The sequence below is a fragment of the Mesocricetus auratus genome, unplaced genomic scaffold, assembly GCF_017639785.1.
Source record: "Mesocricetus auratus isolate SY011 unplaced genomic scaffold, BCM_Maur_2.0 Super-Scaffold_100676, whole genome shotgun sequence".
NCBI classification, from domain to species: domain Eukaryota; kingdom Metazoa; phylum Chordata; class Mammalia; order Rodentia; family Cricetidae; genus Mesocricetus; species Mesocricetus auratus.
The window spans coordinates 22,678,882-22,746,813 of record NW_024429266.1 but is presented as its reverse complement, the minus strand read 5'-3'; the positions used below and the strand labels follow the sequence as shown (position 1 = coordinate 22,746,813).

At 41.5% G+C, this 67,932-nt stretch overlaps 1 protein-coding gene across 1 annotated transcript; it reads left to right on the top strand.

Annotated features, from left to right (window-relative positions):
- The first annotated feature begins 18,239 nt into the window (after positions 1–18,239).
- Rgs5 (regulator of G protein signaling 5) lies at positions 18,240–57,817 on the top strand. The gene is made up of 5 exons (XM_005071422.4): positions 18,240–18,393; positions 39,491–39,601; positions 45,533–45,594; positions 52,563–52,729; positions 54,268–57,817. Exons 1-5 carry the CDS (start codon positions 18,350–18,352, stop codon positions 54,427–54,429), a joined length of 546 nt encoding a protein of 181 aa, XP_005071479.1. The 5' UTR covers positions 18,240–18,349; the 3' UTR covers positions 54,430–57,817.
- Positions 57,818–67,932: the final 10,115 nt, after the last annotated feature.

Genomic DNA, 67,932 nt, shown 5'->3' with positions numbered 1-67,932 from the left:
CATGGCCTTGGAGCCTGAGAGCTTTACATCCTGATCCACAGGCAGAGATATATACACTACTACTGTGGGCTTTCTGAAACCTCAAAGCCCACCACCAGTGACATGCTTCCTCCAAGACAACACTTCCTAATTTTTTAATCCTTTCAAACAGTTCCACTCCTTGGTAACTAAACATTTAAATATCTGATCCTATGGGGGCATTTTCATACAAACCACTACACACATAATAAACCCATTTAATTGAAGATGTAATTTACTATACATGAATGCAGGGCTATTGGTTGTATAGAGAGTCAAATAAGCCAACAAATTGTCCTACTGCTATAGCCCTAAAATAAATATTGGTAAAAGAGAAACTTAATCAGTGAACTAGACTAGTAAATATATTTCCTTTCTTGTTTTCTCATTCAAATTATTATCTGGTTTATTTTATTTTAATCAGTATCCTTTAACATTAACCTCATATCCATATAAAAATCAGTGATCTAATTCTAGCTTTATTATTTATATAAAGAAATATTCACACCATTTCTTTTGAGACAGGGTCTTACTTAGGTCTGGCCTTGAAATCACAGAGATCAGTCTGCCTCTGACTCTCTGCCTTTCTGCCTCTGCCTCTGCCTCTGCCTCTGCCTCTGCCTCTGCCTCTGCCTTGAGTGCTGAGATTAGAGGTAAGTGTCACCACACCTGGTCCTTCACACCAATTTTGAGAAGTCAAACCACAAGTTAATAAAATTTGTTTTACTAACACAGGAAGGAATATATAACAAATGGAAGAAAAAACCCAATGATCTGTATAGATGTTACTTGAAACTCATATTCACAAATAATCAAAACTATTCACATTGAAATGGCAAACTATTGTCTGTCACAGAAAGCCTGTCAACTATTGACTACTGAGGGAAATGAGAGAGAAAAAATGGCTTAGTAGTCTAAACTGGTCTCATTGCTTTATGATCTTGTGATGCTGTATCCCACAATCCAATAAGTATGCTTTATGAACCACATTATGGGGAAACTGCTCCAAAAATGTAGGAATAATAGTCTTCCTTGTCAGAAGCAAAACACACTATGAATAACTTACATGCTTGGTCATCCATGGGCCTATAGGGAAGCACAGCCGTGCTTTCTCATGGTAGACTGGTCTTCAGCAATGAAAATCACAATCCTTAAGCCACCAAAATCCCTGCATAGATGGCATAGGTGCTATGCCAGACCCCCGACTGAGGAGCTATTTGCTGTGGGTGGATGCTGAGGGAGGAAGGATCATTTCCCTGTCGGTTTCCCAGGTTCCAGTGTATGGTCTCACACTCATGCGCATACGGCTAGAACTAACCAGATTTAATGGGTTATCAAAAATAAAAATAAAAAAGACTTGAAATTGGGAGGAGGATATTATGGACAAATATGGAGTATATGAATAATAATAGGAATAGATATGATCAAATTTCATTATATATGTGTAGAAGACTCAAAAAAAATAAAGACTTTTTATTGTTATTTTTTTCCTAAAAGAATGAACTTTAGGTAGTGTGTAAGAACTGTGGTTGCTGGGTTTTTGTTGATACTTAATAACCATCAATAATTTCATCTTCATTAATAAGATCAAGATCAAGCTATTCTTTTATCTTCAAAAATGGCAGTAGTTATTATGTTATGCTTTCTTATGGGTACTAAATACTTAAATGAATGAAAGCTTTGTGAAGCCCCTAGCACATAGAAAACATTCTGTGAAGCTACCATTATAATCTAAAACTAAAAGCAAAAGTTCACAGGTTAAGAATGAAGAGGTAAGATGCAGGTTACATTACTATCAACAGGACTCAGAATATATGTAGATAAATGCCATGTTGCCTTTGTCTGTTTGTGCTGCTGTAACAAATCATATGAGACTAAGGGACTTAAGGACAATAGAAATTCATTTCACCCAGTTCTGGCAGGTGGTAGTCTAAAATCATATTGGATTTGGTAGACGGTAAGGTCTGTTCTTGGATTCCAAGTGTTCACTTCATTGAGGACTTTACACAGTGTCTTCACTGAGGACTTTACACAGTGTGGTGATTTGAATGTGACTGGTCCCCATAAGCTCATAGGGAGTGGCACTATTAAGAAGTGTGGCTTTGTTGGAGTAGGCATGGCCTTGTTGCAGGAAGTGTATCATTGTAGGGTCAGTCTTCGAGGTTTCCTATGCTCAAGATACTGCCCAGTGACACAATCCACTTCCTTTTGCCTTCTGGTCAAGAGGTAGCCAGCACCATGTCTGCCTGCATGCTGCCATGCTCCAAACCTCTGAACTAAGCGAAACTGTAAGGAAAATTAAATGTTTTCCTGTAAGAGTTGCCATAGTCATGGTGTCTCTGCACAGCAATAGAAACCCTAACAATGGCACATGATATAAGAAAAAAAAATGAACTCCCTTCCTTCAGCCTCTTCATACAGCCTCTTACTAATATCATGTTTGAGAGTTCTACCCTCATGACTTAGTTACTTCTTGGAGTCCTACTTGTTCATATTGTAACACTGAATAGTTAGTTTTAACACAAAAATTTTGGGGGTCCATTTAGAGCACAACCTATATGTTTATGAGAGCAATTTTAAAATGATCCCAGGAACTGGGTATAGTTCAGTGGTAAAGCATTTGCCTAGTACTGGGAAGGCCTTGCATTCAACCCCAGAACTCCAAATGAATAAATAATGATCAGCAATGCCTTACATTGAGTTTTTAATATGGACCAGGTGTAATGAAAATGGGAAAACAATATAAAGAAGATGTGGCCTCAAACTTCTTGCCTCAGCCTCTGGAAAGGTAACACGCCTAAGCTGAAAAGTCTAGAAACAAGTCCTACAATTTGTTGGGACTATATACTTCTGAGAAGGAGCATTATAAATTGAGTGTGTACATGAATTATCAATTGCATGTAGCTTAAAATTTGTATAAGTGTGGAAGAAACAAACAAAGCAGCGTAGATGTTGCCTTCATTTATTCCATGAACTCTTTACTGGCTTCAGGGTAGAACTCTGCAGAAACTAGAGAGACTAGGGTAAGTCATCAACAAGTGGTTGCTGACATGTTCTTGTCAGAGTCACAAAACACCCCAGATCAGAAGTTACAAAGTGTACTAAATAAAGGTATTGTTAATCGTAATTAAAGGAAGTGTTTAGTTATGTAAATGAAGGCCTGAGAGAAAGTGCAGTGCTTAAGAGCACTGGCTGCTCTGACTGACAACTCGGGTTCAGTTCCGAGCACCCGTGTCAGATGGCTCACAACTACTTGTGACTAGCTCTAGCGTATCTGACATTCTCTTCTGGCCTCCATGCGCATCTGTATGCATGTGGCACATACATCCATATCCATATCCATATATATACATATATATATATATATATATATATGTATGAGCATGCCCATACGCATACATATGTACATACATATAGATATACATACTCAGGCACACACATACACATAAAATTAGAAGGTAAATCTGTTTGGAAAAAGAAAACGATTTAGAAATGAGAGACTATTTCATCAAATGAAGACTTGGTAACTCCCACTGCTTCCCCTCCCTAGTGAGGACCTGCTCTCTGTGGTATTTATTTGCACTGCAGAGTGTACGCCCCATGACTTCCTCTAAGACAGACACCTGTCTGGGGCATCTCTCAGTCTTCCTTCTGTCTCCTTGTCACCTTTCTTAAGCAGCCCTGCCATTGTCTTTCAGAAAGTCAGCCTATCTCTCTCCTTAGCTATTAAAAACTATTTTTTTATTTTGATGTGGGTGTACCTACAAGAGTTTATCAGTCTCATGCACTCAGGTGCCTGTGGATGCCTGGGAAGGGTGTTCAATCCCCCCCTCCCCAAACTGCAGTTCCATGGTTGTGAGTCAGCTGGCATGGGTGCTGGGAACTGAATGTGGAGGTCTCTACAGGAGCAACAAGTGCTCTTAGCCTCTGCCCCATCTCTCCAAGCCCATCCTTTGTCATTTTAACTCTGTATCTTTTCTACACATTTACTATTTTGAAGGGATTCTTTTTATTATTTAAATTAGAAACAAGCTTGCATCATATGTCAATCCCAACTCCCTCTCCCTCCCCTCTTCCCCCATCCCCCCTCCAGACCCCCCCCACCGAATCCCGACTCTGTGCTCCCCAGGGAAGATGAGGCCTTCCATGGGAGATCTCCAGAGTCTGTCAAATCATCCAAGACAGGGCCTAGACCCTCCCCCAGGCTGAGAGAGCATTCCTCCATATGGAATGGGCTCCCAAAGTCCATTCCTACGCCAGGGATAAATACTGATCTACTACCCAAGGCCCCATCAATTGCCCCAAATTTAGGGGGTCCGGATCAGTCCTATGCTGGTCTCTCAACTGTCAGTCTGGGGTCCATGAGCTCCCCCTTGTTCAGGTCAGCTGTTTCTGTGGGTTTCACCAGCCTGGTCTTGACCTCTTTGCTCATCACTCCTTCCTCTTTGCCACTGGGTTCCAGGAGTTCAGTTCAGTGTTTAGCTGTGGGTGTCTGCCTCTGCTTCAGCCACTGGATGAAGGCTCTAGGATGGCATATGAGGTAGTCGTCAATCTCATTATAGGGGAAGGGCATTTAAGGTAGCCTCTCCACTATTGCTTAGATTGTCAGTTGGTGTCATCCTTGTAGATCTCTGGAAATCTCACTAGTGCCAGATCTCTCCTAAAACCTAGAATGACTCCCTTTATTATGGTATCTCTCATCCTGCTCTCCTCTATTCTTCCCCTGACTCAACCTTCCTGCTCCCCCATGTCCTCCTCTCCTCTCCCCTCCTCTTCTCCCTCTCTCTTTCTCCCAGCTCCCTCTCCCCTCCCCCCATGTGAAGGGATTCTTAGAAGGCAAAAGTAGATAAAAATAGTTCACTTTAATTTTAAAATACTTCAAATTAATTTACCATGAGTAAGCTCTCTTTTCTGAGTGTAATTAAGACACGTGGGATTTCTCACTAAATCACTTAGTGTGCTGTACAGTAGAGTTGACAGCTGTAAATACAATGCTTCCAGCAGATCTCTGGAGAGTTCCCATCTTCCATAACCATAACTGAAACTCTGCACCACTGAGTAGCAAGTCCTCAGTTCCCCTTCCCAGGCCTCTCACAGCACCTTCCTACTGATACAAGAATACGTGGCTAGGTCTCAGAATCCAGGAGTGCCCCATTTCTTCTCTAAAATTAATGTACATTGCATTGAATTTCATAGTTTTGGTTCTAGTCTATCTTTTAGTAAATTTGATCGTTTGACTTTGGAAAATCAATTAGAAACCTCATTTTTAGCCCTCAGTGAGTGAGCATCCACCATTGCTCTTCATTCCATCCCTCCCTCCCTGGCACACATTCCTACCACCTCAGGGTACGGTGCCTATCAAAAAGCAAGTCAAACATTTGACAAAGGATGGCCATGAATGCCTCCTGTTCAGTGTTAGAATCACTGGTTAACAGTGGTCTCACATTGCTGCAAAAAAAAAAAAAAGCAAACATGAGGCTAGTTGATTTGTTATTGTTTATTCAGCTGTGAGTGGAAGAACTTGGAATGTCTGTTTCATTCAGGCAGTATTTATAGACATCAGGGACCCTGAGAGTGTCCCAGTGTGCTCTGAAATAGAGGGATGAAAGGGGCAACAATAGGATTCCTTACTGAGATGTATAATTGTGTGCATACACTGGAGGGAGGGAGGGGAGGGGGGAGGGAGAGAGGGAAGGAGGGAGGGAGGGAGGGAAGGAGGGAAGGAAGAAGGGAAGGAGAGAGTTAACTAGTTGTGACTTTTTAAAAACCATCATGATTATGACACACAGAAAGAAAGTGTTGCTTTTAACAAACATTCCCAGGAAGAAACTGTACCTTCAAGTTGAAGTCCTATCCAGGACTGGGTAACTGATTGTGTGTGGGGGGAGGGGGTGAATGTTACAGGGCCAGAGGCAAATTATAACTTATCATAGACTATCTTTAGGCTCCGAACTAACTATTCTTTACCTACCCTTGTGTCAGACCTAACATCCTGTGACTAACAGATAAAAATAACTTTTGGAATGCACTAACTTAATGAAACCCTGAACTCCATCAATCAAAGGACCAAGGATGCTGACAAATAGCACCTTAGGTCTAAAGCAGTGTTCCACCCAGTTTTCTTATGATCTGCCTGCCCAGTGCACCCACTCATGTGTTTGAAAAGTATCTTGATTTATGGCTTTTTGTCGTTGTTCTGTCACTATATTAAAAACTTCATGAAATTGCTATCTTCTTTCTACACGGTGTTTGGGGAGATATAAGCCTATGTTGCCATCATATTTGGCTCCAGAACAAACCATCTCTTCTCCCATTTGAGGTGAGAGCTGTGTTTTGTGTCAACAGTACCTAGTGACCCTGTGCACACATACATGATAATAATTTAAGCGCAGTTCTGAAGAAACAAGTGTTGAGTTTCCTACGATATGTGCAATGCACTTAAGTATTTGCTTTCTTCATTAATTTAAAACATTAAGTCAGAATACATTGACTTTATAAGCTAATAAAACTCTTGGAGGGTGACAGGTCCAAAGTAAACTCCAGTTCCGCAAACTCCAACAGGCAGTTCAAATATTCAGAAATGAGTTCAACCTGGAGAGTAGGAGGATTTCTGGTGGTTAGATGACAGCTGGCACTCCTTAGGAACTAGTGAAACTGGTTCCCCTTTACCTACAGGAATCATTCCCTTACCTCTGGCAAAGGGAGGATAAGGCTACCTATGGTGACAGTTTCTTCACCATCACAGAACCTGTCCAACATTTCAGTCTGTGCTAACATCTTAACCTTTCTCACCTCCTCCCCTATCTTAAACTCCCTCCAGCTCACATCCTCCCTTCCCCTTAGCTATGCATTCTCCATATAACATGGCTATTCTCACTCTTCCTCTCTCTCCCTCCTGCTCTCCTTTCTCCCTTCCCCTCTCACTCTTCCCCTCTCCTTCCTCTCCTTCTCACGCTCACTCTCTCTTGTCTGTCCTGTTCCTCTTATTGTGTTTTCTCTCTTGTCTGTCCCCTCTCTCTCACAGATACCCCTGGCCAGGTCCAGTCTGCTGGCCATGTTCAGTCTGTTCTCTATCTTCTCTGGACTCTTCTAGATGCCTCTGCATGTTCTCTCTCCGAGATCTACAATGGGACTTTCTCTTTAACCATACCATGGAGCAGTCTTGTCGTCAGTTTATACATAGAGGTTTGGGGAGAAAAACCTGCACGAGGAAGAAATTATTTAATATGAATAATTTCAGGGGGAAATGGAGTCATGAGAATAAAGCTTAACACCAGATTCAGTTTTACTTGGGGTTATGAAATGCACTCATTCTCTGCTTTCCCTCGGCCTACTTTAGACATCTATATTTACACATGTTGACATATTAATATTACGCATGTGTGCTTGCATATATTTACATATCCTTTCATCTGCCCCTTGACCCTCAAGAGCACAAGGCACAATTAAGGTAAATTTGATCTAAATACTCCTAGAGTGACAAAGACAGGGGAAGATTAGAGAGGAAAGACAGACCTAGTGAAGCATAGACAGGAGAGGGCCTATATATAGTAGGTCCAAGTAATTACCTACCTAGTCATCAAAGTAAGCAGCACAGTAACACAGATTTAGAAACATTTGGGGAAAATATCCAGGAGGTAAAATTATCTCTTCTCTTCCCATTTGCATCACATCAGTTCCTGTCAAGATTTTGATATGTGGCCCTCCACACAATTTAGAATGCTTTTAGATACATATGAATTCATAAATAGCAGCCATATGTGGTTTGATTTATATTGAGAGTCATTTTTGTATCCTCTACCACCGAGCTCCAGAGAACATTCTCTGATGTGGTAACTGACCTATTTGGCAGGAAGGAATATATTCTAAGGCAACACCTGTGTTTCCTTCTTTCCTGTCAGACGTTTGAATTGGATTCCAATAAATTAAAATCTCCCCAGGTGACTGCTGCTGGGAGAGGAAATGGCTGAAGCCCTGGGGGTGTCCAGAGCAGGATCTTGTCTGCAGTAGACTAAGAGGTTATCAGATGACTTAGAAGTGGACAACTCGACAGGACAGACTTAGAGCTGAGACAGTCTGAGGCAGGGGGCCCCACATCACCTGGGTGTCTAGTCACCTCCTTTCTGTTTAAACCCAGAAGATGGTCTTGGGGTACTCACTGGATTACTTCATTCCTCTTCTCAGGGGCACACAATAAATCTCCTGGGTCTGCTATCCACTATTAATTCCGCTCCCTTAGTTAACTTATTGAGGCTGGGTGACTGAACCTGTCTTGTGGGGGTCACAGGCTGTGACCCCAAAGTCCAGTGACAATAAAAGTACCTTGAAGGGACAGAAGGAACATTTGGGACTCTGCTGCCCACAGCAAGTTGATCCCAGGTGGCAAGCAAAGATGGATGTTCCCACAAGCTACAGGGGTGCTTTTATTCCAGGGATGTTGTCTTGTCTTTCCACTTCAGAAGGCATCAGCTGGCTTCCACCTCTCTTCCATGAAGCAGAAAAATGAATGCCTGGACTTTGGATTCTCAGGAAGTCAAACCGTGGCTAAATTTCCCCACAACTGATGCAACTTGGGCTTTGCTTTCCTGTTGATTTGGGGACTCTTTGGAGCAATTTCTTTCAAACTATTTGGGCAGCTGGTGCTTGGTGATTGGGTTTGTCTTTTGGGGCTCTTGTGTTGAACTTTTGGGATATTACTAAATGAGAAATGCAGTGGTCACATTGGTAGAGGAGAGAGAAGCATTCTCAGAGGCACTGCAGAGATAGGGAGCACTCCTCTGCCATTCATGCAATCAAAGGCTTTAAGAGAGGCAAGGCTAGGTTTCCTTTATCTTGAGTTTGCTATTTTCCTGCCAAGACCTGTATGAACTGTTGGAAACATTAAATATTAGTTGTTTTTCTGCAAAAAATGTAAAACTTTTGCTTATGGCAAAGAATTAAAATCTTTTTATCCCCACCCCTTGAGACTTCTATAAAAATGTGTTACTGTCCCCCCACCCTTCCACTCCCCACCCTCCCACCTCCACCCCCACCCAAGACCAGTCTAACTTTTACTTACACATAGGCATCCCTACCTTCTCAGAACTTAAGTGATTTAAGTATCCAACCCTTTCCTGGATTTCTTTCATTTCTATTGTGCCATTTTTTAATCTTTATTTTTATTGTAACTAGCCAATTGTACCTCAACCAATGAAAAGAAGGCACAGCCATTACCTGGGTTAAAATAAATACCAAGTGCACCTCCTGCTCTTGAGTGCATTGCCTCTGCTTTTGTAGGGAGCACACCTTTGTGGTCAGAAGTAGTTTTGCTCTTTGACACACTTTAATTGGAGTGTTGACCCCCACTTTTTTTTCTGTCATTCAAGCTTATTTCTAACAAAATCTTAGAAGAAGCCAGCCAGAAGGAAACATGGCTTGCTTTCTCAGGATTGAGGTCTGACTTTCTAAAGAAGCAGGCCCACAATCAAACAATAGTGTTGTTTGTAGGCCAGGCCCTGTCCATTCAGAAACTCTTTTCAACAAAGTTAGAGTTCTGATGAACTGTCCGGGGCATCTGGCCTGTGACAAGAAAGGTTTCAGGTTCTGTTGACCATTTGAGACAGAGAAACAAAGGAGCTGATATTTGTCTGGCTAAGAAAACAGTTAAGTCTTTACTATCTTAGCACCCATCAGGAATAGAGGTTGTAACTGACTGGTCTTGTATAAATCTAAGATGCTTTGTCAGACAACATTGAGGCTAAACTTAATCTCTGTCCCTGGAGTAAGAAACATGTGCCCCTCTTTCCTGTATCATTTTCTTTAAAACAAACAAAAAGCTTATTTGCAATAATAATCACAGCTGGCACATGGATTTTGAGGTGTATGTGAATGTGTTTGTGATTTAGGGGCTAATAAGAACAATTGGTTCCATACCTGGTTTTTGGTTTTTTGTTGTTGTTGGGTTTCATTTGTTTTGTTTTTGAGGCTAGCTAAATGTTTGGATCAAACCCAGGACAAATGGCCAACTAAGGTGCTTATTATCATACTAAAGCTGACTATAGCCACCTGCTCCCCTAGCATTCCTCAGTCCCCATCTGTTTGAAGGTCCTTTGGATGGCACACCCAACTCCCTACCCTGAACTCCCCAGCCCAGAGGCTGGGCTGCCCTGAGCTGCTCTTCTGTATACAACACAGCCATTTTGGCTACACCACTCCTTTGATCTCTTTGTCCCAGCTGCATGGTTGGTGGCTCTTCTCTTTCTCTCTGCCCTCCTCTCTCTTTTTATGGCCTGGTTTACTCTGCCTGCCATGCTCAGCCTGGACGCTTCCCTCTCTGCCTGCCTTCTGGCTTATATCTACAATAAAAATCTCCAAACTTTAGGAGTAGCCCCTCCTCTCTCTCTCTCTCTCTCTCTCTCTCTCTCTCTCTCTCTCTCTCTCTCTCTCTCTCTCTCTCTCTCTTTCTTTCTTTCTTTCTCTTTTTTTTTCCATTTACTAAAAAGTAAGGATTTAGGTACAAACTGAATTTTGAAAAAGATTTGCTTTTACCCAATATTCCCACTGGTAGACTTATCTAAAATACTAATGGAAACATCAATTTTAAGCTTACTTCTTTTATCTTTTTTCTTTCTTGTCTTTTTTTTTATTGTTCTTTCAAGACAGGGTTTCTCTGTGTGTAGTCCTAGATGTCCTGAAACTTCCTGTGGGAAGTTCTCACAGTAAATATTAATTGTGTTGGAACTCTTGCTTCTCAGTGGCAAGGGGCTTTTCGACACTAGGATGTCCTTAATTTCCCAATCTTAAAAATTTTAAATGTTGTAATATTAATTTTTTCCCTGTTATCCATTGATTGTTTCATTCCAGTGGAAGCCGTGAGAACCCTGAGATCCATGGAGGGTCAGTTGCTTGACTCTTAAACCATATAGCAGGTATATATGTGTGGTTGTTTGCAAAACAATGTATGCTTTATAGAGGGTTTGTTTGTTGGAACACTGGAAAAAAATACAAGGCAATCCACTTCTGTAAATGACCACATGTTATCTTCTGACATTTGGAAACTTAAATAGTAATAGTTAATGCTGGTGAACCTTTCTGTATTGGGGAGGACCATGTGCTGGTTAATTTTACGTCAACTTAACTCGAACTAGAGTTATCAGAGAGGAGGAAGACTTAGTTGAGAAAATGCTGCCATAAGATTGGGCTAGGGCTGTAGGCAAGCCTGTAGGTCATTTACTTAATTAGTGATTGATGGGTAAGGGCCCAGCCTATTGTGGATGGGGCCACCCCTGGGTTGGTATTCTTGGGTTGTATAAGAAGACTGTTGAGAAAGCCATGGGGGAGCAAGTCAGTAAGCAGCATCCCTCCATGGCCTCTGCATCAGCTCCTGCCTCCAGATACCCACGCTGTTTGAGTTCCTGTCCTGACTTCCTTCGATGATGAACAGTGATGTGGAAGTGTAAGCCAAGTAAACCCTTTTTCTTCCCAACTTGCTTTTTGTTATGGTGTTTCATTACACCAATAGTAACCCTGACTAGGATATTTTGAGAATTTGGTCCACCTTTAAAACAAGACTAAGAAGAATACAAGAGAAAAATTAGCATACTTGTAGGTGGGTTTTTCTCTCCTGCCAGCCAGTTCCCAAATAATCACACAAAGACTTATTATTAATTACAAATGTTCGGCCAATAGCGTAGGCTTGCTACTAACTAGCTCTTACATTTTAAATCAACCCATTTCTATTTCTTTACTCGCTGCCATGTGGCCCATGGCTTGTTACCTCACTTTGTACAAGCCCTGCTTCCTTTGTATCTGGCTGACAACGCCTGAGACTCCACGCTTCTTCTTCCCATTGTCCTCCTAATCTGGCTCTCCCACCCAATCTCTTCCTGCCTAGCTTCAGGCCAGTTAGCTCTTTATTAACCAATGGGAGGAATATGTATTTACAGTGTCTAAAGATTGTTCCACAGCACATCCCCATTACTAAATATGTAAGATTTACCTATTAAAAAATATAACGTTCTCTGCTCTTGTGAGAAGAGTTTGTTTCTGTCAAAGGCAATTAGTTCAGTAAGGATTCATAATTACTGAACCTTATCCTTTATACAGTTAGGTCAGATTGTATAACAAATGGGATGAGGCACAGTTACCACCTGTATCAGGGATAAGAATGGAAGCCATCTTGGATGAATGTGCTTGTTAGCCGAGTCTGGGTCTTAGTGCACCCCATTTTACAAAAAGTCTCCTTGCCCAACTACTTTCAGTTTGTTTTTGTGTTCCTTAGCATGATACCAACGTTGTTCTTTGTTTCTAATTTAGTAACACTCTGTGATTCACTTGAAAAGCAAGATTTTTATGTTTTGTTAAAATCATTTTTTTGTGTTTGCATTTCAGACTTTTATCTTCTTATGGAATTGTCTTAACAAAGTCAAGACTCATTTAAGTATCTGTGTTCACGTCTTTCAAATGACCGCTCTGTAAGCAACTATTTCAGTACCTTTGGTTCCCTATGATCTGTGACTACAAGCATGCAGGGCTGTCTGAGTATTTGAACTTTACATGCGAACAGAAACGTAACAGTGACAAAGGTATGTAAGTCTATTACATGGAAAATGAGCACAAAGTGCTGTTGCCTAACACAGGGCTTCCTCACCACTGTGTATGCCTGAAGGAAGGACAGTGACAGCAGCTGCAGCCAGAGGCAGCCTGAGCAACAACAGTCCCAGTGGCCTAGCTTCTCCTTTGCCCTGGGCTAGGCTGAGCATGCCTGGTGATCATGGGTAAATGCAAGGCAACCCCGTAAATGCATGGCGGTACTCTGGGTGAGAGAGAACAACTCATGGAGTTTGTGGATCATGGGTAGCTAGGAAGGAAACTCCTCCTATCCACAATGTTGTACTTAGTGGCGATCCTTTAGGAATGATTGACACAAATGAAGGAATTTTTTCATGCTGTGCTGGGACTTGTTATATTTTTTTCTCTAGTTCCATTAATAGCTGACTCCAGAAACCACCTGGAACCTGCTTAAAATGGGGAAGGCTGGATCTTCAGAGGGCCTGGTAACCCTCCAAAGAAAGATTTTCCTATACCTGTGGTGTAATGCTGACCTCTTAGAGTCTTCAAGACTTTTAGAATTAAAAAAAGATATCTGGGAAAACTGCCATCTAGACAATATGAAATGTGTGAGCTTCACTTGTATGTAGTGGTTTTTATAAATAACATGGGTCCTGAACTTGTAAGAGGTTTAATGTTTTGGTCATCAATACTATAGACTTACTCTACTAAACCGGAAACTCCAGGTTTTCCTTTAGAAGTAGAAGCTAAATTAATATATAATAGGCTTCTATCTAGTTCTTCTGTATAATGAGCCACTTGTTACTGGCTCTTTTCTACATATAGATGTCTCTTATACTGTGCAAGCCTTGTAAGGGTTGGTAGGCATTGGGTGTTTCTAAGTCTGTACCCAATCACTTAAGGGTAGAAACATAAGTGAAACCATTTTGTGTAACTTAAAAACCATACTGTGTGACTTGGAGACATGTAATGCCTGTAGATAGGAGTTTGCCACTAGGCAACTCTGATAAGAGATTGGCCCTAGAGGCAAGATCTGATGTGTTCATGGATGGCCACAGGACAGCTCAGATATGAGCCAAAGACCAAGATAGGCTTTGATATGCTATAAGGAACTAATCCCAAGGTGGCATTGACAGGTCAGTGAACCAGCCCCATGCTGTGGGCCCTGACAGCACAAAGCTACTGCCCAGTGAGATAGTACAGAAATCGGAACTTTGTAAATGTTCTCTAGGATCGCACTGCTCTGTTGTCAAACATGGCCTCTTGAGCCTTTCTGTTGATACCTATTGGCAAGAAGGTTCTGTGTGTTTTAAATGGCCCCTCTGTGTCCCTGACTTCAGTGACTATTGAATTTCCAGCACCGCCGGGCGGTGGTGGCACACGCCTTTAATCCCAGCACTCGGGAGACAGAGGCAGGCAGATCGCTAAGTTCGAGGCTGGGCTGGACTGACAGCCTAGAAAACAATACAGAGAAACCCTGTCTCGTAAAAAACCAAAAAATAAAAAAATAAAAAATAAAAAAAATGAATTTCCAGCACCATCACCGTGCTCACACATGCCTGCCTGTCAGAGCTAGCTGCTGGTTGGACACTCTCAAGGACCTTCTAGATCCCCACAATGCCATCCTCCTGGCCTGTCATAGCTGAAGGATTTCAAGGGAGCCGTGGGTTGAGCCTGCAAGCTTCTGGAGCATCCTTACTGATGCATTCCACAATGGAACCTGCAGCAGCATTTTCTGCCCAACCAAACATTCCCTGATTGCTTGGTCAGATGTCTGTTTAGCTTTTATATTAGCATGATATTATAAGGAATGTTTGTGTGAATAAACTGAGTATGTTTAAAAGTCAAATCGTGTGTGGACATTCTATGCTGAGTGTAAGGATCCAGGCATTATGCTGGCATGCCACCAGCACCTGGCAGAATACACTCAGCCCAGGGTTCCATGGTTTCATAGTCTGCACTCAGGTGCAAAGGACCCCTTTAAAAGAAAGACCCCTGCTCATTTATGCTCTCTTTCCCTTTCTCTTTTCTGCTGTTCCTCTGGGGCAGACAGGGTTTTGCCTGTCTCCCTCTTCTCTTCTGTATTCTCTGTTTCTGTGTCTCTTTACCTCTTTTCTCTCTGCCCCCCCCTTCTCTTTCTAATAAAACTTCTCACTTAAGCTCTGTCTGCCCCTTATGGTCACCCTCACCTGCCATGGATTCATCAAGGTCCCCCCATGCATTATCATAACACTGAGCTCCTCCTAGCCGACAGACCATGCTCTCTATATTTCATTTTTAAATTAGTCTTATTCTTTTTATATGTAATTTATTGATTTTTATTTCATGTGCATTCATGTTTTGTATGTCTGTGTGAAGGTTTCAGATCCTTTGAAACTGGAGTTACAGACAGTTAGGAGCTGCAATATGGGTGCTGAAATTGAACCCTGGTCTGTGGAAAGAGCAGCCAGTGCTTTTAACAGCTAAGTGGTCTCTCCAGTCCCCTAGTCTTATTCTTTTTGTTTGTTTGTTTGTGTTTTCAAGACAGGGTCTCTCTGTATTGCTTTGGAGCCTGTGCTGGAACTTGCTCTGTAGACCAGGCTGGTCTCAAACTCACAGAGATCTGCCTGCTGGTCTCAAACTCACAGAGATCTGCTTGCCTCTGCCTCCCGAGTATTGGGATTAAAGGCAAGCACCGCCAACACCTGACTCCTAGTCTTATTCATGTTGGCCATGATTTTGTAAAACCTTATAGCTGTTAGAATTCCTGTAATGGTGGAAGCTTCAACACAGTCTATTCTCTGGGGACAGTTTAAATACCCTGTGGGAGTGGTCTTGAGCATCTCTTGGGGAGGGACCATCATTTGGTGGGCTTTCTGAGATGCAGCAGGATTTGGAGGGAGATGGGGGAGAGGGGCTTGGGTGGAACCTCCACCATAACTTTCCAGACTCTGGGTATGTGGATGCCAGGAACTAGAAGCTTAAATTAGTCTTCAGAGAACACTGCAGAGACACAGGGAGAAAGCTGGCAGGATAGAAATGGAGTCACACTGGGCAGAGACATGGCTGCTTGAAATCCCACAGTTTGGGAGGCTCAAGCAGGAGAGACAGATCCTTTTTCAAACCAATGGGATGGAGCTGCTTGTTCCAGCCTTCTGAAAGAAACTAAACCCACTAGTTATGAAGAAATGCTTCTCAGCATGGGAACCTTGACCTTGAGTCCTGTTTGTATTCCCATAGTGATTTTGCTTTCAATCACAAGGCATATTTCACCTCAAGATTGAGGTTTATCATTTCATCCAGGGCAGGACCAAGGCTCTTCCCCGCGTGTCCAGGCTGAGAGAGCATCCCTCCATGTGGAATGGGCTCCCAAAGTTCATTTGTACACCATGGTAAACACTGATCTACTACCCAAGGCCCCAGAGATTTCTGAGGCCTCCTCACTAACACTACATTCATAGAGTCTGGATCAGTCCCCTGTTGGCCTCTCAGCCGTCAGTCTGGAATTCAAGAACTCCTCCTTGTCCAGTCAGCTGTCTTTGTGGGTTTCACCAGCATGGTTTTGACCTCTTTGCTCATCACTCCTCCATCTCTGTCACTGGGTTCCAGGAGTTCAGTTCAGTGTTTAGCTGTGGGTATCTGTCTCTGCTTCCATCAGTCACTGGATGAAGGTTCTAGGATGGCATATAAGGTAGTCATCAATCTTATCATCAGGGAGGGGCTGTTAATGTAGTCTCTCCACTATTGCTTAGTTTGCCAGTTGGTGTTATCCTTGTAGATCTCTGGAAATCTCACTAGTATCAGCTCTCTCCTCAAGCCTATAAAGACTCCATCTATTATGGTATCTCTCATCCTGCTCTCCCCTGTTCTTACCTAGACTCAACCTTCCTGCTCCCCCATGCCTTCTTCTCCCCTCCTCTTATCCCCCTCTCCTTTTCCTGGTTCCCTCTCCCCTCCCCCGATGTCCCCAATCTGCTCAGAAGAGCTTGCCTCATTCCATGTCTCTGGGGTATCATGCATATCTCTTGGGAACCTCCCTGTTTCCCATACTCACTGGCACTGGGATTGTAGGCTGACACTCCCCTGATCCATGTCTGAAATCCATATATGTGTGAGTACATACCATGTTTGTCTTTTTGTGACTTGGTTACCTCACTCAGGATGGTTTCTTCTAGTGTCATCCATTTGCCTGCAAATTTCAAGATTCCGTTGCTTTTCTCTGATGAGTAGAACTCCATTATGTAAATGTACCACATTTTCTCTATCCACTCTTCAGTTGTGGGGCATCTAGGTTGCTTCTAGGATCTAGCTATTACAAATAATGCTGCTATGAACATGGTGGAACAGACATCCTTATTGTATGAATGGGCATCTTTTGGGTGGAATTGCTGGGTCTTGTGGTAGACTGAGTCCCATTTTCCTGTGGAATCTCCATACTGTTTTCCAAAGTGGCTGTACAAGCTTGCACTCCCACCAGCAATGGATGAGTGTTCCCCTTTTTCCACATCCTCTCCAGCATAAACTGTCATTGGTGTTTTTGATTTTAGCCTCTGGTGAGCTTCCCAAGGAGGGCCTCACCTTCCCTAGGGAATGATGTGGGGATTGGGTAGAGGGCTGTGGGGGAGACTGGTGGAGGGACAAGGAGGGAGGGGTGGGAGAGGGAGCAGGGATTGACATGTGAAGCATACATGTTTCTAATTTAAATAAAAATATTGAGGGAAATAAAAAGATTGAGGTTTAGGCAAAGCAAAGAGTGGCAGAATGTAACTGACCTATTTGCCAGGAACAGACATTCCAAGGAGACACTAGGTTTGGCTACCAGACTGTTGAAAGAAAGGACTCTAAGCAATTAGACCCCCTCTGGCATTCTCCTCCAGGGAGAGGAAATGGCTGAAGGCCTGGGGGCAGCCAGAACAGGAATTTGCCTCCTGGAGAAAGAGTTACAGCTTGTGCAATGACCTTGACCTCACAGTAGACTGACTTGCAAGATAGACTCAAGAGCTGGGCTTTGGGTGGGCAGGGGGTCACACTTTGCTTAACTATTTGGTTATGTGAATTCCTTGCTTTCTGTTTACACCCTGCCCTCATGTCAGGTAAATGGACTGGGGAGAGTCACTGGATTTCTTTGTCAGGACCATATTGAACAAATCTCCTTTTTCTGCTTTTCACTATTAATTTGGCTTCCTCAACTGACTCTGAAGAAAGAGGCAGCCTGGGAAGGCCTGCCTCTGTTGCTAGCACCTGTTGTACCAAAGTCTGTGCCTGCAGAGCCCAGGGTTGGTCCTTTTAGCTCCAAATTCCTAACATGCATCGAAGTGCATGGGATCCTTAAGTACAAATTCTCTCCACCATGAAAAGAAGCACGGTTTCTTCCACTGTGAGAGAAAGGCGGGCTCAGTGACATATCCCAGAATTCTTGGCAGCCCAGAACCCACATCACTCTTCTGGCTGACCTGGGATTGCAGACTTCAAGCACTAATGGCCTTATCACAATTTAGGGTCCAACTCAGCCCTGACTAAACAAATAACAGACTGTTGTGACACAAGCAATCAGAAGCCAGCCCCAGAAGTGCCTGTAGCCAGGGAAGCCTCCCAGCCCCCACCTCAGGCAAATTGCCTCTGTGCTCCAGCCCACAATTTCACCAGAGCTCCCGATTGGTCCTCAGAGCCACAGAGCTGTGAGAGAGCCTGTATATATTTCTCAGCGGGAAAGGCTGTCCCAGACTGTGTTGAAGTTTCCAGACATCCACCCAGCTGTTGAAAAGTTCGTGCTCAAGGCTGAGGACCTAAGCCATTTGTCAAAATGTGTAAGGGACTGGCAGCGCTGCCGCACTCATGCCTGGAAAGGTGAGAACCGAGCTTCTTCAGCGTAAGACATAAAGTGTGGTAAGCCTTTACTCAAGGGAGGATGCCCGGAGCGCCCTGGGATGAGGTCACAGGGATGAAACAGCTATTTAGTGATAGACTTGGTGTTGTCTCATCTGTAGCAGTCCAGAGATATGGAAAGATCTGAGCTGGAGATCCAACTGGAGATAATTCATGTGTCAATTAGTACACAGGGTTTCCTCTCTCTCTCTCTCTCTCTCTCTCTCTCTCTCTCTCTCTCTCTCTCTCTCTCTGTCTGTCTGTGTGTGTGTGTGTGTAAAAGGTAGCTTCTAACACTGAAGCATAAAATCATCTGGTTTTGAATTCCAGCTTATTACTTTGTTCAGTTTCTTAACCTCTCACTTTCTGTGTCTATAAAGTGGGGATAGGAAGCATGTCTACCTCACAGGCTGGTTTGGGGGACTGTGTAAGTGCTCTTGTGTGTGTGTGTGTGTGTGTGTGTGTGTGTGTGTGTGTGTGTGTGTGTGTGGTGCTCAGAATGTCTGACACTATAGAACTATGGAAAGAATGACCTTTATTCATGTCTAGAGATCGGGGCTGCAGGCTCTGCATGCAGGTTTGCAGTGGGGCAGAGGGAGCTTCGCTTTCTTCCCAGTTACCTAACTTCATTAGGTAGAAGTAGCTGGATTGCTGGCAAAAGAAAGCTCCTGGGATACAAGGTTTGTTATTATCTAGAGTTCTTAAACACATGGTTATGCCCAGACTGTGCTATAGTCTGCAAAGAAGTCTACATCTAAAATAAACATCTTGTTAGAAACATCTTAACCCAACAGTCTATGCAATCTGGGTGAATAGAAGGGTTCTGCTCTCTTAGGGAATGGGGCTTGTTAAATTTACATTGACCCTCAATCATCAAAGAAAGTAAAAGCGACTCTTGTACAACTTCTCTCCCTAAGGGCAGTGGTGATGCTTGTCTGAGACGGTCGTATTGCTTAGTGCGCCATCAAGGACTTTTACCCTTTTAAAACTCCCCACTTTATTAGATGGTTTCCATCACAGTGATAAATTTGAAGTGTTTTTCTTAAAAGATAAGACAACACAGCATATTCCCTGGAATCAAAAGCACAGATATTTTAAGCTGATGAGCACACAGGAGAAACCAGGAGCCATGGAGTGTGTAGTAGCTAGCTAGTAACTCAGTAGTCCATTATTCATTGGGCCAGGGTGAGGAAGGTGGATTCCAGGGCTCCAAATTATTGGTTGTTTTGCTCCCGCTCACCTCCTCTATAGAAAGCTCCAGAAATAGGCTGCACACAGAGAGCCGAGAGGCAGCCCGACTTCTTTGAAAAGCAGATGATGCATCTTGCTGTTCTATTGTGAGAGTCGCACATTGACCATGCACAGCACAGATGGATGCTTTTACCCACCTGGAATTTACAGTTGAGCAATCTTACTTCATTACCCTGGAGAACAGTTGATGCCACTACCATGTCAGTCTGCAGGAGTTTGGGTGTCTTGACATTGTTATTCGGTCTTGTTCAGTGTTTGTCAAGATACAATGATGGGGTTCTTGCAGTGATTTCTATTACTGTCATGTATTAGATTCATTATCAACATTGTAATTTATTTATGTTTACATTTATTATTTATTCACTTTATTTCTAGTTGGAGATTAGTGCTAGTTAGTCTCGCTGGAAATGTATACATTGGGAGCCCACTACGATGGATAGGCTAGTGACATAATTGAGCATTTTACAGAATTCATAATGTTAAGAATACAGTAAGCTAGCAATGTTGGGGGAGGTCACTGAGAAATTGCGGATTCTTCCTGATGAAACAATTCCAGGTATTTCAAGCCTGTACACATCCCTTAGAAATCTACATGACGAGCCATACCTTGCTCACAGGACAGTGTCCCCATGTAGGAAGGTAAATGAGGATGCAAATTACCTGTGCTGTAGTCAGTAGAGAAGATAAATACAGGGTGCTAGAAGTACAAAGTGGGCACTGGTTGGGCCTCAGAGCTTTTGACTGTGGGAGAGGACTTCAGGGAGTTAAGAAAATGATGCTTAAACTAACCTTAGAGGAGAGAAGAGTCAGGCAGGTCTAGGTAGGAGAAAGGGATGTGAAGAATGCCTTCAAGGCCAAGGAAACAGGCTGCACATACAGACATGAATGTCAAAGGGGACAGGAAGTTTGGCCAAAGTTAATGCAATCTGTACCAAGTAACAGACAAGGAAACCTCCAAGTTTTCAACCATATTTGGCACTCGATAGCATACCTTATTCACTATTGCATAATTTGGATTTGGTTTATCTCTGAAGGATGAATATGTTGGAGACTGTCTTAACAGTGCCATGGGATATTTAAGACGTATGGCTGTGGTAGGCAGTTTCCCATCACTATAACAAAACACCTGCCTGAGATAATCAACTTACAAAGAGAAAAGGTTTTTCTTTTCTTTTTTCTTTTTTGGTTTTTTGAGACAGGGTTTCTCTGTATTGTTTTGGAGGCTGTCCTGGAACTAGCTCTGTAGACCAGGCTGGCCTCGAACTCACAGAGATCTGCCTAACTTTGCCTCCTGAGTGCTGGGATTAAAGGCATGTGCCACCAATGCCCGGCTTGAGAAAAGAATTTTCTTTGGCTCCTGGTTTTGGAGGTTCCAATCCGTAGTCAACTAGCTGCACTGCTTTTGGACCTGTTACAAGATAGAGTGCATGGCAGACCAAGACCACTCACCTCATTCCCATGTAACGAAGAAGAAGATGGAAGGGTGGAGATCTCACCCCCCACTGTGAGGACACACCACCAGTGGCTCTCTAGGTCCTGCCTCTTAGAGATTCCACCACCTTCCATTAGCACTTCCTGCAGTGCAAGCTTCTCACATGGATCTTCGCATCTTTGTGGAGACATTCAAGATACAAACCACAGTAGGGTTTAGTGGATGTTTCTTGTGGGACCCCTCTACTCACCCCACATGGTTGCTTCCTCTTACATTATACAATCTGTAATGTGGTCCTCACTAGCTCTAAGTTGATACAAGGGCCATGCTCCAAAACCTGCAGATCCTGCAAAACTGGGTGTCTCAGGTGATTGGCTGTAGTATTAGAGACCAGATTAATAACACCTGGGCTCACCCTAACTCCTGACTCTGAGAACTGAAGATATTTGCTTAAAGCAAGATTCTTTTTCTTTCTTTGTCTAAAAGAATTTTAAAAAGATAATCAGCATTTGGTACGTAATAGGATCTTTTTTATTTTTTATTTTTATTTTTATTTTTTTTGGTTTTTCGAGACAGGGTTTCTCTGTGGCTTTGGAGGCTGTCCTGGAACTAGCTCTTGTAGACCAGGCTGGCCTCGAACTCACAGAGCTCCGCCTGCTTCTGCCTCCCAAGTGCTGGGATTAAAGGCGCGCGCCACCAACACCCAGCTCATAATAGGCTCTTGATAAATCTTTTTCTGAAAAAGTTCTGCAATAATTGATAGTAGCTGGAGACAGGTCTGCCCATTGTCAGCCTGGTACTTTTCACTGCTTTCCACGGGAATGGGGAAGAACAAATGTTAGTAGTGACCTGGTAAGTCACAATGGGAGAAAAGACCATGCTTCTAAATACTGAAGTAATGAGGGTTTCCTGCAGGGTTGGGGGAGGTAAGGAAAGGGGAAAGTGAAAAGAAACCCAGTATTTCTATAATCTGGATGGAAAATGCTTGGTAAGCAGGGAAGGACAGGTTGTTTCCAAGAATGGCAAGCTTTTGGCTTTTGGTCACTAAGGAAGTTCCTAGCTTGGGATGCATCTCCGATAGCCACCACCGCCCCAGCTCCCTTAGTGGCTTGCATTCCCTATGTTAATAAAGTACTTCTTCCCATTATTTCTTATTTAGTCTGGGTTACGCTGAGTCATGGGCTCTCAGATCCCAGAAGCTTAGTCAGGAAGGGTCCTTGGAAGGTTGTCTAATCGCTTTGTCCTCTTCTAGTAAGAACTTAGATTACAGTGGATAGATGATAACAAAATAAAGTTTGTTTCTCGGGCCAGTGTTACTGCCTTGTCTTGCTGGCCTGAGAGAAAGGGGGGAACTTTAATTAATTCAGGCAGGATCAATCATTAGCAACAGGAAGCAGGATGTGACTGGAGACCAGCCAATAACGCGTTCCTGCGTCTCTTTTTCCTTTGATGTTTCAATCAGTTCTCAGATAACGTGGGATCTGGACCGTATTTTAAAGGCATTGTCCATTTGCAGGAGGATATAGACAGCAATCGTCTAATGCTCTGACTGTCCCAGAAAGTGACTGGGAGACACACTGGCACACTAGCAGCACGAAGGGGAAGGCAGCTGCAGGGGAGGCAGGCAGGGTGGCTGTGCACTCTATCCCTGCTTCTGCATTAGCCTTGGAATGGAACAGGGGCATGGAAGGACCAGTGACCACCGTGGTCCTCTTGATTGCCTCCTGTGGGAACTGGGAAAGCCCTGGCTCTCTTGGAGCCTCATTCTTCATCTGAAAGTGTCTATCTCGTTGGAAAGAAGTGGCAGGAGAAAGAAACAATAACATCCATAAGGTGATAAACTCGCATGTAGACCCTACTGAGTAATCCACCCCCCCACACCTTTGTATTAAAGGCAGCCCAGAAAACACCATTTAGTCAGCTATGTGTCAAAACCTTTGACAAACATTTGTTTCATTCATAATTGTTCACCTTCCAAAAGCATCCTTCTTGTTTCTCCTTTTTAAAAGATACACTGCGTACCCATTAGAAAACACATTAGAAACTGCGATTCTTATTCAGAAACCAAAAAAAGAATACAAGTGTTATTCTTTAAAACACTTGTAACTATCCAGTAAACTTGCAAACATTTAGTGACCATTTTGCAGGTGGATTGTTTGAATTAGGATCCAAAACTTGACACATTTAAGATTAGGTCTGTTAGGTCTCATAAACAACGCCCCTAACCCCCATCACTTAACAAAGTATTTGCAGGTACAATTTAGGAAGGTATGTTATACTCTAAAAAATTACTATATGGGGAGCAGGCAGCGGGCCTGAACTATAATCTTGGCTTTTAATAGCCACAGGGTGGTCCCGACTCCCCCTCTAGGAATCACTCTTACTTACAAAACTTGATCATGCATGTCCTCTGCACTCCTCCCCTCACCACCTTGCTATTCGGAATTCAGACATCACATATTACTAATTGTTTCATTTTAATTTAATTATTTTCTGCACCTAAATCCAGTCATCTATTTAAAAGATGTAGCAATCATGTTTTGCTATATGTGTACCTGTCCAGAGAGATATGTATAACCTAGAATTAAAAGATTTACATGTATTTGTTGATAGTTTTCTGAGTGTATTATGTGTTTTGATCATAGTCACTCTGTTATGCTCTCTCATCTTCCCACTCTCACTGAACCTTATGTTCAACCCAACAAGTCTCATTCCTACTTTCCTGTGTTTTTTGGTTTGTTTGTTTTGTGTGTGTGTGTGTGTGTGTGTGTGTGTGACCCAGGTAGTTTAATTAATGTTAATTGCATGAGCATGCATGTGGTTATTTACCGCATATTCACCTGTATCTGCACACACACACCTGCATACACACAGATCTGTATGCACACATACAGAGAGAGAGAAGATTGGGGAGGGGGTTTGGGTCTTTTCTGGAACAACAGTGGATCCAATCAGCTTAAAGGTTAAAAGCATGCATTGTCAACACGGCTACTCCACATGTAGCTTTGGACTATTTACCTGGCTGTAGAGCTCCTAGAACATCCACATGATGTTTCTTGCAAGGCATTCTGCATCTGCTATACCTGGTTAAGACAGCTTTACTAGGCACTTTTCCTTTAAAAAGGAAATGCTTCAGGGTTTAAAGGATTGTGCCAAGCAGCTTTGGAATCCTCCAGACAGTAACCACTTGAGCAGGTTCACTTCGTGAATAGCAAATGAAACCGAGACTTGTGTCCTATCGACTCCAATTGCCTCTCCAGACACTTTTCAGGCAGCACCAAGTTCATCTGGATGGGTTCTTACTTATATTCTTTAAACCCCATGTTCTAGAAAGCCATTGGAACTGTCCCTTTAGAGTGAGAAGAGGAGATGGAGCATAAACTGCTTGCTACAGCATGAAACACTCCACTCCCCAAGTTTTTATTATTAGCAATGAAGTGTGGACACTATTTTGATGAAGCTGTGACTTTTGTTGATTTCTGTGTGTGTGCAGAACATCTGTTTCTTGATGAAGCACTCATCTACAGGATTCAAGAAGTTTGGAAAGAATCAAGATGTTCCATCTAAAAAGTAGCTTCCTGTATTTTGGCAGCTTGTTTTAAGTGGTGGTTTACAAGAGACACTTGGGTCTGTGGAAACGTGAGACCTAACTAGATTGCCTAGTCTGTGTTACAGATTTCTAGAATCTTACATCTGCTACTGAACCCCCCACGTATAACACAGGTATACCAGTTGAATGGGTAGATGAAGACACACATCCTTGTATGCATTTTTATGATTTTGATAGAAGACCTGTTTTTTGTTACAATCAGGAATTTACTCAGATTTACACTTAGTACAAGTGAATGGCTTTCTCTTACTCCATTTATTTGTGTGCACATGTATGTGTTTGTGTTATGTGTGTAGTACGATGTGTGTGTGTGTGTGTGTGTGTGTGTGTGTGTGTGTGTGTGTGTGCAGGTATATGCTACAGTGCTCATGTGAAGGCAAGAGGACAGTTTGATGGAGTTTGTTCTCTTCTTCCATTACATGGGTTCTGAGGATGAAGGACAGGCTTTCGGTTATGCTGGCAAGTGCCAGTACCCACTGATTAATCTAGCCATCCCCAGGGAATAACTTCTTTGCCAAAGATGATTATAAATTGTTAAGCTATTTCTGATATTAAACAAATAGATGTTGCTTTATTTCATAATTTTCATTTTACACTTTTCATCACTTCTGGCACCACTTGGGTGGATCACACTAAGAAAATCATTTTCTGTGGGCACTAATTGGGTGTCTTAGTCAAAGCTTGTTACTATAGCAGAATGTCTGAGATGAAGCAACTTGTAAGAGAAGGATGCTTGTTGAGACTCATGGTTCAGTAGGCTGAGCTGTCAAAAAGCATAGGACTAGCCTCTCATACTCAATCACAGCCCAATGACAAAGCAAATGTCAAGTAAGTGCCTATGGAAGAGCTAACAGGAGACAGGGTGGGGAGGCAGCCCTGCTGTGTGCAACCCGCACTCAGAGTGACTAATCTAGTCCTGGAGAGCAGCATTAATCCCACTGATGACCTAGTCACCCACTGTTACTCAGGGTGATAAATTGCACTTTATAGCTTGGAAAAGAGAGCCCATATTTAATTCATAGCCGTGCCCTACAATTGAATGCAATTTTGACACTATCTACCTGGATTTAAAAATCCGCTTTCACAAGATAAGGTCCTTGTCCCACAAGAGTAAAGCCCTTTCTTCTACCCTGTGGACTCTAGAAACTCAACTCATTAAGTTTGGCATCAGTGACCTTTACCCAGAAAATTAAGCTGCTTGCAGGCCAGCAACTAGAGGGTTATTTTTATCACCACATTTACTATTGACCCCAATTTTGCTAACTAGGATGAAGGTGATCTCTATCAAGTCCTCAGAAAGCAATCGTACCCAACACTTATCTTCGTATAGCACTGGTGTCATGGGGGCACGCTGGGGGTTGAGGTGATCTAGCAAGAAAAGAAATAGATATTGATGTACAATTCTCCCTAGATCCCTATTCTCCAGATCCACCATCAGAACAGGGACACATAGCAGGGATGCTCAGGTGGTCTCATGGTGAATATGAGCACAGATTTCGAAGGTGCATGAGCTGCCTCCCATATCTTTGTCCCATCCTTACGGCTGATTTAGAAAACCAATGTATCAATTTCCACTTCCACTTCTCTCATCCTTCTGCCCATTCCGAGTTGAGCACCACGAGTTGGAGAGTGTGCGCCTTGGCCTTCCAATCATGTGCCAAGTCTTTTACTCCAGTTTCTCTGTGAACTCTGAGCCGCATGTCTAAGTCCTGCTGAGAAAATTCCAGATCAGACTCAGTGTCCTCCTTTTTCAAGACCTGATTAGAGCCTTCAAGACCATCGGCGTCAACCTCGCTGGCCAGCTACATTCCAAGGTCCCCACCAGGAAATCTGTCACAGAGCCATAGACAGTCTCTATACTCACACATAGTTCTGACTCTGTACTGTTCCAGCAGAGGCAACCATGTTGGTGTCCATATTACATGCTTAGTTAGCATTGCTTAGAGATCAGGTTCAAATATCTGTTTAATAATCCTAGGTAGGAGAGACATTTTCCTGTCAGATTCAAATATATGTTTAATAATCCCAGGTAGGAGAGACATTTTCCTGTCAGATACAGTGTCTGTGATTGGAAAAGAAACACAGCCTCACACTGAATTCAATTTTGATTATCCAACCAACTCATAACAGTCTGTGTTCTTCATCAGACAGAAGTGATCAACACCTGGGAGATTAGGCACCAGGGGTCACGGGGCTCCCATATGAAGGAGTCCTAGAAGCATATATTCATGACCATTTTCACCCAATGACATTAAAAACAAAACAAAACTTGGGTCCTCAACAGGGGCTTGTCCCTAGGGGCCCTTTATTGATCTTTATCTTTACTTTTGTTTCAAGCAATTGTAGTGAGGGTTTCATTGAGCTGCTGTCCTATAAATTTCTCTAAACTTGGGTAAACAGAAGGAATTTATTTAGGAACCTCTCACATTGGGTGGTAAGCAGGGCTTTCATCCACCTAACCCTTGGGATTTTAGTTTTTGACTTAGTTTCTTTCTTTAAAGTTCTTAGTTCTCTCTCTCTCTCTCTCTCTCTCTCTCTCTCTCTCTCTCTCTCTCTCTCTGTGTGTGTTTGTGTGTATGTGTGTGTGTGTGTGTGTGTGTGTGTGTGTGTGATTTATGGGTTATGTGCATATGCCCTTGAAGGCCTGAGATATCAGATCTCTCTGGATCTGAGAACACTTAGATTGGCTTTTAAACTATCCTTTATGTACATCTAACCATACCTAAAAAGCAAGAGGGAGTTAATGGATTCATTTCCAATCGCCATTGTAACAGGTGCTATGAGTTTGGTGGCTTGAAGCAATACACATTTATTCTCCTGCAGTTCTAGAGGCCAGCAGTCTGAAATGGATCCCAAGAGCCACTTTCATTCTGGAGGTTGTAAGGGAGATTTATTTCTTTGCCTTCTATAGCATTAGGAGGTGACCTGAATTCCTTGGCTTATGGCCCTACCTTCATCTTTAAAGCCAGCAACTTTCCAGTATCGCTGTTCTTATTGTCACAGTTTCTATTTCTTCTGGCTGTTGTCCACCATCTTTAGTGAAAGTATGTCAGTTAGAGGCCATGTCTTCTCGAGGGTTTACACGGATGTTTTACACCCACAAGATGTTGCTCATAACGTCTGTCTTCTGTGGGATGCTCACAGCTCTTCTCTGGTAATGCTCCTCCAAGTCCCTAGGCCTTTTTTCTTGTATGTGCTTTGTATGAGTCCTGACTTATATTTGCAATACCTGTTAGATTTACAACTTTCTAAGTCCCCAGCCTTGAGAAAGGCTCTCAACCTGAAGGCTGATGCTATATTTACCCATGCTTGTCAACATCATGGCTGCTGGCTTGTGGTAGCTGAGTGACTGCCTGCCTGGTTCCTGGACCCTGTTGCCACAAGACCAGATCTAAATTTAGTAACAACTTCAGGGTGTTTTTTTATTCTTCAGTCTTCAGTGTGTGAAAGCTACAGTGCAGAATGCGTTGGTTACTTTGAAAATTTTAAGACGTATTTTAGGAAAGTGCAAAGAGAATTTCTGAAGAGTTAGGACAAGGATAAGAAGAGATTGAGATCTCTGGGGTCAAAAACAAAAGAAAAAAAACACCCCTTCTCCTTGGCATGCAGCTTCTGCCAAATCATGCACCCCCAAACACTGGTCCATTCAGAACTTCCTTAGAATGCCCCCCTCCCTTGAACTTCCACACAAACATTCTTTGCTTCCATAGCTCATACCATTACTTAGGGGTGGGGGGGGGCAGATGTGGCCTCACACCTGTGATCCAATTGCCTTGACATCTCCTGTGCTGGGGTCTCAGGTATGAACCAGCATGCCCAGGGAACATGGAATATGCTAAATACGTTTAAAGTAGGACTCACATGCAGTAACAAGTGTTTAGCCTGCAGAGTCACTCTGTAATTGAACATAAAAGGATGCTTGGTGGTTGTGGGTACCACTGCTTTCCATAGAAGCTCTCGTGGGAACTTTGCTGACCCTTCCACCTTTAGAACTCAAAATTTCCACAAGTATCTGTCTTCCTCAACTGGAGGACCATTTCCCACTATTCATTATCTAGCTTCCAAACTGAATTACCAAAAGTCTGGAGTTCCTGCCAATTATTTTGAATAAGATGGGGAATTGAAGGTCAAGGGGAAATGAGCTGTTTCTGGCCTGTCCATCTCGTCCCTACATTGTCTCTTCATTACCCCCAATAACTTACCCTGAGTGATAATTATGTCAGACACAGGCCATAAAATCTTGGGAAATGTCCCAGTTTCCATGAGAATCCTTAAGTAGGGAGTAGACAGAGCTTGGGAAAAAACAATGCTATTGTAAAAATACAAAGTAAAGCAGCATCACATGGGGAGACATATCACAGCATGACTGCATTGTGCTGGGCAGCTACAGAAGCCTTAAAACAAGCAGCCTCAATGAGGACAATGCCAACTCAATCTTCATGCTTGCAGGGTTGCCCATGTTATGAGGGAGAGACTCGCTATCTGAAAGAAACTTTACCTTTATGTCAACCAAGCACACACCCACTGATCACATTCCATCCCTGTTTAATGCATGTCTCTCAGCCCACACAGCCCATGACAGACAGCCATTGTTCTGCTGAAGTCTGCCATGTAGATTAGTACAGAATGAGTGTATGGATCCTGCATATGCTATGCTAGGGACAGCAGGAGTAATAATAGCACACAAGCTTATTAAACATTTACTCTGCATCAAAATGCTACTGTGGGCACCTCAGTGGGAGAGCTGATCATCCTCACCACAGATCTCCACCAACATTTTGTTAGGCAAAGTGAGTTGCCATATTTAGTAGCATGGGAAGGGACCCTGATGCATGGTAGAAGGGAGAAGTTGCAGCCATGTGCTGCAACTCCAACGTCATTTTCCCACTCCATCCCAACGGCTAAAGCAACTGGATAGGCTGAAGTGGTAGCAGACTTTGGGGAAAGGAAGGAAGTCAGAAGGGTTTTAACCTGGAGTGTGGTAATGGAGAGATGGGGGCAGTGCATGTAAACTATCAAGGAGGTACTTGGCGTGCAGGAAATTGTTGAGGATGGGGGAAACAAGATTGGTACCAACAGACTTGGAAAGCCAGAAAGTGACGTTTCGAGTTTGGGGTAGACCAAGCAGGACATGGGAAGGGGTGGCATGGGAAGGGGAGGATAAGGCTAGTGAGGCAGACGGCGCAGCAATTCGGTTCTTCAGAACTGGTAAATTTAAATGTGGAGAGGAAGGACACATTGAAAGAATTTTCTGGAAAAAGGAGCAGCATGTGACAAATCAGCTACTGGAGTGAGGAAGACGGTCCATAAGGATCGGGGGTACAGGTTATGAAAATGAGTATTGGGAAGGTGTGGAAGGTATGGTGAATGGTGGTACCACTCACAGACCATGAAGATCTTGGTTCCTTGCTTTTCTCATTTGTATGTCAAAGATGTCATATGTTACAGCTGTAAAATCTTACTATAGCTAGAGGGATTGCAGGAGTCTTAGCACCCGTTTCCTTTCTTCCTCCCGGCCCCTCCCTACTCCCTTGACTAGAACAGAAAACTCAAATCTCACTCAAGATCACCCAGCAAATTGACTAGCTTGGTGGAAGGGTTTAGTCAAAGGCACGCTGTCATGGGACACAATATGTTTCCCTTTACTGCCCAGATATTTTTGTTCTGTGACTATATTAGATATGTTCCTTAGCATAGGACCTTCTTTAATAACATTAGAAATTATAAACCCTGTGATGTATGTGTGTCATGGCAAATGTGCCAGGCACCGAGAGAAACGTCTCACATACAGTAACTCATTTCACCATCACAAAAGATACTTCGAATGTAGGTGCCATCATTCTTGTTGGAGATGAGAAAGCAAGAAAGCATGGTTCAGAGAGTATCCAGAGCCACGTGTGTGGTGGAGTGAGCTGAGATGGATGAGGCAGCCATGCCTGCCCTTGGTCACTGTGCTATCCTGCTGTCTCCTTTAAGGATGAGGAGTTTTTTGAGATTTGAGCTTTCTGGACAGGCACTCAATGCTCTACTTGGTGTTTCTCAAGGGACAGCCCTTGCAGCATGTATGTAGATGGCTACTTTCAGTCCTGTAATCTGAGATGGGATTCTCATCAGTCAAAGGCAGACAGGTCTTTTCTGCCAGTGCAGGGACAAGATTAAATGTATTTGTGAGTGTGAAACGGACTGGAGATCTGGAAAGCATCTTACGATGTCACTGAGATAGAGCCAGGTGGTCACATGACATGGTTAGCCACAGCAGCTGGTTGCTACTCTTGCCTTGATGGTTTTTGTTGGTAATGGAAACTTCTCCACATTTATTGTTCACTATTTCCATGGTTTCACCATAGTTGTGGTTCATAAATCCTCCTAAACTCCTCCTGTTTGAATTTGAGCAACCTCTCTCTCCTTTGCAGGAACATTTTTCTACTTATGAAAAGGCGGCTTTTTGAATAAGTTTAAATGGACACTGTTATTTTTACATTTCTTGTTTGGAGCTCTCTGGAGTCTCTGACCCAGGGGCTGCTGCTTGGGTGTAGGTATCCATCTTAGGCTGAGCTGCGAGTTCGGCTGCTTTGTTTTCAGAGTTGCTATGGACACCATTGTATCCATCCTCCCCCCTCTGCAGTGCCCGCTTTGTCCTGGTGAGTGTGACAATGAGCAGAGGTGTGCAGCTACTGTACGGGTGGAACCAACTAGTTCTAGAGCCTTAAATGGCAGTATTGTGGCCCTTTGTCCAGGGGGAGTCCCTCTCTTCCCTCCCTCCCTCCCTCCTTCCCTCCTTCCCTCCTTCCTCCCCTCCCTCCCCCTTCTACTGTTTTGTTTCTTTCTGTGTCTCAAACATTTTTTCAACATTATCAGGAAGAAGCTGTAGTGTCTCCTCAGTGCTTTGTGGAGAAGAGTTACTAAAGCAAATACAGTCCTCCACCATCACCCACTTTTTCAAAAGCTCAGGGTTCCAAGTCCCCAAGTCAAAGGAATGTTAGGAGTTAGAACTAGCATGGGGCGGCGCAGATGTTAAATAAGTACAAATGGTGATGGTGAAGGTGGTGATGACCGTGGTTGCAACGGTGATAAGAACAGTAACTGACATATACAGCATCCTGCTTATGTACCAGGCTGGACCAGCCTTTACTGTCATTATCACTTGCACTCACCACAGAAACTTCTTACCCCATCTTCTATCTTATCCCCATTTTAACAGATCATGTTGTTAAGCCCCAGGGTTGCACATCTTGTGTAAGTTAACTCAGATAATAAGTGGCTATTGGAAAATAAGATGATCTATTCAAGACCAATTCTAGTTTATTTTCAGTAGGCAACCAATTATGTTAATGGTTAGTTGTGGGTGGCTGTTTCTCAATAGCTTCACAATCAGTGTATGAAAGTGAGACCATTGTACCTACAGCGAAACCGAACTGAGAGCATTCTTTTTGAGCAAACACTTAACACGCTGATGTAAAGTGTTTATATAATTTATTCCATAATATCAACAAAGTCCCAGTTGTTTGTGTTCTGCTTGCGCCTTGTACGAAAAATTCACTGACCCACAATAGGATCAGTGAGATGCTGAGATGCTGATGCCCTCTTGGTTGATATTAGATGACAAAAAACCCCAGAGACAGTGACCAGATCAGGGGCTAAGCAGGGATCAAGCCATAGGTGCCATCTCTAGGAGTGAAAGGTTAGTTGCATCTTTACAAATTCACTTTAACATGAACAGGGAGAACACAATAGGCTTCCCAGTCCAAATCTGAGCCTCATTCTTGTAACTAGAGAGAGACCATTATTTGTACCAAACATTGATCTTGGTCAGATCAGCAGGGATAGTTATTGGTGGCCCCACAGGAGCTGAACTTCCTAAACAGGAGATGACCACGGAGAAGTGACTACCTGACCTATACCCACCTCCCACTGTAGCAATTGGAGGCAGCTAAAAGTGGGATGGGCTAACAGGTTCCGTTGTTTCTAACTCCTTTGGTTTTGCCCTTTGCTCCACGGGAGACTTCCAAACAAGTAGTAGTGTGTGGCGTGGGACAGGCACACAGCAAAGACACTGCTTGCTTGTCTGTTAAGCAAACAAGTCAGGAGAAGACACTGCGTATGGCCTTGATCTTGTGAAAAAGTTAGCTTGTTTAAACAAGTGTCCTGTTGACTGTGTGAGTGAGTGTGTGTGTGTGTGTGTGTGTGTGTGTGTGTGTGTAGTGACCATCCCTCAGGAGTTTTATTTATTTATTTTATTTTTGAGACAGAGCCCTCTCCCAGGCCTGTAATTCATAAAGTAGGCAAGTCTGGCTGGCCAGTGAGTACCTAGGGAACTACTTGTCTCCCACTGTCCCGAATTGGGATGGTAAGTCATTGCCACAGTTCCTGACAGTTTTTAAAACCTAGTTTCTAGATTCTTCATGCCTGCAAAGTGAGTGCTTTATCTACTGAGCCCCTCACTAGTGCTTTGTTGCATTTGCTGTAGAAAGCATCGGAGTGTGAACAGTCTGGGTACAGCTGAGGTAACTGCTTGCACACACAAAAACGACAGTAGTTGTTAAGTCTGACAGGAAATGGAGGGACATAACCAGAGTGTGAAGGGCGTAAGAGGTAAATGTGTTTTCTATAAATATGCCATATTTGACAGCTGGCATTATCAATTCCAGGTTTTCAACCATCTTATAGTTCAGAAGGTTGTATAATAGAGTTAATCACATGGGCCTTGGGAAGCAGCTGCCATTGCTGGAGCCACATCTGAGTTCCTTAACAACGATGGCACTGTATATTTCTTGCTGTCTTTCTTTACCTTTCTACCACTTACATCACCAAGGGATATTCTATGCAAACTAACCCTAGGGTCATTTGCCTAAGGTATCAAATATAAATTATGTAAATCAGGTAAGAAGTTAGGTATGCATTTTAATGCACCACACTGCATTAGATGGCTAAAACAAAAACAGTGGGTGGTTTCATTTTAGCCAGATGGAAGTAGTAGGTGCCAGAGGCCAGAGAGATATAGTCTTTCTCCATACAAATAGTCCAGCCCTACCATATCCAAAGCCTTGAGAGTCAATCATGACTTTAAGCAGTCTTGTGTGTGTGTGTGTGTGTTCATGCATTTCCATGGATATTTATTGCTTTTTTAGGAAGCAAGAAGCATATAGTTCTTCACCTTTGTGGAAAGCGACCTGTATAGGGTTTTCTTAGCCAGATCCAGGGTTCTTTCCACAGCCATTGTAGCTCATGCCTCTTTGTGATCAGCAGGGGGCATCTGCAACACAGATTTGGGTTGCATTGAGTTTAACCATCCAATAATAATAGATTAAGTCTTTTGGAAACCTGTTTGGAAAATGTTGCTCTACACATCCAAGCTTCCTACTGACTGTCTTTGATGTATTTGAAATATGTATGGTGTTTAGGATTAAACCTGTCTGTGATTGCCAGATATTACAAGCACAAGAGTCTTGAAGACCCCTCTGTCTCTTTGACATAATAAGGAGTAGTCTTGCATTATTTCCAGAACCCTCTTCTCATTAAAATATACCCTGTGTAAGTGGTATGAATAACTGAATGTATGCTCCACTTAAGTCTTGCTGGCCTGTTTTCTCCCCACTTTCCATTTTCTTTTCTTTCTTGTTTTTATTTTTAGGGCTGGAAATCTACGCTGGCCCTTACCCATGCTAGGCAGGCACTCACCACGCTTCATCCTCAGCCTCATTTGTCTCTATCTCCAGTTACTTTAAAGGTAGAATCCAAACTCAGTCATTTTATGGTCCTTGCAGTCATCTAGTGCCTTCATGTTTCTCCAGTCAACCAAATTAGCAATAATATTCAGAAGATATCAGAGTTGGGGAGCAGCTGAAGATGGTAGCGAACAAACACGTGTGTGAGTGTGTGTGTGTATGTGTGTGTGCATTTCCATAGTATTTATTGCTTGTTTTTTGGAAGCAAGAAAGCATATAGAATTTTCACCTGCATCCCATCCACATTTTTCAGTGATGGAACAAACATCTACAACATAGTTTGCATGGTGGACAATTTGTGCCCTTTAGAGTTGTTCCAAATATCTCTAGGACCAGAAGCATCATCTTAATCCTTGAAACATCTGGAAGCTGAGCCTCTCTATGGCCTGTCAATCAAATCTTCTTGAATATAGTTATATTTCTAAAGAGGCTGCGGGGCTTCTGTTGGTAGTGAGTCCTGGTGCAGGCCTTGCACAAACATGCTTCGGAAGGTTACAGCTTGCACCAGTGCACTAGCAAGGAGACCTAAGGTGTTCTACGGCTCCCCTGGCCAGCATGCCCACATGGGGCAGATTTAGCCTTGCACAGGCTGCACTATTCAGACCATTGCAGCTTGGTGTGACTCATCTCCAGAACTACTTTCCTGAGCCTCTAATTAAGCTCTCAGCCAGGCATTTCCAATTGATTTTGCTTCAAAACAAGTTTTTTTTTCTCCTTGTAACACAAAAGGATAATAAGACGAGGGGGAAGGGAGACCAGAGGAGATACAAATCATTTCTTGTTAATCAGCATTAATGCAATTTAGCCAAGGAAAAATGCCCAGTGTGCAAAGAAAGCTAGAGATTGTGGCTGACATGGTAAACAAGTTAGAAAGTTTTCCTTCCCAGATAGAGATGCTTCTGAAATCCAATGGATGTCAGATGCACTCAAGTTTATCTTTAAAGGGGAGACTAATTCAGCAAGTTGAAGCTTATTTGGTTTTCCCAGTGATTTGAGCTATCCCCACAAGACGGGAAGGCAAGCGAGGGTAAAGCCGTTTTCCAGGAACTCTCCAGCAAAGTAGTAACTCCATGCTTTTTTGTTTGCTTTGTTTTTTTTATGATACAAAGATTAGCTGGAACTTTATCATTTGTCAACTTGAAACAGTTACTGCTTGATGAGCATGAATGCAATAACATTCATTCTTTACTGCATGGCTGCAAATAAGGTCAGTTGACTTCTGCTTACTTTCCAATGTCCTCCCCTTAAGACTGTGTACTAAGCCAGCAATGCAGTGATTCCCAAACAGTGCTTTTCAAAGCACACTGTTCCCCTCTCTTGCATTCCTGAGACCACAAGAGGAACAGAATGCCTGGTGTTCCAGTGTAGTTCTCAGCTCCGAGAAGGGGAACACACACACAAGCATACATGTGTGTATATATACTGAGTATTGTATATCTCAGGGTTGCTATGTAGCCAAGAGTAACCCTAAACTTCTCATCTACCTGCCTTTGCCTCCTAAGTGGTGGGATTATAGACCTTTGCCACCACACCCAGTTTATGTGGCTCTGATGGTGAAACCCACGACTTCTCACATGGTAGGTAAACATTCAACCAACTGAGGTACATTCCCAGCCTCAAAACATGAGTTTTAAAGATAGGTGACGCTGTCAGCAGCTCTTCTTCTCTGGGTCACTCCACACACAAAAGGCCAAACCCGCTGAACAAATGATACAGATGAGATATTTCTGGGGTTTTGGAAGTGTTTCTGGAGAACCTTTTCTCTAGTTTTTACTGTTTCTTGAACTCATGTCAAATATGCTACAAGCTAGATGCAGCATGATAGTCCCTTGTCACCCTTTCATTGGGAAGAGGGAGACAAGATGGTCTCATTTAATACAGCATTCTGATCTCTGTGTCACATTTCACAAGCAAGCAGTCCATCATTCACATGGCCTTCTCTCTGCCAAGCAAGATCAGTGTTAGCAGATGTGTGAGAAACACAAAAAGTCTCACTAATTTGGGCAACAACTGGCCATTCTCTAACTCTGCCTCTGCTTACTCTGAGAAGTTCCCTGGACTCCCCCTAATGGGAACTGGGACTTCCTCTGCATGGTCTGTTCCCTTTTGGAAAGTCCACTGTAAAACCTCAATAGGCTATAGGCGCCTGGAAAGTAAAGACCAAGGCCTATATGTGTTTGTTTTTTTGTTTATTATGTGATAACTGATAGCAAACATAATCAATTTGTAAATCAGTGAGACATAGACACATGAATGCATGCAAGAATGAATGAATATTTTTAAAATGCCCGATGTATTTGTTCTAACGACCCTCTAATGCGTGACTTTTACTCATGCATTACAGATTATAATCCTGTATCTTTCTGCTTTTTACAAAAGAGGGTGACTAAGATGAAGCAAAGGAGAAAATGTCAAAGAAATAGAAGTGGAGGAGGGGGGGGAAGAGGAGGAATCCTAAACTCTAAAGGATCAACAAAACAATAAAAAAAGCCCAAACATGAGAGCTTATCACTAGTGTTTATGTAAGAGTGTGTGGATGCTGTGTTGTGTCAGGGTCGATGTTGGTAACAGTTCTCCTTATGTTCATGAAGGAAGAGACACATGGAGGCCAAGAGGCAGATGACTCTCTTCATACTGGATAGTGGAGTATGCTTGAGAGTATTGAGAGTAGATAAACCTTGTATCTCTGACCATAATGCTACATTTTGACCAACAGAGGGCAGTCACAAGTGCTGCATACATTTCCCCATCAACTCCCAATAATAATATTATTCCAGATAATATAATATGGATAGTCTTACTTCCAGAGCTAGAATATTTGAGAATGCTTTCGTGATTAAAAATATAGCCTATATAGTTTTTTGACCTTCTATTTGGTGCTTATAGGTTGGAAATATGGGTTAAACCTGGTTGAAAATGAGTATGCTTTTAAAGCTAATGTTACAGAAGTAGAATCATATTCCAAATGCCGTTCTTAGTGATTCACACATGTTAGCACATTGAATCATCACAAAAGTCTCAGAGGTTACCATTTCATCAGCCCCAACTTCCAAGCCAGAAAAACTTAACATCAGATAATTTAGGCAACTTGTAGAGCCTGGAATCAAGGAAGATTTATCTTACTCAATGTGTTATATAATACCCCCATCAGAACATTTTCAGTTTCTACCATGACGCTTTGTTCCTCTGAGCTCTACTGGATGTTACAAAGAGCTGGAGCTGGCATTGCTCACTGAGAAGCTTCTAGACAAAGAATGGAAGCCAAAAGAAATATAAATGAAAAGATACCACAGAGTTAACTATTTTTAAGTCAGCTTCAGCATCATATTTTGTATATTTGTGAGGTTTGTAAGTTACAAGAGGCATTTTTTAACTTTGACTTTAATATGCTTAATTATTAATCTTGGCCATGTACTTCACCTCTTTGCCATATCTATTCATAAAGTAAAGTGTGTTTGCACTATCAAAATCCTGTCTGGTTACAAAGTTACCCCATCATAGCTCTTTGAGGCTTTGCTTATGATTGGCACTGACTTGGAGACAAATGTTAACAGATTGGTAAGAAACAAAAACAAGATAATTTTAGTTCACCATGACAAATACTATTGAATATTTGTTAGGTTGCCAAGCAACTGTGCCAGGCACAAGGATTAAATGCCATTTAAGACTCAACTCCTACCTTTAAAGGGTTCTTCTATGGAGCTTGGAAAACAAGCCCAAATCAATAACCATAATGCAGTGTGGTAACACAATAAACCCTATGTCAAAGTGCACGTGGAATGCCACAGTGACAGAGGAAGACAGGTCTGGGGTGTCCTGGGAATTTGTATTTGAAATTAGGATTGTAGGGCTGGCAAGATGGCTCAGCTGGTAAATGCACTTTCAACACAACCTGATAGCCTGAGTTCCATCCCTGGAAAACACAACAAACCTGATACTGTGGATCACAGCTGTAACCTGGCACTCCCATGGTGAGATGGGAGGTGGAAACTGGAGAATTATCTGGAGTCTCCAAGAGCATTTTGATTGGGGCACTCAGAGTAAAAGAAATGAAAGACCTTGCCAAGAACAAAGTGGCAGAAGAGTCCTAACACCTAAAAGTTGTCTTCTGACCTCCATAGATGTGACTTGGAAAATGTGAACACACACACACACACACACACACACACACACACACACACACCATATAAATACATACATAACAGATAGATGATAGATAGATAGAATATAGATGTGTATACATTTTCCATGGTCTGTTTAAAGCATAGAACAATGAAGATTTTCTTCAAAGATTGGTTTTAAAACTGGATGAAAATCATAGAAGACTATCCAGAATTTTGACCATATCTGCTCACTAAAATGCTGAAGTTAAAGGACAATTAAGTCCCTAGTCCATCCACTGAAAATCGCTCTCCTCTATGAAGGCTGTTCAAGGAGGACACTACAACAGCTTTAATAGGACAGTGATCAAGGACTTTTAGAACAATTAAACAAAAGTAGTTAAATTTTAGGAATGGAAGTGACTTACAAAGACACCTAGCTTTACTCTATCATTTTGTAGAAAGGTGACAGAGATTTGGCAGTAAAAATAAAATCACAGTTGTTCAAATGGAATACATCTAGTTGATGGTCAAAGCCAGAGCCTTTAGGAGATGGCTAGACAGTTCAGTTAGTAATTCTACTTGAGAATTCTGGAGACAGACTGCTTGGGTTTCACCATATACTTGACTGGGCTGTGTTGAGATATTTAAACTTCCTGTCCTTCAGTTTTCTACTCTGTGGAATGGGAACAAGACTATATTACCTACCATAAGGAAATTGGAAAATATGAATAGAACAACTAAGACTGGAATGACATGGTGAAAATTAATTGGTCTTCTAAACACTATGGTTGGAACTCGGGTGTCCTATTTTCTACCTTGAAGTTCTTTTTGTTGCAACAGGAATGAAAGAAGCAAATGAGGTTCTTCCCATTTTTCTTTCTCTGATACAGAAAGCAATCACTGTTTTAGATTTGTGTGCTCATGTGTCATTCTTGTTCTCTGACATCTATCCTTACAGGGCCAAGGAAATCAAGATCAAGTTGGGAATTCTCCTCCAGAAGCCAGACTCTGCTGTTGACCTTGTCATTCCGTATAATGAGAAGCCGGAGAAGCCAGCCAAGACCCACAAGTGAGTCATGAATATGAATTCCTCACATTTTCCTTCAGACGATTGTTGTTTTTCAAGTGTGTAGCATCGTCATTCATCTGTAGGACTACCCTTTCAATTACTCACTGAAGATCATTTGAGTTCTCAAAGAGTCCATTCGTAAATAGTGTATTTTTAGTGCTTCCATGTATAGATCTTAGCATTAAATACATGCAGAATTAAAAGAAACAGAGCCTTGCTTCATCTTTGGAAAGATGAACTGTATTTTATGAAATGGCACCAGCCACTGAGTTATTGACTGTAAGGTCAAAACATCTGATAAATTATTGGCTTGGGTCAAGTAACCCTGATCCAATTAATTATGAGTCCTGCATACTCAGCAGGAAGTAATAGCCAAGGCCTTTTCCTTGAGAGGGAAATGTGAACAACATCATGCTGATGAAAAGGCAGACAATTTAGGGCTCAATGGTTTCTTCTTGAATATACAAGGTTCCCTTCAAGGTCCAACAGAAGAGCTACAACTTCAGGGAGGTGTGAACACTTGCCTAGCTGTTCCCACTTAATGTAATCAAGCATTCTTTTCCCAGCTCTTAAAAATCATGTTCTTCATATGCATTTTACAGTTCTCTGTCTCTCAATTTCAGCTGTGTAAATCACCTCACCTCCACCCTTCCATCAGTGTAGGCATGGCAAGAAGGTATGATTACAAAAAGTCAAGAGGCTACGCCCATGAGTCCACCTACTTTGACTCAGTAACACCATCCATACCATCGCCACTGTCTACCATCTTTCATTAACTCTCTAGAGCCTTACTGTCTAGACAGATGCACTCAATTTTCCCTTTATAACAGAGGTACCCATGAAAATGATGAAGGGAAGCCAGATAGTCAAAAGGACACCAACTCCTTCTTTCTGCTACCTAAAAGCTTCAAGATCATAGACGTGTGGGAAAAGTACACGTCCCTTTTAACTTCCACTTCTCTTTTTTAATTTAATATTTGTATAAATTGGCCAACTCACCCTTTGTCCAAATGACCTTCAATTTAATATAGTTGATTGGCTGGGAGATACAGAACTGGGTTATTCTGTTTTAAAGTCATTTTCCATCATCCTAAGTGGATATTTCCATTTTCCTCCTTTTATTACTTCAAAGTGTTCACAAACCGGAAGTGAGGCATAATTGAATTTTCTACATTTAAAAGGAGAAACTAATTCAATGTGAAGCAGCAGGCTGCCTGGACTAGTAGGCAACGAGAACCACATTTCATAGCCAGCAGGTCAAAAGGTCTATTTTGAAGCAACCAATGTGGTAACTATTGATCTGTTGAGATTAACATTTTAAATGTAGCTCTCTATTTCCTGCTTTCAATCTCTTCTCTAGAATGCCACACAGACGCTTGAACTACTTGGCTCTTAGGGATTCAAGAGAGAAATGGTTGGAAAAAACTCGGGGCTAATATTTATTGTCTTATTTACTCTCCTTGTCTTCCATTCCCTCCCTTCTTCCAAAAATATTATTTGTTTTTGAGAAAAGAACAACCCTTGCCATCCCTGGGGAATACTGTGTGTGACTGCTGTTTTCAACCTTTGGAAATGAACAAGTCCTCCTTGCAAACACGCATGCACTATTTTACCTCTTCACATTGGGTAAATTTCTCTGTTTTTACCTTCAGGGAATGACCTTGCTCTTCATGGGCTCAGCCAAACTCATTTCTTCACTTACATATTTCTCTGTATTTCTTTTTTTTTAATTTTAATTTTAAATAGCTTGTTTTACATGTCAATCCCAGTTCCCTCTCCCTCCTCTCCTCCCACCCCCCCCACCATCCCCTCCATCCTCCCACCCTATTGCCAATTCCTTCCATATAGGGAATATCTAGAGCCTGTCATTTCACTCAGGGTAGGGTCCAGGCACTCCCCCAAGAGTCCAGGCTGAGAGAGTATCCCTCTTTGTGTTATGGACACACGATGTCTGTTAGTATTCAAGGGATAAACACTGATCCACTTCTCAGGACCCCATAGGTTGCACAGGCCTCCTCACTGACTCTCACATTCAAGGGGTCTGGATCAGTCCCATGCTGGCCCCCCCGAGCTGTCGGTCTGGGGTCCAAGAGCTCTCCCCTGTTCAGATCAGCTGCCTCTGCTGTTTTTGCCAGCCCATTCTTTGCCAATTTGCTCATTGCTCCTCTCTCTCTGTTGCTGGGTTCCTTGGGATCAGTTCAGTGGGTGTTTGCCTCTGCTTCCATCAGTCACTGGATGGAGGCTCCAGGATGGTTATAGACATCAAGTTCATTATCAGGAATGGGCATTCGGGGTGGTCTCTACACTATTGCTTAGCTTGCCAATTGGTGTCATCCCTTTAGATCACTAGAGGTCACAATGGTGCCTGATCTGTCTTCTAGCCTATGATTCCCTCTTCCCCCTATCCTACCCTCCCCCCCCCCCCGGTTTCTTTTAAACCCATGTTTTCTGATGAAAAATAAATAAATCTCTTGGTGGAAGGTATGTATTTTTAGCTTCTCTCATTTTCTTTGGGCAATTGCTTGGAGGAAGTACTTTTATTTTTTAATATATTTTAACTTCTCGTCTGATTTTTAAAAAATGAGCCCCCTCGAAATAGCCGAAAATAAGCTGTTCTTAGTCTTATGACAAGTCCCAGCTTCTCTTATCATTCTAGTGTTCAAAACTTGGTCCTGGGTCTTCTTCCATTGGGAGAAAACAAATATTATTATTCATGCTAGAAAAAAACATCTCTCTTAACCTTTTAGTTGGTACACCTTTCTTTCTCTTTGCTTTCATTGGCTAAGGCTTGCAAACTTTCATCTGCTCCATAAGTCTTCCATCCTTGATGAAGGTATTGTCCCTGGATGTTTGACTTCTCTGAAGAGTTGACTTGTTTTGTCATGGCTTCCTCTTTATTAGGACTCACTTCCTTAATTCATGGTCCTGTGTCCTCCCTCTCCCTTTCCTGCTCTTCCCACCCTCCAAATTCCCAAAAGCTCTGCTGCAGGTTATAAGAATGAATAATAACCAGAATTTGGAAGCCATATACATTGAGTTTGTAATAACAGTATAGCTTTTAATGTGCCGAATTACAAAATGTCAGGGACAGACACTCTTTCAAGTAGGTTTTTATATTCTAAATGTCCCTCCTTGTTGACATCTGTTATCAATTTTTAGCTGAATGTATTGATCTTAATGTGTTTACCACTTTAAAACCCCAGAATGGCCTCCACAAATAACTAGTCCAAACCCTAGCTAATAACAAAAGTTACAGCACATTATCCTGTGTGTTCCTTCAGAGTTAACCTAGTTAACTGCAGAGTGAGCCTTGAAAGGAAATACGTACAATTTTATAGATATAAAGAACAGGAACTTCAGAAGTATTTAACTTATTCATTAGGCCAAGAGTACCATTGACCATGGGGTCCTTAAGGGTTCAGTAAATAGGCATGGACTTGAGCCTGTGTGTGCACTATAGGACAGGAAGGAAGAGCATAGCAGGCTCTCATAAATGACACCAATGAACTCAAGGTTTGTTTTCTTGTCAAAAGCAGGGATATGGGAAAACATGATCAAGGATAATCAAGTATATACCAGACACTGTATAGACTATCAACCAAACTAAAACCAAGAGGTACCATGCCTACAAAATTCAGCCATTGGTGCTCCTGAGTTAAATTCTTCCCCGGGACTAATACTGGCCAGTATTTCCAGCAGATGTAGCAGTAATTATGACTCTGTTCATTCAAATCTAAACAGTGAATCATCTATGGCTTTTGACAAGGCTGACTCTGGGTAGACTAAGCTAGATTTTGGTTACCTATCAATTTGGCACCTGTTTATTAAAAGATTCCTACACAGTATATTTTGCTCATGAACCATAAAGTCCATGAACATGGACTGAGTCTTTATCCAATAGCCAACAGATGGAAACTATAGGTGAATTATTTACCACATTTTAATGTCCATATTCAGACCCCAAATTGAACATATATCTTTGGTCTTTGCAGCCAAACTCACTTATTACTTCAGACTGATGCTGTGGGCATAGGAAAGAATGGGAAAGTTCTCTAGGAATGAAACATGACCTTTGCAGGGGTTGTGTGTGCTATTAGCCTGTGAACTATCCAGCAAGCGAAAAGCAGTTAAGAATGGAAAAAGCTGTCATTTCCAAACCAATGCGGTCACTTCCTGAATCAGGTGGCATTTGCACTGGGCATTATAAAACACATAGTCAATCACTTCTATAAATGTTTATCTTGTCTTTCATCTAAGCTAGCTTCCTCCCTGTCACTCACACCCACACAGGGAGAGGAGACTCTGTGCTCACCCTCTGTGGTCAGCAATGGCCTTGATGACCAGGATGCTCATTGGCTATTTAGGTCTGCATCTATCTTGTTTCCAAAGAAGTCACACTTAATGAGGGCTGGCAAATTCTGAGAATCAGGACAGGATGAACCTGTTACCTCCTAGACTGGTAATCAGAACACTGGGCTACATGCTGTGGGGGGATCTGTCTTGTCAACTACGCCCTTAAATCAATTGAACTAATTTCACCCCTAAGCAGGCTGGGCACATGTCCCTTTCAGGAATTTAATCTTGGCCGTGATGTGCTGCTGATATTGACCATTACTTGGCTTTATAATGAGACCATTTGGGACAAATTGCATTGGTAACATGTTTAAATCCAGGGCACCTGGTCATGGTATTGTTTCTTCCTGTGTGTCTTTATGCTAACCAAAGAGGAAGTGCAGTAAAAGCTATTTCATTTTATGAGAATATTTATAAAATCAGGAGGCTCAGAGAGTGAACCAGGCCTACCCTTTGCTCTGAGTTAGTTTCTGTTGTTCCATTGTATAATGGGCTCTTGATTCTGAGAATATCTGGACTTGATGGTTGTCTGTTATGTATATGTAAAGTATTGAACACATTGTGAATATGTGTATGCAGAACAATATATATGTTATTCCTATATATGATATATAGGAAAAATTCTATATATAATATAGGTTACAATACACACACACACACATACACACACACACACACACACACATATATATATATATATATATATGAAAAGTGTTTGGTATGAAGCAACATGAACAAAAGGGTATTATTGACCATAACTGTGATTACCATTGAAATTAATGGAAAAGATATGGGTGCATATTTGTTAGCCTTATTGATGCCCATTTCTCTTCTTTCTGCTCCTTTATAGTAACCATGGGGAAAGGGATGGTAGTCCAATTGTTAGAAATACATTTGTGAGAAATGTTATGCTTTCAGTATGATATTTATGTGTCTCACTAGGAAAGCAGAACCCATCTAAGTTTATTCCACATGATTTGTTTTCCCTGTTTTTTTACTTATCTTTTAAAGACAGAAGACATACATTTGAAAAACTGAAATAAAATTTTCATTCACACATGTCCTACAAAGAGAGGTTAGGGGATGGTCACAATAACACTGGACCTGAAAGACTTACCCCATCTTGGATTCTTTATAGAAATAAAAATGAGGATGCATATGCCTGGGAAATAAAATACAGATTGAAAATTGTCTCAGTGACATCAGTTGCTAATGTCAATGATTTAAATGCCCAAAGGTATTATTTCACAAAAAGCAGAAACATGAAGGCTTCTGAATTGTCCTGAACAGTTACTAAACCATCTAAGACATTGGGAAAAAAAACCCTTCATCAACTTCATCTCATGATGAATGTATTGCCAGTCTGCTTTAATTGGATGATGAAGATCAAATGTAGTGATTCAAGGGTACAAGCACTGTGAACCCAGGAAGACAAAGCTATTTTCCCTCAGCAGCTCACCTTGGTACATTCTGATGGGAGAAGACAATTGGTAGTTATGACAAGTACATTCATTATCATGCCTGTGGTTAGCTTCCTTCTTACACTGTCACCCTTCTCTGTCCTTATCCTTGATTTAGGCCCTCGCTGGACGAGGTCCTGCAGTGGCGCCATTCCCTGGACAAACTTCTCCACAACAACTGTAAGTCCACATGGTTCTCACAAGGTTCAGACTAGGAACAGACACAAAGCAGCTTCCTTCATCGTGGCCTGACGCATACAAGGTGTTCAGTGAATGTGTTTTTGAATGAATGAGCAAGTTAATTGAGTTTGTTTCTTGGGACCTATAAACTCCATGAATGTAGAACAGCCATGTAGAACAAAAATATTTGTATTTATCCATTCATCTTACTCCAGTAATTTAGGGGCCAATAGCATTTTGACATGGTGAGCTGATAAATTAGGAATGTTAAGTAGCCTAGAAAGGTCTAGTCACTGCTGTTATAAAGAAACAAAAGTTAGAAGAACTGTTTTTAGAATTCTTAAGAGGGAAGATATCAATGTGTCCATTTGCAATTCTTTTCACTCACACTGTACATTTTGATTTTAAGGGGACAAGGGCTATTAGAATAAATAAGGTAAAGGTGAGGGCTAAGCCAGAAGTAGGTAACATTAATACCTTAACTTTGTTGAGGAGCCAAAGTCTTTACAATTACAAAGAGATGATTATCTTAATGTGAATTTGAGGTTTGAGGATTTCACAGCAATATTTTCTACTTCTCAGAGAAGAAATTACGCTCGTATCCGTGCATTTGTTTATATATATGCATAATTTCTTCAAAGTAATACATGGAAAAGCATTCCATAGCTATTTTAGCCAATGTTTTCCTTCAATGTGATACCTCTCCATTCACTCTAGCTCCATCAATAAAAGGTCTTAAGTTATGGGTATGAAAGACCCAACAGGTAAGATAGCCTGTGTGTTATTACTGCCTGCCCATCGCTTCTGCATTATATATTTCACTGTCTCTTCTCTCTGAGTCTCTCTGTGACTCTTCTTTCTCTATGTCTTTCTTTCTGTTCTGTCTCTGCTCTTTTTATGTCTAGTCATTCCTGAGGAGGACTAGATATGCCCAAACAGTTTTATGCCAGCATCCAGACATTTCGGCATCATCATTCTAGAAAAGCAATTCATGGCCTGTTACCTGCATACCTGACACTATGCTTCATGGATAACTGCAAACCAAGCTGTTCAGTATCTCTTACAACACATTATTTTTGAATCTACTGAAACTAAGAATCTATAATCAGAAATAACTGATATTAGCTGTGATTGATGTAAAACAAGTAAGAAAGGCAGATACATAAAAACATGTACTACTTGAAACATAATGATCCCTTTCTGGATGCTTGACTTGAGAAATTTAAACCTTTAAAGTTGGAAATGGTGGCTCATACCTGTAATTCAAGCACTTGGGAGTCTGAGACAATAGGATTTCTGTGAGTTGAAGGCTGGCTTGGGACACATGGTGAGGTCTGGACCCATCTGAACTATAGAATAGGATGTTGCCTTAAAAGAATTAGCAAAACCAAACACACACACACACACACACACACACACACACACACACACCCCAAAACTGAAGGGGTAGGGGAAGCATTTTTGCTGTTTCATAAGGATCATTTGGAATTCTTTGTATTAATATAGGCCATTGCCTCTCAGAGTTGATAGAGTTACCCAAGCATTCATTAAATCAAACTTTTCTGTGGTAGAAATAAATTCTAGACAAGCTGTTGTTCAATCTTTTCTCATTATCAAGGATCTATGTACTCAAATTCATTTTTAAATTATTTGATGTATTAGTAATGTGTGCATGATTGTGTGTGTGTGTGTGTGTACCCGCACGCGTGTGTATGTACATGCATGTGTGTGGGGAGACCAGAGGGCACCTTTCAGGAGTTGGCTGTCTCTTTTCACTGAGGTTTCTGGCACACAACTCATCAGGTTGGCCCTGCCAATGCTTTCACCAGCTGAGCCTTCTCACTGGCCCTAAAGATGATATTTAATCACTTGGGGTCTTTGGCTTTGTTCTTAAACTACATTGCATTCTTATAAGTTTTGCCTTCAATTCTAAAACAGGAGCCATCTGTTTTCATTTGTCAGGTCTATAGGGCACATAACAAGTATGTTGATCTTTAAAAACAAAAATAGATTGCACATGGGAGCTTACATAATTTCACCCTAGCACCGTCAGGGACAAGGATTCTCACACACGAGCATTTTTAAGAGCACACAGGGATAAAGCCAGTCTGTGACAGTACAGTTTTTATTTGGGTCCTCTTTTCCCAAGAGTTGCAAAAGGTCAGAGCATTTCCTCAGACACCCCCATGGGCTGGACTGTCCCTTGGGGCACAATGCAGCTGCATCCAGGCTTCAGTTCCCGTCTTCACAGCCTGCCTTGGCTTCTTCTTTGCTTTTCAGTTTTCCTCATTCTATGTCCTGATTCATCATCCTCATTACCTCACCGATGGATGCCACGCTTTTCACTTATGACAATGATAATAATAAAAGTGATATGAAAGATATTTTCATTTTCATGTATGACTTGTTCACATATCCATTCTAAGAAATTTGCATATATTCTTCTATTTAGTGATTACAATAATCCTGAAACTTAAGTACAGCAACCATTTCTATTTTTTAGATAAAGAATCCATTATTCAGAGAGCTAGGTAGCTTGCCTATGACATACAATACTGTAACAGTAACAAAGTTGGGTTATTTACTTCCCCTTAAAGTTCATGCTCTTTGGTCTTGGGGGTTGGATTTCATAGTTCATTGAGACCTGCCATTACGTATGAGGGACATATATTTGAGGAGGGAGGTAGGAAAGGGGAAGTGAAGATAAGGAAAACTCAGATAATTAACAGTCTCATGGAAAAGATGACTGAACAAGCAGATAGTAGCAATTGGGGGGAAAAGGAGAGTGATGTCTCCCCTCCATTTGACAAAGTCTCCAAGAGTGAGCAGGTGGCAGTGGGAATAAGATGATGTCACAGATGAGGCAACATTTAATTTGGTATAAATAATGATGAAGAAAGCCAGTGTGTACTGAACTTCATGAAAATTATGCTTGGCAGCATATAAAAGCCATGTGTGAATTATTTAGTCCCTTACCACAGTACTGTCATGCAGGTTTCATCAGAATTTGCATGTAACATACAAAGCGACAGAGTTTCCAATAGACTAAATGACTTGTACATGTTATTTCATAATGAAGTGTGTCAAGATTTGCCACTAAGCAATCTTGGTTCTAAAGTCTAAGCTTTGAACTGATAAATCGTGCCATGGTTTTTATAAATTACCAATGCTATTCCAGTATCCTCCCCCAATCCATCTATGATAATCTATTTGTACTAATCTCATTTTCAATATTTTATAACCATCTGGCTTAAATTCTAGGATTTATTTAATGTTCCTTTTATTCTCCAAGGGGTTTTATAGGTGGTCCCTCTTCCCCTTATATAAAGCTGCTACTTTGATTTGTCTAATATAAAAAATTGCTATCACTTATTAGGGCCAGCTCTGAGGTTATAATGTATAGCTGCCATATGATGTATGGGCACCATACCCGCAGAATGCTTATGGCCAGTCATCAGATGGATTTCATCAGAGTCATGAATAGTGGGACGCCTGGGTATGCTGAGAGATAATTTGAGGCTCTGTGCTGGCTCATACAGGCCACGTAGTGCTTTCTCAGGGTTCCATATTGTGAAGTCCACAGGTAAAATAAGTGGGGTAAGAAAGATTTGTGTACCTTGTAGAACAGAGATATTTGGCCTAGAATCTTTCCAACTCTGACTCAAAAAAGATACATGCAGAGGGAATGAGAATTCAACAGAAAAAGTCTCTAAGGAAAGGACCAATAAAAAAAAAAACAGAGTGTAGAAAAGGCAGTGCTATAACCTATGTGCCAAAAGCTAGATGGGAGAAAGAGTAGGTTTAAACGGCTCCCACACAAGCAGGGCATAATGCTGTTTTATGTGTTTCGGTTTAAAGTGCATACATTGACAAAAAGCCTTGCAGTAGTATTGTGGAATTCACCAGAGAGATGAAACCAGTATTCATGGGTCTCTGAGACAGAAAGCTGGTTCACAAGTTCATTTCCTGCTGTGAACCGAGCGCTAAGATTCCATGAGTCTGAAATAACAATGTTTTGAAGGATTGATCTTCTCAAAATTTTACATAGACATGGAATGGGTGACTCCGATGTCTGATGATGTATGAGACTGTGGAGCTGTGGAGCTGCAGGGCTGCAAGGAGGCGAGGTTGTGGGGCCGTGGAACTGAGAGTTTGCCACAAGCACATTCCATGAAAATCTTTGTCCTCTGCAGTCTGAGATCTGGTTGAATGGCTGCTTCTATGACCCCATTTCCTGATAGCTAAAAGGTGACTTGAGAGTTTTTCCATTGTAATCGAGAGCATCCAGAAGTTTAGCCATTACAATGATAAAACTGGGTCTTATTTCTTTCTTATTTCTTAAATGCAACAACCATTTCTATTTTCAGGGAAAAGAATCCATTATATCGAGAGCCAGATAACTTGCCTATGACACTCAATACTGTAACAATAACAAAATTGGGGTATTTACTTTCTTTTAAAGTTCATGTTCTTTATTTCTGTGGAGGGATATGCTGATTTCATAGATCATATTGAATTTCAGTTAGCACTAAATTATGATTAGTAACACAGTAGAAACTACACTGGGGATAAGAAGAAGAAATGTGAGTAGAGAAAACTGTTGAAGAGACAAGGACTGTTGTTCATGCCTACTCATGTTCCCAGATGTTTGATGACAGTGTTCTAGAAGGGCAGAGGAAAGACTAAATTGCCAAGTGTCTTTCTTGAGTCCTGAAACCACTACTGAACCTAATCCCAGTTTATTTTCAGCCTGGCCATTCTTTTCCTTCCAAATTGAGTGTGGCTACAGGGAAGACCATGAACAGCATGGGAGGAATAAAAATGTACTAAGAAGATAGCTCAGTGGTTAAGTGCTGCCTTGTCATGTAACTTAAAGGATCAGAGTTTGGATCCCCAGAACTCATGTAACTACCAAGTGGGATTGCTGACCCAGAGGAAATTCCAAACTCAGAAGGCAGAGCCAGGGGATCCCTGGAGCAAGCTGCCCAGTGAGATTAGCCTCATCAGCAAACTCCGGGTCTGACTGAGACTTCCTATCTCAAAGAGTAAGGAGGAAGGGCAATGACGAGTCTTAGCATCAACCCTGGGCCTCCACATGTGCACCAGCATCCAAGCACAACACATGTATCAGCACACATATACACACGAACACACACACACACAAATGGCCCTGTATCAATGGTTTTTTCATCACATTTATTTTGTGTTATTCAATAGATAATGACCAACAAATGGAAATTTACAGTCAATAGACAAGAGAGCAACAAGTGTTCAAGAAAAAGAGAAGTGGATTGAAATTAGGTCAAAAAGGAATTTACAATGTGGATATATTACCTAAACAGAAATAATGGAATGTAAACATGTCCTGGTGGAGGCACATAAGGGGAAGCCTATACCCTGAAGTTGGCGGCCGTCATTTCTGACTTCTGTCTTGGAAGGCAAATGGCACACCAGACCACGTTGCCAAGACTGTGACCTTTACATAGCCTGTGGACACTGGAATTGTTTCCTCTCCTTCCTTCATAATAGCATATTCATTTTCCTTCATAATAGCATATTTCACTGCTTATAGATACAGTTAGGATCTTGGTCAAACAGTTTAATGCATAGACACGCATATGCACATGCACATTCCTTATTTAAAGAAGAAGGGAACAGCATACATTTGGATTTGTTTTTCTTTATTTATCTCCTATACCTTGTTAAATCCTCTTCATGAGCTTTCTCCATCTACCATTTGGGTGGGAAGGAAGCAGGAAAGGGTAGGGCTCAGGAATTATCATATGTACACAAATAACACCTACAACTGTTCACAGACTCACAGTTGTTCTATTACATTTGGTGTCATCTAAACACTGACTGACATAAGATTTACTGGTGGGCACAATAACTGTATGTGACAACTTCACCTGGTCCGTTTGTTCAGATATCAATTTGAATACTCCTATTCTACCTCCCCGAGTGTGAACTGAACTTGGGTTCCTGCTGTCACTCCATATCTTCTCTTCAGCAGTTTTTATTGTATAGATGTTCAATGAGTCTCTCCATTTTTTTCTCTCTACTTTCCTTGGAATCTCTGAACTCTGCTGGGGAACTAAGCTTATTTCATTTACCAAAGTGATAAATTGTGATCACTCAAAATTCACCTGCAAAAAGAGGAAACAAGATAATAGTTTCTGACAGTCATTGTAAATATCACTTATTTTTTAACAAACCAAGATGTTCTTTGGGGCTAAGAATATAGTTTTGTGTAGAGTGCGTGTGTAGTATGCATGAGGCTCTTAATTCAGTTTTCACTACTAAAAACAAAAGTTTTCTTTGGAATTGATGTGTATCCTGAATGTTATCAGTACTGATGAGACTCCTCAGTGTCATAAACACTTGTCACTTGAATGTATACTGCATTCACTTGTGTAAAAGACAGTGAGGTGACACCCTCTGTCCAGTGTCCGAGTGGATGATAAGCAGAGCTGCTCTCCCTTGCCTCTGCATCTCTGTCCCAGCTTGCCTCCATTTGAATGGAGTGATAAAGGCAGATGAGGATATAGTCAAATCTTTCCATATCGTCTCCAGCATCTTGGTTCTAGCCTCATGTTTTTTCTCTCAGTTCAAGTGCAGGAGGGAAGAGGACTCCTAATGGAGAGATCCTGTTCCAAGAAACAGAGCCACACTTCTCTTGAGAAGTGGCTTAGGTAATGGATAAATGTGTGAGAGACTGCAGAATCAGATAGCCTGCACTTAGTTGCTAGACATTTTGGAGCAGTCACTTGCCTTCTGTCACCTCACTTACAAAACAGGACACTTATAGTTCCTGCTCTTCGGGTATACAGTGAGAATTAGATGAGTTTCCATTTGTAAGATTTTTAAATCAATGGCAGAGTGTATATACCGGAAGCAAAATTGAGTTATTTAGCTATAGCTTGTCAAATCAATGAATGAAATCCTCCTACCGACATTTTAATTCTTAGATGGACTTGCCACCTTCAAGAGCTTCCTGAAGTCTGAATTCAGTGAGGAAAACCTTGAGTTCTGGGTTGCCTGTGAGGATTATAAGAAGATCAAGTCCCCAGTCAAAATGGCGGAGAAGGCAAAGCAAATTTATGAAGAATTCATCCAGACTGAGGCTCCTAAAGAGGTTGGTACTGGGGGAGGGCAGGTGGCTGAGTGCATTCACTTAAGAGTCAGATCAGCACACTCCCAGGCACAATATTTGGAGCTAAAGGCTACTGTACTTATAAGTACAGTACTGTGTTTGTAAGTACCAGGAAGTACCTACTGAATACAAGGGCAGTGTTACGGAGTCAAGCACATTTGACTTAAATGCTGTACAAACCACTCTGTAACCAATGCCTATTGGAGCATCTCTTCAGTACCATGCAACCAACCTTAAGTAAGAAGGAAACCAATGTTAAGTTTGGGATGAAATGTAGGATCCAGTTTCTTCCCTTTGAAATGTAAAGTTATGAGAATTAAACAAAGAGTAGATGTAAAAAAAACACATGAATGCCAACTAATTGATGCCAGTGAATCCAGCCTTTGACAACTGTCCTTTGTTGGGGCAACAGGACTTCCATTCACTAGTACCAAATAATACAAGATAACAGTGCAAAAAGTATTTAAAGCCAACAAATATACCACTAATAGACTGCAGAAGACCAGGTATGTTCAGGTTTCAGGAAGTCTGTCTGTGCTTATCTTTGCCATTGATGAAACCAAACTGGAAAGCTTTTTGAAAAATCCAGAATGGCCACAGCCAGACCTGTCCATCTGGTCAGGTCCTGTAGTCCCACATGGTTCTCTTGACTCCAATGTGGACATTGAATTATCAACAAGGTTTGAAGTAAAGCACAGAGACGACTGATTGAGCCCTTTGAGTAGTCAGTGATCTATTATAGATGATCTGTAAAGGGAAAGATTCCTCTCATCTGTTTTCTTTTGCTTATATAATAAATCTTATGGAGGCAACCTGAGATATTTATTCCTTTGTCTGTGTAGTATCCTTAGCTGGTCCTTTCAAGAGACAGACGTGGGTGTGGAGATACAGTGGGAATGGCAGAGCACTTTGTTAGCATCGGCAGGTCCCAGATTTAATCCTCTGGTACAGACTAACCACACAGTAGACCAAGCACTGGTTCATCCCTGTTTGTTTTATGGTTAAACTGCTGCTTTCTGGCTTGTTTTTGACAAAGATTGGTTCTAAAACTATGCCAAGGGTCCCTGGCCACCAAGTGTTCTTTGCTGTCATCAGAAGGCAGGAAGCCTAATGAGTAGAAAGTCTGTGAAATCAAGCATTAGTTTACCTGCATTCAAGTCCATTTGATAAAGCACTTGTCAGAGAGATGATCTCGAGACATTTAATATATATATATTTAATGTATATATATATGTATTTTTTTCTTACGTTGTTGAACGATGAAATAACATATGCATAGATTGGCTACTGTTGGAGGACACCTGGTAGGCGTCTAATGCCAGGTGAATCGGAATCCAAGTCACGTGTTCACTGCAGCACCAGTTGCCTCACCCCACACTTTCTGAAACAGCAGTGGTCTTTCTTTCTTTGCATGCCATCCCTTCTACCTTGCCTCTCGATGGTGAGAATTCTGTCGCTCTGGCACCCTCATCAAACCTGAAGCCTAAGCAGACTCAGTAACCATGTTTCCTGGCCCACAGGTGAACATCGACCATTTCACTAAAGACATCACCATGAAGAACCTGGTGGAACCTTCCCCGAGAAGTTTTGATCTAGCCCAGAAAAGAATCCATGCCCTGATGGAGAAGGATTCGCTGCCCCGCTTTGTGCGCTCTGAGTTTTATAAGGAGTTAATCAAGTAGTAATCTGATCAGGCTTCAAAAAATCCACCCTGTGAGTTGAGTTTCATCTTCTGTAATAACACAGCATCCCCCTAGTCCTGCACATTTTCCTATAACAGCTTTGTCCAAGATATCCAAAGGCAAATCCTAGACTGTGTTGCTAACTCTTTTGCTTGTGTTGACTTGGAGGTGGATCTGTTGTCTCCTAAGGGCCTTCACTCCTATTTCTTCTTTCTGACTGCTTTATAATGAAGGTCTGTCTACCAAGTTTCTGCTCGACTGAGTCACTGAAAAAAAATCTTGTTTAATGTAAAACTGTCTGTGAAAAGTATAGGTGATAGATTGTTCTTTAACTGGGCTGAAAAGACAAAAAGAAGCAAGGGTCCCCTTTCAAGGGGATTTGGTTGGTTTTCTTTATTGTTTTAATTCTCATCCTCTAATGATTTCTGAATTCAGCTAGTAAAAAGCAGGGAGATGTCCATAAGGCTGCCATCACTTGATTTTTAAGCAAGCACATTATTTACCATACTGAGCTCTCCCTCCTAGAATACCTTTGTATTAGCTGGACATTCTAAAGAAGAGATACAATGAATAGAGTATGCTTTACAAAATCAATCTGAAGAGATTTCATTTAAATTCAGCTCTCACACCTCCAAGTCAGCCTTTGACTCTCTCGATTAGAAATGCTAAGTACCCCAAAAACCTAATTGAACTATTTCTTGAGTAATGAAAACAATTTTGACTTTAAATATTTTATTCATACTAGTGGAAATATCAAAATGTCTGAAAATTCCCAAAAGAGTTACAAATTCACTTACATGGCTCCTGTTTTGGAGACCTCGATTGGCCATGCTTGCACACTGTGTGAGTGGCTAGGCTTGTCAGCGGAGGGTGAGGTGGGCAGGAAGGACGCCTCAAGGGCAGTGCTGTGAGGCTACAAAAGAGAGCTTCAGTAGTCAATGGCCTCATTATATATCTGTATCTCTATATAACTTTAAATTTAAAGCAATATATACACACATATATATATATTCTTCTAACATATAAGGCAGTAGATGGGAGGTAAGTATTCTGGCTCCAAAAGAGAAACCAAATGTGTTAAAGTTGGCTTAGAAACTTTTTGGAGGAAAGAACTCTCTGTGTTAGTAGCGGTTTCTATGGTAACAAGAAGAAAATACATTCTTTTAAATCTGAGAAATTAGAAAAAGTGGGATGACCTTTGGAGGAAAAGAATGTGTAGCACTTATTTAGCATTCCTTCCCCCTCCTCCCCCTGCTCTCCAGCTTCCCTTGAGCAAATTGTGTGAGAAAGTATGAAACTTAGTGTGTGAGCCTGTGGTACTTGTGTCTCACTCTTCCAGAGAGCACAGCCATGGCTGAACGTGGGTCTGGCATGTAGGGAAGTGTTGGGACTAAATTGTGATCAATGGACAAGAGGATTCGCTTCTTGTTCTTGAAGGAAGCCTATGATTAGCCTCGGAACTGACCCATAATCTGGGTTTCTGTCTGAGTTTGATATAGTTCTGGATTGAGGGTCACATTGATATTTAAATCAAATCGGCAAAAAGAGACCATCAGTTCAAAAGAAACTGAGGAGGCTGTGTCTCATGTGTGTCTGTTAGAACAGGGTAGTTAATGTAAACAGACACACACACACACACACACACTTCTATATAGAGGACACCTTTTGAAAGGCAGACTCAAATGCATGGAAATATTTTATTCTCTTCTCATACTCCAAGCACCATCATCATTTAATGTATAATTTGGACTTTAAGCAATTTTTCATTTCAAATTCAGGAGATGAACTTAATGAAAAAACAAGTTTTTCTTTTATCCCATCTACGGATTTCACTTGACTGATGCATTCTCTGTATAAAATCCATTCCAACAAGAATTAGATTACTTACTGAACAGCAGTGGGCATCCATTAACAAATCAATTAATAAACTAATAAGCACTCCTTTCTAGGGTTTTGCCAAACTATTCCATCACACAAGTGGTGGTTTAAGAATTGCTTAAGTGGCTAGTCAATTTGGAGGAATGACTTTCACTCCTGAAACTTAACAGGCATTTGCATCACTTCCTGGGAATTTAGCAGATTTGAAAGATAATGGGACACAAGGAGAAGGGGAATAAAGCAGAAAGAGGAAATAGCAAAGAAGTAAGTGCCCAGTCCTGTGATATTAGCCCTCTGACTAGGAAACAGAGAGGAACAGCCCAGTGTGAAAGAAGACCAAACTGTATCATACTGTTATCCTGGGGGTTTGCAGAAAGGCATTTCAGGCTCACAATGAGGCAAGGCAAAGACGTTCATCTTAAAATCCTACAGGAAACGGACTAGAGAAAATAGCAACTATGGAGGGCTTCTATTCCATTAAACCTGTGGGTGCCAGGAAGCAGGGAGTGGAGGGGCCAGTTTGGAGCAGCCAAGCATCCAAACCCCAGAGCTAAGGAACTCTAGGCAGGTTTGGGATATAGAGTCGTGGTGTAAAGGCTCTCGAGCATTGAGTTTCCCTCTATTCTACAAGCATTCTAGCACCCATTTAACATCCTCTTAGTACAAAGCCCTCTGGTGAACAATTTAAAAGTCACTTCTACTGTTAAACACACTTTCCCTAAATAAGTCCAGTGGCTAAGGAGAGCAATTGATAACCAAAGAAAAGTTTCCTGTAGCCCCAGTAACCACTGTGGGACTGAAAAGGTTGACTTTCACCACTGGATATATCCGGGACACTAAATGGAAGCTTATAGGAGAGAATGGTGACTACAACACATAGTCAGAATCTTTGGAGTTTTATTCTTAATTAACTGTTTACTATTAATCATATACATCAAGTAGAGAAGCTATGTAGCCATCGTACTCATATCCAGTTAAACATGCTTCTTACAAGTTATCCCTTCCCTCATTTGACATGCCTTTTTCCTCCTCAATCACTTACCCTCCTCTCTTCCCTCTCTGAAACATTGTGTCTCACTGTACTTCAGTAATAATGAATATGTTAAGAGCACTTAAGTTCCTGTCTAGGAAGAGGTACAGGCAAAAGCATAGCCAAAATAAAGGGGGATGCTGAGAAACATGCCACAGGAGGAAAGTAACCTCAATAATGTTTGACAAATATTCTGTCATGAAATCATCAGGACGTAAAGGAACGTAAAAGAATGCAGTTTTGGATTTTTTTTAAATTCTACAGCTTGGGAAGTCGTTTTTTGAGGGTAGAATGGAATAGAAATGAGAGGCTTTAGTAAGTCCTGTACCGACATTTTACTCATAAGTTTTAAATTCTGGACCAATTATGTTTGTTTTCTGTTAACTGTATCCAATATTTTGTGTAATATGTAACTCACTCTTTTTTGGTATGTAACTCACTCTTACTGATAATAAAATAAATATTAACCTATAACAGAAATCACATATTATATTAAATACTTATCTATGGAATGGTTTCCCACATTCTCTTGACTTCCAAACATTGTTTCAGGAAGCATTTTTTCCTTAGGAAAGGATAATTTCTTCTCCACACTACTTACAACATGTGAAATTTTGATCCATGGAAGGGATCCCCACCAACAAGAGTCATCCCAAAAGAGGCTGCTAAACAAAACTCAGAAAGCAAAAAATACGAAGTATTGAATCTCCTAGTGACCACTTCTCCTTAGGGTGGGGTAGAAATCACCTGTTGACCCAGCTGCTGGCCTTGTGAGAAGCAGGCTGAGAATGTGGTTAGTTTGAATCCTGTAATATCCAGTGCACATAGTAATTCTTTTCTTTCCACATATTGGTGAAAAGGCATAAATCCCAGAGTCACTGCGAACACTTCAAATCCCATGATTTTGAATCTGATTCTAAGATAATTTAGATGAGGAGTTACAGTCACACCTGGTGGAATTGGGACTGGATAGAAGGGCAAAGCTCGTGTGAAAAATGAAAAGGAAATTGGAGGCGATAAATAAGATCAGAAACAAAGATGAGAATTTGGGAAAGAGAAACAGGGAGAGATTCCTGGAGAGCAACTGAAGTGAGTTGTCATAAGGCCTAACTATATGTAACACAGATGTAATGCCCCCAATTCATTTCAATACCATCTATTTTCATGATTTTTAGTTATCTTGAATGAGTTTCCAGCAAAAAGTATTACTAATAAAAAAACACAGACACTTTAGGTGACATTGTCGATGTCACTGTGGAGGCAGTGGCAGAGCAGTTTAGAAATCTGATCAACCCTCACACTCCTGATTGGTCGCCAGGATCAGAGGAACTCTCTTGAGACCTGGGCGTTATGGGCTTTAACTTGAGCAAAGCAGGCCAAATGAACCCAGATCCAAGTGAAACCCAGTCCTGTCAGGTAAACCACGTCAGAAAGGCAGGCTCTCTAAGCTAGAAAATCTCCTAGGCAATTTTGAGAAATTGACATTTTATGAATTATTGGTGTATGAATTACTTTCCTGTTACTGTGACAGAACACCATGAGTAGGAGCAGCTTAAGGAAAGGAAGATGTAGGAGGAAAACAGAACTCCGCCATTAGCCATGTGACTTATTAAAGGAACATACAGATAAGGTAATAAAAGAGCGGTTTACCACACCACTAACCACACCCACTTTAGGCATGACTAAAGACGTATATGGACGTAGGCGGTGAAGATTTATTTTGGCTTGTGGTGTCAGAAAGATGAGAGTTCACAATGACCAAGCAGAGGCATAGAGGCTGCAACAGGAAACTGAGAGCTCACATCTTGAACCACAAGCACAAAGCAGAAAAAGCAAACTACAAACAGGGCAGTGCTATAATCTCCCAATGTCCACCCAAGGGACGTACTTCCTCCAGCAAAAGAGCTCCTAAAGCTTGACACACAGCATGGCCAACTGGGGACCAAGTGTTCAAATGCCTGAGACTGTGTGGCACAGTTCTCATTCAAACCGCCACAATCAGTGTTATTCAAACCACAGTCTTCCCCATGGCTTCTCTTTTCATGGCCTCTGGGTGCAGTCTTTGTTTGAATGAGTCTCGTCAGGCCAGTTCTTGGTTTTTTCAAATAATCCACTGTTTGGTCAAAACCTACCCTCTTAATGATTTGACTTCTTAAAAAAATCAAAGACATGGATGATAATTTTATTCAAAGACAAGCTTATGAGTCCTTGCTCTGTTTGGCAGACAGGTTTCCTAGCCAGATAGTAAGGTCTCTTTGAGACAACATTTCCAAGTTGTCTTCACCATGGGCTATCAAGTGGACTGGCGTGACTACAACCACACTCAGACAAATGGTGCTTCGAGCAACTGGAAGGACTGTGACGTGTGACATCTGTCTTGAATTATGCTGCTAAATGCCCAAAGTCTATTTGCTTCCAAACAGAATTCTTGAAAAACATAAGACACTTAAAAAGGTATTAGAGCACAAACAGAAGCTTAAATGAATAAGGGTGAGCAGAGATAGATGCATCTTTGTTTCCTTTGACTGAATATTTATTTAGACTTCTTAGTTTAGCAACTAAAACTCCAACCTACTCAGGTTTCTCTAGCAACCTAGCAACTAACTGACAATGAGTAGATAGAAGTGATAAAGATTTTTTAAAATTCCAAGTTCAGAAAATCTTGTCACTTTCAGGATGGAGAGTCACTTCTCTCTACAAAGGTTCCCTTCAGCTGAGAGACCGGAAGCTGGGGCATACAGATTTGGAGTCTGTCATGGACTCTCCTACATAGTCAAATCCCCACAGTGCCCACAGTGGTCACAGACAGGGATACATCACTGCCATCCTGATGATTCCTCCACCCTGTCTCCAATTCATCAATGAGGAACTTGGGTTCTGCAGAAGTCTAGTGATTTTTCTTCTGTCATGGATAATGTCAGTATTCTTCTAGATAATCCATTTGTGTACACTCATGTGCACACGCACACACACACACACAATATTTTCAAAGTTAAAAACACAGGACAAAATGCTAAAGAAATCCCCAACTCTACAGCCACTAGCATTCATGTGTATCTCTCAAGCTGTCATTTGCAACTCACTGTCCATCACTCAAAGTTCTCCATCATGTACTAGTTCTCATAGGAAGAATAACACATAATCCAGGAGCTTTGTGAGACAAAGAAGAAAACAACTGAGAGTATTGGATCAGATTGTTCTGAACTTTGGATGGCTTCCCATGCCCTGTAGCTATCCTTAGACAGCAGACCTCAAAGACAGAAGATCTTGCAGAGTGGTATGTGCAGACCCATACAAGCAACTTCATCGTTCATTGACTGAGTAACACCTCACATACCCACTCATTTAAAACTCACTCAAGGGCTGGGGGTACATTCCTGGAATGCACAAAGTTCTGGGGTCAATCCTGAGCATAGTGTATACCAGGCTTGGTAGTACATACCTGGAATCCCAGAACCCAGGGGTAGAGAGAGGAGGACTAGAAGTTCAAGACCATCTTCAAATAAGTAGAAAATCTAAGTCCAGCTCCAGCCTGTACTATATGAGACCCTGTCTCAAAAAGAGAAAAGTAAAAGCCCAGACATTGCTGTTAATGCAAAATACGAATTTACTTCAAAAAATTCTGAAGTATTAACTGCCTGCCATTTGGGATAATTTAAATCAAAATACAGTAGTATTACAGATAGTCTCCCTCAGAAACCACTTGTACATTGAACAGGTTGTCCTAACTAAAAATTGACTGCCATCACTCTGATGAATAGTATCCTAAGTCTTCAGCTGTCACACATGGCTCTCTAAGCTGGCAAGCCAACATGCTACTCAAAGCCCTGAAAGCTCCTACTATGCCAACCTCTCTCTTGTTCAAGGCCTTTCATTAGTTTCCACTGAATTCACCCAATTAACACACAGACCATTTTGGGGAATTTAGTAATCCAATGTCACCTTCTGAAAAGACACTCTCTTGACCCCCTCCAGACCAAATCTAAGCACAATGGTTGACACCCCTCTAGAATGATCAGGAAATCCTCTTGGAAGAATGTTAACAAAACAAAGGTGGTAATCCATGCAAAAGGCATGCAGAAAAATGTGCAGATACCATCTCCTCCTAAATTCCTAGGAAGACAGACAAATGAAGAAAATTGAAATTAATATGGCTTCTAGCTCTACCCTTAGGTAACAATGGTCCTCACACACACTGACATTCACGGTGATAAATACCAACTCAGCGAAGAGCAGCAAAGGCTGCTACCAAAGCAGATGGGCCACTGTAGGGCCATCAATAACCACAGAATCCCCTGGGCTCAGTCCCTACTGTGTTTCCTTCAAGGTGTCTGCACTACACACGCTGGTCTCTGACACTGGCACCTTTTCTAAATAAGTAGGTCAGGCATCTATCATGCTCTTTGTTTCCATGCATCTCCAGCCAATTTTCTAAGCAGGAACTGGAAAGGGAGAAGAGTAAATGAATTGTCTAGATTCTTTTCTCTGGCAGGTAACCATTTCGTGACTTTTCATTCTGATACCAGTTCTGTCTCACAGTGGGTGGTAAACATGGAGGGCAGGCTAATCTCACTCATTTGAACCCCTGCTTGCTTCCTCCAAAAAGGCTTAATGGCATTGGGGATTTGTTTCTTCCCAGTGTACTCTCTTACAATGACTAACTGTAAGTAAAGGAAATAAAATAGCCTATATTTTTAGCTTGTATGAAGGGGTCTTTTATTTTATTAATCAGCCCTCAATAAAGCATTGGCATATGAGGATCAAGGGAGTTGAAATCCAAATGAAAGCATTTATTTACAACCTAACCCCTCAAACCAAGTGGCAGTCTAAAAGGAGATCTCAAAGATCCAAAAGACAGGGATTGATAAAAAACCAAGTCTGTGGCTCTTTGAACTATAAATGCAGGCATCAGAAGATGACCATAAGGCTGGGAGAATGGATTTCTAGTCACACTTCATCTCCCTCTGGTTGACTCAGTCTCCTGTGGCTTAGATTCACATAATTTGAGTTGTAGGCTACATTCTTCCTCTACAGGACCTTAGACAGCACACATAATTCCTGAGTTGAGTCATTTTACTTTTATGCTGAAAGGGTATTCTGTAGCACAGAGAGAAGTGGTCTAGAGTAAATGAAATTAGTTAAATCTACAAAAGTGTTGTAAGCTGTGAAATAAACTCCCTAAGTAGGCCAGTTGCTTCTTCCACTATCTATTGTAGTTTCCTTTCCTGTGTCGTGATAAAACACTGGGACCATAAGCAACCAAGGGAAGAAAGGGGTTGTTTAACTTATACTTCGAGGTCATGGTTCATTTTCTGAGGGAAATCAGGGCCGAAGCTCAAGTTGTTCTTGAAGCAGAAGCCAGATAGCTTAAATAGTTTTCTTCTATAGCCAAGAACCACCTACATAGGAAGTGGTGCTACCTACAATGAGATGAGCCCTCCTATATCAATTAACAATCAAGACAACCTCCCACAGACATGCCTGTGTGCCAACCTAATCTAGGTCATTCCTTGGCTGACTATAGGCTGTGTCAAGTTGACAGTTAAAACTAACTAAAGCACCATCTTTCTGGTATGAATCGTTAAGGCACAGTGATAGAAAGAGGTACATCATTAGTTATTATCAGGAGAGGTCAAATACAACATGTCATTATTTCATCTTACTACTAGTTCCTGACTGTAAGCTACAATAAGCCTGGGACTGTGTTTCAATCATTATGTACCAAGAGCTTAATATCCCCAGTTTATACAGAACTGTAAGTGGTTAACTGGTCTACCAGATGTGTGCTGGAGATGCCTTGACTCCTTAGCTACAACTATCCTATGACTTCACTATAACTACTGCCCATTCAGTTTTTCCTGACTTTATTTCACTTGGTCACCATTTTAAATTGGTAAAGTAAGTGGGTAGTATTCAAAATGCTTACTTTACATATAAGGTAACCTGAAGCTTAGAAATTTTAAGACTTTGCAAAGTCACATTGTTAATACCAACAGAATTAACAGAGACAAAACATGGAGGGCACAGAGGAATGGAGGATGGGCCCTGTGGCCAGAGTGCTCTTTCTATTTCTGTCTCTCTCTCTCCTTCCCTACTTTTCTCTTGCTTCTCTTTTTTGAGGCAGACTCTTGCTATATAGTTCAAGCTGTTCTCAAACTGACAGTGCCCTGATTCTACTTAATAAGTGCCAGGATCACATGCTCCTTTCCCAGATCTGAAGCTCATTTTCTTATGTCAGATTCTATGTAGTGTTGTTAATAAATTCAATATCTACAGTATTGGGCTGGTTTCATAGCATAGCAGCTCCTGAGTGATGGGCTGAGTGGTATCTATGTATTGATGATCCATGGTGGACATGGGTATAAGTATACAATATATATAATTTTTAAAAGTCTCTTTCATTTAGGACACCACTAAGATAGCTCCATGGAGAAAGGTATTCGTCCCTAAGCCTGACAACCTGAGTCTTGTCCCTGGAATCCACATGGTAGAAGGAGAGGCCCAACTCCTGAAAACTGTCCTCTAACCTTCACAAGTGTACTTTGGCACATCCACCACCATCAAATAAATGCAATTAAAAATTTAAACAATGAAAGCATTTCTTACTGGAGCTGGGGACATAGCTCAGTTGGTGTCAGGTTCCTCGGAGCTGTAGAACCTAACTCAGATCCTTGGCCCTGGCCATGTTCCATGCTTCTCCCAGCTACATTCTGACTTTGCCCAGACATCATGTTTGAATAACTGGAGCAATGGTACTCAGTCAGCAACTGTAAGAAAACACATTCCTAAGTTCTGGAAGACAAACAGCTCAATTTTCTGGATTAAAAATGATCACTGGAACAAGTCAAATGGATACACAAAAAAAATTTAGGGAATGGCAATCTAGAAGACTAAACACAATGATTCCAATTTGATTCTAAGTCTTGGAGAAGCAAAGCCCAGGGTTCTGGACTTTTCTGGATTTTAGAACTTTGCCCTAACTCAGTTATTTGCAGCTACCCCATATGTATACCTGAACTGGGTTCTGACTGTCTAGCAGGCTCCATGATAGCTATGGATATACCCATGAAGAAATCTCAGCCCATGGAGAAATTTCAGTCTCTGCTCTCTATGGACTTGGGAGTTTCTTGAAAAGATCTGTGTACAGATGGAGTGCCAAACTGAAGAGATAAATGACATGCAGAAGCTCAAAGTGTGGAGATCCTAAAGAAGGGAGTCTCCAGGTGGCTTCTTTTGTGCAGTCAGACCCATGAGCAAATTTCAATGTGTTGCCAACATCACACTTTCACTACTGACTACTACCTACTTATAGGAGTTAGACAGATGCTGGAGCACAGACAACCACACCCACTCTCCTTACAGTGTTAGTCCTTCCCACTGGGTGCAGGACCTCTCTCTTTCCTTCCCAATCCATTCTTTAAAGACACAGCCACAAGTCACTTATATATGGAGAGATACTGACCATACCTCCTCCAAAGATTTTATTCAACTCAGTCTCGCTAAAGTAACAATATTGTTAAGAATAAAATCATTGTTTATACTATAAGCTAGATATTTTACCTAGTGTTTGCTGCCTATCTTCACAATAGCTTAAAAGAACAAATATGAGGTAGTATTAACTTTCATTTTTGAAACTGTAAAAGAGACTTAATAAGTTACCAAGGCCACAGTGTTTCTTAACTGTCTCTAAACTGTGACACCCCCATGTCTTATTTGTTAGTATACTCCAAAGAAATGGGTCACGACTGCAACTGGGATTAATTAGATGCCTAAAGTGTGTTTGTTTAGTGAGTCAGTCGAAGGAAGTCTGACACAAGTGCCACTCAACTGATCTTGCAAGACAGGAAAAGCAGATATTATTTTCCCTATTTAACTTGAAAAAACTCAGAAGCATAAATAATCTCTGTATGCAAATCCCATAAGCAGAAAGGAGGTAGAATGATTCCTGACAACCAGCTGCCTTTCCATTGACCGCTCTCATAAATCTGATCCGCAGTGTTGGTCCTTGTTATCAATGCCAACATTCAGAGTGAATCCCATGACTGCACTGCTGCAGTCTCCTACCCACACAACACTGAATATTGTATTCTTTAGCCATCAATATTCTATATTGTTCTCAATGCCAAGCATTCTCAAAACAATTATGGATGGATTTCTCTGGTTCAGGCATCTGATTAGAACACCTTTGGTCTTGTTGTTCCTGACACTAGGTCACTACCAAGGCGAGTTAGGTTCCTTGAAAAGAAATTAGCACATAATTTACTAGGTTCTGCTAAACTTTTATTTTTAATTATAATCATGTAGTATATGTGGGGGAGAGGTTAAAATGGTCAACTTACTACTTCAACAATTGGCAGTGTTTATTGTTGTGGAATATGTGTTGCATTTGTTTGACTATGTAAAGATATGTTACATTTGTTTTACCTTGTCTGCCTAAGGCACCTGATTGGTTTACTAAAAAGCTGAATAGTCAATAGCAAACAAAGAGGTATAGGCAGAACTTCCAGGCAGAGTAAGTAGGAGGAGGAATTTAGCCTCAGGGAAAAAGAAAAGGAGGTAACACTGAGAAGCCAGGGGCCAGCTAACCAGACAGGAGGAAGCAGGAAAGTTGGACATATAGAATGAAAGAAAGGTAAAAAGCCTTAAGGCAAATCATAGATGAATAGATCGGTTAAATTAAATTAAAAGAGCTAGCAGGACAAGACTAAGCTAAGGCTACATATTCATAATTGATAATTAGTCTGTTTGTCTTTATTTTGGAGATGGTTGGTGACCCAAAAACAAAAAACAAAAAAAAAAAAACATCAACTACAGTTTACCAAACTTATCTCATAAATTTTTAAAGTTATTCTTGAGATTCAAAGAAATCTTACTAGACAATTTAATTCATCATAAGAAAACACCAGGAGAAAACAAAAATATTTTATTGTTCAGGAGTAAAGCTGTGCCTGTCATTCTTGAAAATTAGCCTTTCATCCAGCAGATTCGATTAAGTTGCTGTTTTTAATTACAGTGAGGTAGGACATGTGGAGGGCATGGTAATTCTTGCTGTTGTTGGTAGTGAACAGGGCAAAGTGGAGGAGAGCAAGAACAAGTGCTCCCTCCAAAGGCCTTGCTTCTGTGCTTAATGTGCAGCAGACAGGGCCAGTCAAAAAAGACAGACAGACATGTTTATGAAAACAAACTTTCTCTACTTTCAAAATTAAAAACAGAGCACTTCTGTGGCCTAATGTGGGGATTTTCTGCATATCCCCATTAGTTCTCCAGCAGACACCAGACTGTGTCCTTTAAATCAACTATGGCACAGAGAGCAGAGAGCTGCTACATCCTGGTCAAGTTCAGCACTCAGACCCTCCACATGTTCAGTGAGTTCATATTTCTGTAATATTAGGAATAAGAAGAAGAAATGTGATGTTCAACATATTCATGATTAGGAATGTGACCCAAAGATGTGCCATGCATGTGATATCCATTTGCAAAAGGAAGTCATTGGAAAAATGTAAGCCAACTCAACTAGAAAAGATACATGCAACAATAACCTCCCCAGTCATGCTCATGCAAGTAACCCTAATTAAACACATAAAATGACATGGAAGTAAGAGGGGTACTTGTTGGGAAGAAGAGGGGGTTCAGTGGGAGGGAAGTAGTAAGACAGGGTAATGAATGGGAGGATCAAAATATATTATATACACGTATGGAGTTTTCAAGGAATAAATTTAATATTTTAGAACCAATTGCAAGAAAAAAAGAATCACATCATATGCAATGGAATTGACTACGTAGTCCCTGTAAGTCTCTAATAGTCATGTCTGATGCAGGAGTTTGACATCCGTGAAGAAGATGTTTGAGGAAGAAAGGCAGATGTAAAATAAGAGAGAAAAAGAACAAGCTAGCACCCAAGCTGGAGGCCAGGGGCAGGACTGAAATTGCTGTCAGTTCTTGTGGTCTCTTTATGTGATGGGAGAATTGGAAAAGAGAAGGGAGGGAGGAGAAGCTGCAGGTCCAGACACCACCTCAAGCCAAAGGGATGAAATCAGAAGACAAATGATGTGGCCTGTAAGAAATGACTGGTGCCTGATGATCTACTCTTACCTCTCACAGGTATCTTTCTTGCGTTCTTCTCTAGCTGGTGACCTACCAGGAGAGGAATTTGGAGAAGTGAAGCTCACCTTGGTCAAGCTGACACATTACTTTGGTACATTGTCACTCCATGAGAGACTTCTGAGTGGCTTTCAGAAATACTTCTACTATTCTGTCATCAGTGGGATATACAAGAATAAATTGCCCCCAATTCTCACCAAGGATCATTGTGACTTTTACATTTCAGTCATTTGAATACATGTTCTGTGGTTTGGGCTGTGATTTAGCAGCTAGTAGCTTGCAGATAATGATGAACTCATTTAGTGTGTGTGTGTGTGTGTGTGTGTGTGTGTGTGTGTGTGTGTGTGTGCATTTATGCAGGTATGCCATGGTGCCTATGTACAAATGACAACTTTGGGGAGTCTGCTCTCCTCTTCCATGTGAGTCCAAGGGATTGAGCTCAAGTTGTCCATCTTGGCAGAAGTGCCCTTTACCCCTGAGTCATCTCACCAGCC

Coding starts and splice junctions, on each gene's coding strand:
- Rgs5 (XM_005071422.4), top strand. CDS start 18,350: ATGTGTAAGGGACTGGCAGCGCTGCCGCACTCATGCCTGGAAAG. Junction 18,394..39,490: donor CCGCACTCATGCCTGGAAAG/GTGAGAACCGAG, acceptor CTATCCTTACAG/GGCCAAGGAAATCAAGATCA. Junction 39,602..45,532: donor AAGCCAGCCAAGACCCACAA/GTGAGTCATGAA, acceptor TCCTTGATTTAG/GCCCTCGCTGGACGAGGTCC.